Source organism: Panulirus ornatus, chromosome 11 (assembly GCF_036320965.1).
Source record: "Panulirus ornatus isolate Po-2019 chromosome 11, ASM3632096v1, whole genome shotgun sequence".
Classification (NCBI taxonomy): domain Eukaryota; kingdom Metazoa; phylum Arthropoda; class Malacostraca; order Decapoda; family Palinuridae; genus Panulirus; species Panulirus ornatus.
The window spans coordinates 7,286,594-7,343,932 of record NC_092234.1 but is presented as its reverse complement, the minus strand read 5'-3'; the positions used below and the strand labels follow the sequence as shown (position 1 = coordinate 7,343,932).

General features: G+C 41.7%; 1 protein-coding gene and 4 non-coding genes across 11 annotated transcripts; 4 read left to right on the top strand and 1 right to left on the bottom strand.

The window, feature by feature from the left end:
• The first annotated feature begins 523 nt into the window (after positions 1 to 523).
• On the top strand, positions 524 to 25,380 carry PICK1 (protein interacting with PRKCA 1). Of its 7 annotated transcripts, none has more exons than XM_071666563.1 (11): positions 564 to 701; positions 4,920 to 5,077; positions 5,986 to 6,045; positions 11,379 to 11,495; positions 13,165 to 13,276; positions 15,318 to 15,446; positions 16,746 to 17,019; positions 18,005 to 18,138; positions 19,490 to 19,683; positions 21,627 to 21,879; positions 23,685 to 25,380. In XM_071666563.1, exons 2-11 carry the CDS (start codon positions 4,959 to 4,961, stop codon positions 23,859 to 23,861), a joined length of 1,569 nt encoding a protein of 522 aa, XP_071522664.1. In that variant the 5' UTR covers positions 564 to 701; positions 4,920 to 4,958; the 3' UTR covers positions 23,862 to 25,380. The 7 variants fall into 7 exon arrangements, with proteins under 7 accessions (XP_071522668.1, XP_071522664.1, XP_071522663.1 ...); XM_071666562.1 differs by having other exon boundaries at positions 565 to 701; positions 4,952 to 5,077; XM_071666564.1 differs by lacking the exon at positions 4,920 to 5,077 and having other exon boundaries at positions 581 to 701.
• Positions 25,381 to 33,066: 7,686 nt separating this feature from the next.
• TRNAH-GUG (transfer RNA histidin (anticodon GUG)) lies at positions 33,067 to 33,138 on the bottom strand. Its single transcript has one exon. It is a non-coding gene; the product is annotated as a tRNA-His (tRNA).
• Positions 33,139 to 33,935: 797 nt separating this feature from the next.
• TRNAH-GUG (transfer RNA histidin (anticodon GUG)) lies at positions 33,936 to 34,007 on the top strand. Its single transcript has one exon. It is a non-coding gene; the product is annotated as a tRNA-His (tRNA).
• Positions 34,008 to 35,203: 1,196 nt separating this feature from the next.
• Positions 35,204 to 35,275, top strand: TRNAH-GUG (transfer RNA histidin (anticodon GUG)). The gene has a single exon. It is a non-coding gene; the product is annotated as a tRNA-His (tRNA).
• A 2,555-nt stretch (positions 35,276 to 37,830) lies between these two features.
• On the top strand, positions 37,831 to 37,902 carry TRNAH-GUG (transfer RNA histidin (anticodon GUG)). Its single transcript has one exon. It is a non-coding gene; the product is annotated as a tRNA-His (tRNA).
• Positions 37,903 to 57,339: the final 19,437 nt, after the last annotated feature.

The following is a 57,339-nucleotide window of genomic DNA, read 5'->3' as shown; positions in this document are numbered from 1 at the left end:
CTACGGAGATCTAATCTAACGCATCCCATCCTAACGTTTGATTTCTAATACAAACACTAAGCTAATCCAGCTATAGTGAGCTGTTGATCAACGTCATTGAAGCAACAACAAAAGCCTACCATAACTTTTAAAAGTGATCGCTACAAGTGGAATAGAGTTGGACAAATTTTGATATATCCATTGATATGGTTTTCGTTGATAATGATAGAACTTCTGCGTCCTTAACGTAAAATATGAGTTCGTTCCCGTAACATCCTAGTTAGGGTACGGTCCCGTTGTCGTGTGTGCATCCCAACCTAAGCTTTACTACTGTACATATTTCGATAAAAGCTTTGACAATCTATTTATTCTGATATCTTAATACTGTATGTATCTCTTATCAAAGCTTTCCCACAGTATGTATCTCCATACAATCTTTACCATAGTATGTATCCCTCTCTCATCTTCACCAATATATATATATATATATATATATATATATATATATATATATATATATATATATATATATATGAAAGTCCATATCTCAAGGGATAACGGGTTAGTTAAGACGTGAGGTACACGTAAAGCGTGGTGGACCTGCCAGCCTCTCCAGCAGAGCTGATCCCTTGATAATCCGTCACCATTATTCTAGCTCCAGTCACCTCCGCGTTCCTACGCATGGAATATGAAGATGAGCTCTATCTCGAGGAAGTTAAACTGTAAGTATACCCCAGCACAGTGACTATAACAACCAGGAATGGTACTCAGACGTGTTAGGTTTATTCGGTATTCATGGACCATTTTGTAGATATTCGCTGACGTCTTGTATGGGTTGTTTATTCAGTTTCCTATCGCCTCGTACACTGTAGATTTGGTATTATTTTTTTTTTTCACAGTCTACGCTCCACAGAAGTTAGTCAATTTCTCATACATGGTGTCGTTAGATCTATTTTACAGAAGCTCCCGGCCAGGCCAGAGGCACTCATCCCCTTGGTTAGGTAAGGTTCAGTACATACAACGTATACCATCGCTCACCGAAAAAAAAAAAAGAATGAATCTCAGTGGATCGTAGACTGTAAAATGACCGTAGATTTACAGACTTAACCTAATGAAAAAAAAAATTTGGTTATTTTACAGGAGATATGTTGGGTAAAAAAGTACCTAACCCAAGCGGTAGTGTCTTGCATATGGAGTGGTTTTGTTGAACAGTAGTAGTGTATAATTAAAGACTAGAATGAGAAAGGAAGAGTATGATTTAGAGGTTATTGATTTATCATACTGTATTTGGTAGGGCGATAGTGATTAGCGTAATTAATGTAAAAGTAGGTGCGACACATTAGAAAATAAATAGATCCTATGAAACCTCACTTAACCTCCTCAAACAGCTGATATTTTTCATAAATTAATTTGGAAAATAACTGATCCTTGTGGTTGCATTTATTGGGTATTATTTGCCACTTCCTATAGCAACCATATCATCACGACACATTTCTGTCTTTGTCAAAATTATGATGGCTTTTCGAATAACTTGAATAGTAAGATAACTTGGTTGCTGGGGAGATTAGATGAGGTTTTCATATGTTTTATTATTGGTTATATTTCAGGTTTACCTTCACATTGAACGTAGCTTTTGATACTGAGTGAATTTGTTCTGCATTTGTAGGGTAATATTAAGAGCATAGAGTAAAAGGTAGTCATCCAAAAGATACTTGACAGCACTCTCCACAAATATGTCATAAAGTGTTTATGCTGTTTTACAGCTAGCAGACATCCCAGAGTCATTCGTAAAACCCTCAAACTCTCCAGAAGGTTTCCCCAGGATCTGTTCTTACTTCAGCTGTGTGATTTAACAACACAGTTATGTATAAGAAGACTATTACCAAATCATGAAGTACTTCCTCAGTATGTACTCGTACAGTAATAGAAAGCCAATCTCTTGTTACATGACATCCCATCACCTCCTGCAGGCCACCCTTTGAATGTCTTTTCTCATATAGATGACCTCTCAGTCACATCACAGGACCTTGACACTACCTTGGTAACTACAAACATGCAGCATTGCATTGCATAATTGGAACGGAATGTTGTTTTACTGAAAACTGAGTGCCTGCATCCCCACAGCAATCCACTGTCACCATCTTCACCCCAGACAGACATGAATCCAACCTGCTTTGTCCCATAACTCAGAATGGTCAGCCATTTCTAGTTATTAAAACTCCATCTGTTCTAGGTATCACATATGGTATGCATATGACATTTATTCACCATACCATAAAAGTCAACACAAAGGTCATAAGCAAATGCCTTCACACCACTTCTCAGCATCAGCTTTGGACAAGTAAAAGTATCCCTTAGCATGCTCTATAGGCAACTCATCTGTTCCACCGTAAACTTTGCCCCACCTGCCTATAGACATGTGATTAGTTTTTCTGTTGATAAAAAGTAGATTGATTTCTGTGTATCAAGTGTTATTTTTACTTCTCAAAATATGGATGGTACATTCAGTGCTAATTTGTGTTATCATTTATAATAGTCGGATGTTGAGTCTGATCATTTTTTGATACCTGTTCACAATTTACCATTGTATATTTACATACTACGTGTACACCATCCTTCTACAGGAGTCCTTTTTGCTGTGCATAGGGCTAAAGCAACCCTCAGGAAGCCAACCACATCCTCCAGGCAGGACAATAGGACATAAAGTGCTGTGATCTTGTGTGGGTGTGTGTGTGTGTGTGTGTGTGTGTGTGTGTGTGTGTGTGTGTGTGTCTGTGTTGGGAGAGTGTATCACAGTTGAGCAGTAAGTTGACAATGTTTTCATTGTGGTAGTTGCATCATGGGCATTCCTTCACTGTATAGTGCTGTGCAAGCTTAAGTTAACCAATATGAGGAGGGAAAATACATGACCACTGATGCCGCTGCTTCATTTAATGCACATGCAAAATTTTAGCATAATGTGTCAAGAGGTCAGTCTGAAAATTTTACGTCAAAGCAGTTCTTAAATCACTTGCCTAACCATATCCGCATGAGCTACCAACAATGACTTCAAAAACCCCCGCCTTACTGCTAGATCTGCTCATGGGTAAGCTCTACTTATCTGTTGTAATGTGAGGTTATAGTGAGCTGAGCCCTGGTTATTCCTAAACTTTGCAATTACTACTTTTTCTACTCAGTATGTTAGCGTACATTTTTTGTAATATGTGATGATCTCAGATACAGTACATGAGTACAGAATTGTAACACTTTGAACATCTGTAACGTGCTGATTATTGCAAAACTAAGCCAGCACTTACCCAATGATTGATCAGGTGTAAATACCTGTCATGTTGGTTGTAGTTTGATTAATTGATTTTGTTTGTTTTTATAGCAGTCGGTTACAAATGGCCCATCTGGAGTCTTAGCGTACTAGTTGTTTCTTTTTCATAAGTGAATGCCATTAGTCCATTCAAATGGGGACTGAAATTTGATGAGGTACATTTATTCTTTATTCTTTCCTCCATAAAATCAGATTTCTCTGGTTTGAATGAATTTGTAAATTGGTTTGAATGAATTTTGATGAAAGATGGCTCTTAAATTTTAGATAGAACCTTGTTTTGAGAGCAGGTATGGTTTTTGGAGGTTATTTTGTTTGATATTGAGAGTTTTATTGCAATGTTTGTGGATGATTTTTTCACGAACCCTTCTCTTGGTAGTGCTGGCATCTTAGATGAGAGATACTATTTTTTTTAATTAAAGATGTTATGATTGCTCTGAAAAAATACATTTTTTTCTTGTTTACTTCTTATTACTTATGTAAGAGACAGCCTTCTTATTCCTATGTGTAGGTTTGAAAACTTTTTCTGACAACACATCATTAGCTTTGCTTGGTGTTTATGTTGTGCCAGTACTAAGCACTTACCAGCTCTAAAAAATGTTATGGTGGATACTTATGTTCCATATTCAAGGATGAGAATTTTTCAGCAAATTAGGAACACCATATGTTTCTCTGACAAGAGATTTACTGTAGAGTGCATAATTTGTTTCATTTCTCGGGCTTTTAAGATGGTTGGACAGCAGTTTATTAATCCAAAAGATTTTTCCTTGATGATTGATTGCATAAACAGTTTATTTCTTTACAAAGATATACAGCCCATAGGAGACACTCTCTTAATAGAGAAAGTGTATCCTAAATGGGCTTTTTCTTGAAAGAATTCACTTGGATTTTTTTTTTTTTTTTTTTTTGCCGGTAACTTCAGTGATTTCATGTTTCATACTGTCATCCATTGTCGACTAATTTGTAAAACATCATGGTGAGAACAAATCAGGCATAGTACTTAAAGGATCAGCTTTGTGTTCGTGAAAAGCATGCTTTTAATGTAGCCTCCTTATTAGCCCTTACCCTTTACCCTAACCATCATCCTCCATTAAGATTAGCTCACCTTCCTTCCACCTTTGTGGCATGAAACTTAAATGGTTTGGCATTTAAGTTGGGGGTTCATGATGTAACTGGTAGTGGTAGAGGATACAACGGAGTGCTTACAACTTTTTTTTTATAAAGAATTTGCATTATGCACTTTGGACACAGTAACATTTTATGTAAGCATGATTTTTTTCCATGACTTAAAACAAATTAAAGTTTGTGGAAAAATGAGGAGTCTGCTTAAAAATATGCTTTTCATAAGCTCAAAGGTGATTCCTTTCTTTATTTCTTTATGCATTTATTTTGTCACATTAACAGCTCATAGCTCATATTATCCATATAGTAGTTTTTTATAATACTGTATTACTTTATTACACTCCTCCACAGTATATTTTTATTTTGTATTTATTCATATGACTTATTTCTCTTGATGGAATTTTGATAGTGCAATTTGTTTTAAGGAATTTCTTTTTATTTTTCTTTAATATGCTGGTAGATTGATGCTGTTGACAGATATTGTTTTGCTATGCTTTACCAGAGTGCATGTAAACTGTGAAGATCCACCCACAGAGTATCAATGTGGTCAGACTTCTATGGTGGAATGCATAAGTATTCCATGTTACCCATCTACGATCTTGAAGAGCGCAGAATACAAGATGAAATGGATGCTTATTACTCCATATTTGAGGATCGCATGTATGTTGCATGACCTTTAATATTTCCCATCTTATTGTTTCCTAAAGAAAAAGTTATTTTTCTGGGTACTCACTTCAATAACTTCTTTTAATTCTTCATCTACCATACAGAATTTCATTTGGGCCACTATGATCCCTTTTTGCTGTTTCAGATGTTTATATGGTTCTTCCTCCTATTAATTGTTGAACTTTCAAGAAAGCTTAGCCAATACACTTTTTCAGCTCTGTTTTCATGCAGTGTTTATGTAGCATGCTGATGTTGCTGTTTTTCACTCCACTGTGCAAGTACCTTAATTTACAGCTTAGCAATGTTATTATGCATGGCCTATTTTCCGTTGGTGATTTTTACAAATTATTTGGCTTTTGGTGTGCAAGCAAACAGGTAATCATACCAATTTTCAGGCAAGAGTAAATGTTAACATAATCCTTTTTGTTTTGATTTTCTCAATTATGCTAAATACTTATTTTTGTGTTTAGAATTTTATCCTGCAGTTGGAAGGATGAACCCATAGCTGATATCTTTCCTAACTGTTTTCTGTTTACCAATTTTTTTTTATCATACTTTGATGCTGTCTCCTGTGTTAGCGAGGTAGCGCAAGGAAGCAGACGAAAGAATGGCCCTACCCACCCACATGCACATGTATATACATAAACGCCCACACACACTCATATACATACATGTTTTTATCCCTAATTATTGTAGTTATATGTATATATATAAATGCCCACACATGCACATATACATACATATTTTTATCCCTAATTATTGTAGTCATATAATTTTGAAAAGCCTCCATTATTTATGCTGGTTACATTGGACTGTGACCTCTAAATATTTTTTATTTCAAAGAATTTACTCATCAAATTCTTGCCTGTAGATAGTTTTACTAAGTTTTGCACTTTTTCTAGTCCTGAGATGCGCATAACATCAGGATCTCCCATCTGGGATAAAAGAGAAGAAAGTCAAGAGTGAGTAACGTTGGTAGATGAAATAAGTTTTCATGGCTTGGTAAAAGCTAGTGATAAGATGAATTAAGTTTTCATGGCTTTGTAAAAATTAGTGATACTTGTCTGATGTTTCCTACATTAGTGAAGTAGTGCTAGGAACAGAAGGAAGGCTGCATTTGGTCACATCTATTCTCTAACTGTCCTGTGTAGTGCACTGAAACCACAGCCCCATCTCCACAACCAGGCTCTACAGATCTTCCCATGGTTTACCCAGCCTGCTTCACATACCCTGGTTTGGTCCTCTGACAGAATATCTTACATTTTCCCCAAATACCAGATCATTCTAATTCACTCTTTCCCATTCATGCCTTCCATCCTCCTGTATGTTAATTCTGTGAGCACTCTAAATGTTTTTTACTCCATCCTTCCATCTCCAGTTTGGTCTCACCCTTATCCTATTCCTCCCTATTCCACCCTTATCCTATTCCTTGTAGTCATTGTAGTATAAGACACCTAGTTGTTCCCAAGAGCTTTGAAGACATAACTGATGGCCAAGGTGTATATGGTGGTGCAGGAAACCTATCTCTATCTTTAATCCCTTGCAGTTTAAGATAACTTTTGAATGTGTGGGATCTCCAAGAAGGTAAGTTGTAGAAAGTTTTTGCATCAAAATTTTGAGGATTCTATGTTATCCAAACGGTGGCAATGGTTAATGTAGTTTTAAATGCAGTGAAAATGTTATTTTAGTAGTCCATAGTTTTCTAATCTTTGACATTGGTGAGGTGGGCTAGGCCATGTTGTCATGGCTTTTAGCATATTTTTGCAGGTTAACTGGCCCTTATTTTCCTTCATTAGTTATTGCTCATTAGAAAGTTTTGTAATTTATAGAAAATGTTTACAGGTAAATGCATATTAAAAAAAATGTGTATGTACAAGTGACTGCTGTTGCTAGTAGACCCTGCTTGCAAGAGGTTACACAACAAGCGTAGAGTCATCATTGGCAGAGTTGTATCATTGAGAGCACAGTCTTTTTATAGACCTTCTCACTCCATCGAAGTCCACATTTCTGTGCCACTGGAAGTAACTTGGCCTTAGGCTGCAGGTGTCTTTAGGAAGAGGTCCTGGTGACACCAGGAATTTTTCATAGAAATTAGTCCTTAGGTAATTATGAATAGAATAAAAGAACTATAAGGTAAATATTGGCATATAAACAGACATCTTTCTCGAGCAAGGTCCACTTGGGTTGTGACAAGATATACATTATGGCAGCTTTCTGGTTATGCTTGAGATGTTTTTTTCATGATGTATTGCAACCAGGGAGAATGAAACCCATAGTGTTCAATCACTGAGGTGCAAATCATTACTCATGTAAAGATGTGAATAGTAAAAAGTAAATCACATGATAGCAAGCTGGTTTTCATGAAGTAGGTGCAACTGAGGGTCATGTGCATGTGAAACATCAGGTCTGAATTGTAGATCTTGTTATTTTTTATTCAGCATTTCCATAATGGTGGTAAGTTGCTGTTGTATGTAATGTTTTGCAGATAGTCTTGGTAGATATAAGATTAATCATAAGGCTGATTATACCGTAGTGCTTAGGAAGCCAACATGAATGGATAGATTTATGGTCGACTTTTCAACTACCCAGCCTAAGTACCGGTAACTTTGTTGTAATTCTTTGGGAGACACCCTGCCAGAACACAGGAAATGCAATATTGGGAAGATTTATACAGGTATGGATAACTTGATTATGACACTTGAACTGTAAACCTTATGGTAGATTCTTTTGGGCTTGTAGGTAAATCAATACTTCATTACACAATATGTTAAGAATATATCAAGAATCCTAAATTACCTTGTGTTAGCTTTAGTGTATGATAATTGTGTGTCTTCATTGGGTGGTAACACTCTGAGATGCTCAGGTTTATTTCTTTATTTTGTTTTTGTTATATAATGCTTGTTGTTCGCTGATGATACAGCGCTGGTGGCTGATTCATGTGAGAAACTGCAGAAGCTGGTGACTGAGTTTGGTAAAGTGTGTGGAAGAAGAAAGTTGAGAGTAAATGTGAATAAGAGCAAGGTTATTAGGTACAGTAGGGGTGAGGGTCAAGTCAATTGGGAGGTGAGTTTGAATGGAGAAAAACTGGAGGAAGTGAAGTGTTTTAGATATCTGGGAGTGGATCTGTCAGCGGATGGAACCATGGAAGCGGAAGTGGATCATAGGGTGGGGGAGGGGGCGAAAATTTTGGGAGCCTTGAAAAATGTGTGGAAGTCGAGAACATTATCTCGGAAAGCGAAAATGGGTATGTTTGAGGGAATAGTGGTTCCAACAATGTTGTATGGTTGCGAGGCGTGGGCTATGGATAGAGATGTGCGCAGGAGGATGGATGTGCTGGAAATGAGATGTTTGAGGACAATGTGTGGTGTGAGGTGGTTTGATCGAGTAAGTAACGTAAGGGTAAGAGAGATATGTGGAAATAAAAAGAGCGTGGTTGAGAGAGCAGAAGAGGGTGTTTTGAAATGGTTTGGGCACATGGAGAGAATGAGTGAGGAGAGATTGACCAAGAGGATATATGTGTCGGAGGTGGAGGGAACGAGGAGAAGAGGGAGACCAAATTGGAGGTGGAAAGATGGAGTGAAAAAGATTTTGTGTGATCGGGGCCTGAACATGCAGGAGGGTGAAAGGAGGGCAAGGAATAGAGTGAATTGGAGTCATGTGGTATACAGGGGTTGACGTGCTGTCAGTGGATTGAATCAAGGCATGTGAAGCGTCTGGGGTAAACCATGGAAAGCTGTGTAGGTATGTATATTTGCGTGTGTGGACGTGTGTATGTACATGTGTATGGGGGGGGGGGGTTGGGCCATTTCTTTCGTCTGTTTCCTTGCGCTACCTCGCAAACGCGGGAGACAGCGACAAAGTATAAAAAAAAAAAAAAAAAAAAAAAAATGCTGGAAAGTTTTCATTGTAAGTTTGGCAACTAAGCAAGTGTTATGAAGGATATCTTGTTGTCCTGTATCATATAATGTAATATTTTTTTATAGTGACCAACATGGTATGGGCAAAAGCATGCCCTAGTATTTTACTTAATGAAAGTGGAGTATATCTAAGTAGACAAGTAGTTTTTGTTAATTGAAATAGGGAAGTTTTTTCTTAGTACACTGAAGGATTGTCTGGTGTAATTTGATGAATTTTTTTTAGTGGCATGAAGCTTTGTGTACTGTAAAAAGAGGGATGTCATTTCAGTTTGACATGTTAATATTGTTCTTTCTCAGTGTTTGGTGCTCCTGTGTACATTTTTGTTATTTCTAAAATAATCCTTTAGCTTTTTTCTTTCTTCAGATCTTATTGTACCATTTTTAATTAGCAAGTTTAGTGTACTCAGATAAAGAATATGAATTGTAGTATGAAAAGTGTAGTACAGTAACAACTTCGACAAAGTGTTTCTTAGTATAAAGAGTAGTGATTTCATAATTTTCATTTTTGAAACTCAAGAAAAAAGTTTCAGTGTCCATTTGGACATGCCATGATTTTTTTTGTTCAATTCTTCCACTTCCATTGTATGTTTATAAGCTCTGAAGCATATCAGAAATTTAATTCAGTACAAAATTTAATGTTAAGGAGCTGCCTGATGAATTCATGATTTTTGCACTATAGTATCTAGTATAGTACAGTAATACTGTTCAATTACTTCTCTGCTTATTTTTGTCTGTGTGTAATATCTTCACAAAACTTTTTCATTAAGTTGGCATTGTGCATTCTTAACTATTTTGATTCACATGTGCCTCGGGAAAATTAGGAATCTGTATCAGATGCTGCTCATAGTTACCATTTGATATTCAGCCTCTCTGCACAGTATTATGATTTGTTAGATAAAGTTGTCATGCATCTTTCTCAAAAGTTAGAAAAAATTGCTCTTTGTTGATTGTATGTGATATGAATATGTAGACAGTTTTTTAAAGTTGATTTAAAAGTTAAGGGGAATATGATAATCTTCATATTTATGAAAGACTTAGCATTTTGCCTTGTCTTCATATGCACACATTGGAACTGAGGGAAGTGAGACTTTTTGTTGAACATGCATTTATTCATGAAGATGAATGGGTAGGACCTAGTTGTTAATTTGAGAGAGTTGAATGAGTCATTAGCAGAAACCTCTGTTTAATTTTTATGTTTGATCAGTTATGATTTTGATTTTACCTTTGTACTGAAGACCAAAAATCGGAAGTGATGCAGACACTGAAAGAGGTAATGGTAGATGGTATTGGGTAAATACACAGAAGAAACTTATGTGGGGTGAATTTCCCTCAGTATGTGTAATTATTGATTACCTGTTTGCACAGTAAAAAGAGAGTTGTACAATCATAGGGACCTATCTTTTGAAATTTCTTTACTATCAGACAACTTTTAAACCTTTTTACTGTCTGCATTCACAGTTTTATCAGTTGCTTTTCTCTCTGTGTTTGTGCGTGTGTGTTTGTGGGAACTCTGTATGTAACTTGTATCATACGGGGAGGGAGTATTGCTCTGGTGAGGCACTGTCTCTTGTTTGCATGTCCTTGTACATGTGGATGATGCTGGGAATGATTGGGGTAACATGAATTTTTATGGGCTCATGTCACAAGAAAAACTGGATTTATAGCCCATTGTTTAGTTAGGTAAGATCTGATGTGAAACAATAGTTTCATTTCACTTGCTGGCTAAAAAGTTTATGTAGAAATATGATATGCAAAAGTAATGTATGTTAAGCAGTGATACAGAAGAGGATTGTCTGTAATTGAGTTGGAGGAATGTTTGGAGAGTAAAGTGTTTTGTTGCAAGTAAGATCAGTGAGTGTGATGAGATTAGGGAAGTAATTTTGAATATCAAAGAGGTCAGGGTCCAGACATTCATTGTCACTGAGTAAACTTGAAGTAATTGGCATAGAAGAATCAATTATCATATATTGAGACAAGGATGTAGAGGAGTATTGCATTGTTTCCTTGTTTACCATACATTCAGCTGGTATAGCCGAGGTAATGGATGAGTATAGGTAAGGCCATTTTATCTATCTTGTCTGACAGCTACAGGAATACTCTTGGGTAAAATCGTCATAATCATTCAACATAATCGTTAGTTTCAGTGATAGGTGTTTTCACTGCACCTTTTATGAAGTAAAAAATTGTACCAAATATATACCAAGACCTGATTCAGAATCTCTTACTGAAGAAGAATCAGGTAGAGTTATACAGTATTGTACAGATTCCTAATGTTTGCCTTGTAAATAAAGGTCCATGTCTCGTATTCTGTGGTGATGATTGTGTAGGTGCTGTATCTCACTGTCTTTGCTTGGTTTCTTCCTTCATTGCTTCTCAAGACCCAAAGAAAAGGACAGTGACAGAGGAAAAGAGGATGAGGATGAGGGTAAAGAGGAAGAAGAGGAGATTAATGAGAGAGAAAGGTTTTTGTATGGATTTCGAGTGGAAAATAAAATGTAAGTAAATGACCAAATTAATTTAAGGAAGAATGGTTCAGTACTTGTGTAGAAGTATGTTGTCCTGTAGGCAATCAGGTATTGTTCCTACTTAAATCATCAGTCTTTTTACTTACAGTATAGGTAATATGGGACTGCCTTTTCAGTTAGTTCACTGAAGTATATGTGTCCCTGATCCTTCAAAATGTGATTATTTTAGAATCATTTTGTTTTGCCAGTTCTTCCTCACAGTCCAAAGGTGTTTCAAATTTATTGAATGATGATGTTTCAGATATTTAAGATATGAATATATTATTAATTTTTCTGATTTTTTGTACCTTATATCTGTTGTAATTTTCACCATTTTTGATGTCGATAGGGCTGGAAATAAATTTCTCTCTCAGACCTTATAATCTTAAACATGTGGTTGTATGAAACTTGTTTATTGAACTTTGAGACTGGAAAAGACAAGTTCCCTTAAACATTAACTTTTGTATGAAATTCATTCAAAGAATGAAAGATTAATACACATAGAATTGCTTTTAGAGGTTGATGCAGCTGTAAAATAGTTTGGAGGCTGTTAGTTCGCATATTCTTGCTGCTATACATATTAGTTTCAAGATTATATGTAGTAAGCTCATTCATTTTTTATTGCACAGTATTGCATACTGCGTGAAAGACGCTGTAGGTCTCGACTTTGGAAAGTATCTGAATACTCCTCCTTCAGTCTTGGATTAGCATTCTGATGGCTTAAGTAGACTTGGATTGTATCCCTATGTCTGCTGAACTAGCTGTATGGCTGCTGGGACTATTACTAGAATAGAGATATGTAAGATATCCTGAAGCTTGACAAAGTGTACTCACACACTGTGACAAAAATTGGATGAGGTAGCTTCCAGGTTTTCTCTTATCAAATATGATGAAATAGTATATATTTTATCGTGTAGAACACGGCTTTTTACATATGTACATTTACTTTGCTACTATCTGACAACTTCACTTGAAAATAGTTGTTTAAAGTATACTTTTACAGAAAAAAGTTCTTTTATACCGCTAAAGAGAACTTTTTATGTTAAAGCCTCTTTTTAATGCTTAAGAAATATATCTGCTTATACTTGTTTTGTTTGAATGTATGCTGTTGCGGGTTATTATTTATTTTATATGTTTTCTTTATTTTGTACTTTGCTTGTGTGCCGTCTCTTTTCTTGATATCTTTGAAAGCTTTCATGCAGCATGATGTGTGGATGCAAAGCTGCACTTTTCTTCTGGGAGAGCAGTGGTCAGTCTTTCTTAAACATCATCTGACTGTATAAAAAACTGTGAATTAATACAAACTTTTGTAGAATATTAGGTGCACATTCCCTATGATTTTCTGTAGTATAGTACATATTGATATTTTGAGTGTATACTGTTATCATTATCAGATTCTTTAGATGAGCTGGTAGCTTGATATACTATATGATTGAGTGGAGATGTCAAATTTGCATTATTCTGCCTTTTACCCTTTGATTTACTAATAGCATACTTATTAGAACAATACCCATATATGTGTAACTGCACTTGAACAAATATAAAGTTGTGACTTCAATTACTGTAGTAATCCACATATGGGTTTTATCATAATTGATCTTCATGGCTTTGCCACTTCTTTCTGACTTACAAAGCTCACTAACTGCATGTTGGTTACCAGGGGTATGACCATCACTTCTGGGAGTATCAATCTTGAGAAGAATGATAGCAACTTGATCGGCATTAGTATTGGAGGTGGAGCCAAATACTGTCCCTGTCTTTATGTTGTACAGGTATGGAACATAGTTATGCATGCTCTTGCTTATTGCATAAAATTAATGGCATTCTTGATAAAGATTTGTGTAAGAGTAATTGGTGTATTTTTAAAATTTTTGAAGGTGTATTTGTATAGCTATAGTGGTATGGTTGGCATTTTTTATGAACTATGTAAGGTTGATTCATGTACTTTTATCCATATTTAGCATGTCTTTCCCATCAGAAGCTACAGTTTGTATTTGTTTTAAAATTTATTTGTGTGGTATTTATTCTCTTGCCTGTCCCATAGGCAAGGCACTGAAGTGTTACCGATCCAGTCACTTTTTTTTTTATAAATTGCTGACTTTTGGTGAAGCACCCTAAAATTACTCATTTCATCAATCCTTTCCTCACATCTAAAGATGGTGATAGATGCTTAGGTTTGTAAGAATACTAATAAAAATGTGTATATTTGCCTTAAAGCATTGTAGTGATAGATGCTTAGGTTTGTAAGAATGCTTATAAAAATGTGTATATTTGCCTTAAAGCATTATTTTACACTTACATCCTGCTTTATTAATAGGGTATCACATACAAGATCTTTGTGTATAAGTCTTTAGATGACCAGCATTAGCTGTTATGACAGGGAAAATTGGTTTATAAAACAATTTGGTTTATGTGTAACTGATGTTACACTTAGCTGTTTTATTCTTTACTTTGTGCACTGTATTTTGATAATCTTTTGTATTCTTAGATATGTTAATACATATGTGTATTTGAAGTGGATCTCAGTTTTCCATCAGGACTGCTAAGAAGTTCTTGTAATCCCTGCCTTTCACACTGTGTTCCTTGTGGCATACTATCAAAGAATAACTTGTCTTGGAAACTATCAGGACATTGATTGATAAAGCACCTTTTTGTAGAACATAATACTTAATATTTCAGCCATGCATATTTGTTTACTTGTACATGGATTAAGTTTTTTTTGCTGTATTCTTATCTATGTTTAGAACTGAGATCAGAGAGTAGTGCCTTTGATTAATGCTGGCATTACTGTAGTTTATAATGGTTGACTTCGTCTCTGTCCTGTATATGTTTACTGTACAGAATGATTATGCATGATGAATTGTTTTGAGTGTTTTGGTCATTGGAGGTGATTAAATTTGAGTGAGTAGACTAAGTAAATCTGCATGTAGGGTGTTGAGAACACTGTTGACAAGCAGGAAAAATTAAAATTTTGAGAGAGCAATTGTCACAGTTTCAAGAAAATACCCAACAGTAACACCAAGAAAAATAAATTTAATGAATTTGGTCTAATTTTGAAGGTATTTATATGCAGATTAGAGGAATGATAAAAGGAGAAAGTAGAATACATTCCAAATAGTATGCTTAATGGTAATGATAACAACCAAACCAGAAAGTTTTCTTCAGTTCCATACTTTTCCACTGCACTACAATCTGCTTTCTACTCTGTGAGAGCAGCTTTATATAATAGCATGCACATCATTATCAACTGAACACTTTTGCACTGTATTCCTAAAAAATCATTTGCAAAAATAGGAAGGACAAGTGCAGGAAATGAACAAACACAAATGCCAGGTATAAAACTAGCCAGTGAGGCTTGGCTTGATGCCTATTGGCTAAGAGAGGCCCAAACAACCTGCTACTGCAAAACGCATTGGGCCTTGCCATTGGTGAACTCAGTATTTTTTGCTCTTCCAGTTTCTCCAGTTTCCATCCCAAGCTCATGGAAAATCACCCACTTGTAAAAACATTGAAACTCCAGCACCACAGTAACAGTCCAACCATTTGAGTGCATGCCATCTGATACAGGAAAGCCAGATGAGTCTAGCTAGTATCATAGAAAATGGAATTTTAGGTCTGTGGCTGGCTTGTTATTGATACTTTAAACACCTCTTATGATGTTACTTGAACTACCATGCTCTAAAGAAAAGTATTCCTAATTAGAAATAGATTTATATATCTGTACCATTCTTGTATGTAGATTTATTGTATCTGAATTTAGAAGTTATATACTCAGTACTGAAATCCTATAACTGTAAATTTTTCTTGTATCAGGTATTTGACAATACTGCAGCATCTCGTGATGGTACTCTTCAGAGTGGAGATGAAATCACTGGTGTTAATGGAGTCAATGTTAAAGGCAAATCAAAGCAGGAGGTGGCCCACCTCATCCAGAGATCAGAGGTTAGTTTGATTTATCATTTTTCTGCCAGAATTATTACTTATAGTAGTATTTTTGTTATTCTGTTCTCTTGACAGTTGTATTTTTATTATTCTGTTCTCTTGACAGGTGTCCTGACTGACAACCAGGTTACCACTTCTTAATTGGCGTAGATTTAATATTGATAAGAAATAACCGATCAGTTACCAGACAGCCACCAACATGGTTAGATATTCAAACAGCAATTTAATGGCCTCATACCACATATTTTGTGCTGCATCACATATTGACATTGTATTAACAGTTACCAGTAGCTTGATTATGACCAGGCTCAGCATAACATCATTATAGATTATAAAAGAATTTGTTAAATCTGTTGATGATTTTTGGATTTTATGAGATTTTTCATGATTATTCAAGCAGTGTATATTCTGTGCATCAACAGTATACAGTATAGAGATCTTATTGTCTAATTAGAAATGCAAAAACAGTAAACATGATGCATTCAAGTCATTTTGTCAAGTGGCTGAACTGGATTGTAATCAGTGGTGGAATAGGAGAGCAAATATGAGTTATTATTTTGTCACTACTGAAATGGGAATCTCTGCACTATAGAATAGCATTTCAAGTGGAATTACCATTGTGCTCTATGATAATGAACTGCTTGCTTCTCAGGACAAGACTATGAATTCATTTTCTCTGAGACAGAGAAGCTGAAAGCATTTATGCATGAGTTTTTGGCATTATTATGTCTTATCTAAGTATTGTACTGTTTATCAAGCATGTGTGTCTTGGGTTAGATTCGACTTTACACTTCCTATGTCAATATGATGCTAAAACTCAGTGGTCTCCCATTATTTTATTTAAATGGTGTGCTTAATTGAGCCTTTAAATTCCATGAGATGAAGCCATCTCTCAGGATTTTGTTTTGAGTCCCATTTGTCATGATCTTTAGATAACTTATTCATTATTCAGAATTTAAGCAGTTTCTCCCTTGTATGGTAGGTAATGGTGACAGCCATTTAGTAGGCTTTGAGAACATGTTAAGGTATTTTTTGTATCACACATTATTAACTGGCTTATGATTGTATGGTCAATAGCATTTGTGAAAACATCACAGTTGATTTAATGGACAATTTTACTCATAATATCTGACCAAATCCAAAGCATGAATGTTTAGCTTTATGTCCTCATTTCACCAAGTTATGTTCAAGAAAAGTTTTTGTGTGTTAGAACCTCTTTCTTAATAGCCCTGTATTTTCATCTCTGCATACTTCCATGTTTATTCTGCCGTACATATATTTGTTTTATTTCACCTTTAGGGTTCTGTCACTATCCAGTACAACAAACTGCATGCCGACCCAAAGCAAGGCAAGACATTGGATATTGCCTTGAAGAAGGTTAAGCATCGACTAGTAGAGAATCTCTCTTCCTCAACAGCAGATGCACTTGGCCTCTCACGTGCCATTTTATGCAATGACTCATTAGTTAAGAAGTTGGATGACTTACAGAGGACTGAAGATATGTACCAATCTCTTATGGACCATACAAAGAGACTACTGAAGGCTTTCTTTGACTTGGCTATGGTCTATAAAAGTAAGTTGAATACAGTAGAAATAGTATTTTTCTGTTTTATCTTTGCTGTTTTTATACAACCTTCGAAAACCTCTTAACAGTGCTCATGCAGAATTGAGGCTGCACCCCACATGGGAGTAGGGAAATGACTGACTACTTTTGAGTGATAAGGTCATCAACAAGGCTGCACATTCTATTAAGTGTTATGAAAATAGCTCTAACTTGTGGAGTCCAATAACACTGTTATTTCTTTATTGTGAGATATACTGAAATGCATATTCTAATGAATACAGGTGAAGGAGAGAAAACCTGGATGTTATAGATATGAGGAAAATAATTGAGAGGGTTAGTAACTGCTTTGTAGTGAGCCAGCACTTCACTGGTTATCAGTTGCACTACTCTAGTCCATGAAGCTATGTTTTCTTTCTGCCTCACTCATATGTGGACTGCTGGTATTCTGTCCACAAACATACAATCCCTCCTTGTCACATATAACATTTGACCTCACAATACTCACACACCTCCCTCTTCGTAACTCTAAATTTGTCTGCGGTGAGCACTATGCACTAACCCTGCAATAGATAGCAGTAGGAGGTTGGAAAGTTAAACAGGTGGGAACATTAGGTCGGAGCCTCTGAAAACACTGCACTATTGTTTCCATCTGCCGATAGGCTGTTAAGGATGAAGCATTAAAGGCTAAGAAGCAGTACAGTACTGGAGTACACCAGTTAGAAAACATTTTTGCCATGGCCACCCCATTGAGGGAGCACTTGAAGGGAACAGGCATCAGAGATATAGAAAAAGAAGGTTTATCTTTATGGGAAGGCTAGAGATAAAACAGAAAGACAGGGAGGTGGTGCATGACTTAGAATGGTGTACTCATGAAGGAATCATTGTAAATGCACTGTTTTGTTGTAACATTTGCTCACCTGGGGACATAAATGAATCTCTCAAGAAACTCAGTTCCCATTTTCATTTTTGATTTGTGAACGCATTTTCTTTCCAGGGTTTGGGGATGTCTTTTGTGAAATTGGTGTTCGTGAGCTTCAGCAAAGTGCAAATGAAGCATTCAACCAATTTGGGGAATCTCATCGCCAGATGGAAAAGTATGGTATCCAGATGCTGAAACGATTAAAGCCTGTAAGTTAATGAGAGTGGAGGAATTTTATTTTATGTAGAAGTTATGACAAAATTCTATTTTGATTTCTTTACCCAAGATTTGTTTTGACCTGAACAGACTTGAGATAGTAGGGAAGAAGCTGGAGGAAGTGGAGATGGGAGCTGAAGGGAGTCATAGTATGAACAAGGTGGCAAAGGTTCTTGCTGCATGGAGGAGTATATGGAAGGAGAAGTCATTGTCTCATAATTCTAAGATGTGTATGTTGGAAGGTATAGTAATCCTGATAGTGATGAATGGATGCAGGTTTTTGATGCTGAATACAGTAGAACAAAAGAGGATGGACCTATTGGAAATGAAGTGTGTGAGGTCAATATGTGGTGTGAGGAGAGTTGGTGTTGTAAGGAATGACATAGTAAGAACATGTTGTGGTTGTAAATGCAGTCTGATTGAGAGGGGCAGACATACTTAGTTGGAAGTGTTATAGAAGCCAACTGAGAGGTTTAGAAGTAGATTGTGAAAAGAAGGAAAGAAAGAGCATGATAATGGTTTTCATGAGAGGATCAGTTTCTGAATCTCCCTTGCTAAAGCAGAAAAGGCAAGCTGGTATTTAACGAAAAAAAACAGAATTATTGTTATCTTCCTCTCTTGCCCACAGTTGGAGAATTAGTAATAAGTATCCTTTTTTTTCATACATATTCTCCGGTTCTCATATTAGTGAGGTAGCGTTAAGAACAGAGGACTGAGCCTTGGGGGGGGGGGGATATCCTCACTTGGCCCCCTTCTCTGTTCCTTCTTTTGGAAAATTGAAAAAACGCTAGAGGAGGATTTCCAGCCCCAGCTTCCAACCCTTTTAGTCGCCTTTTACGACATGCAGGGAATATGTGGGAAGTATTCTTTTTCCTCTGTCCCCAGGGATGAATATCGTTCTTATGTTAGAAATACTGATTCTTGCATTTATCTGAAGAGAAGATATGTGGCACATACTTACAAGGCAAGAATATAAGTAATCTTTGTGGATTCCTACTCCATACACTTGGAATAATTATTTGTAGTTTGTATCGCAAAATTGTTTAAGCATTCGTCTTAAGTTTTTGTTGTTATTAAGGTATTTATTCTGAGTATATCTTCTGAAACAAAGCAATTTTCTTTTCCTTCCCATGTTGAGAAGATTATTTGTAATTCTTTGTGGCTTATATGCGTGTACCTCTTCATTTTTTAAATGACTTATCTTGCAGTAGTACAAAATAATTTTCTAAAGGTTTCTACAAGGAGAAGGTATGTGTTTGGTTTAATGGAAACTAGATTACTCTATCTCCTAAACCATATTACTGTTTCCTGAACTATATTACTGTACCTCCAAAACTTTTTCAGATCCTGAGTGATTTGGGAACATACCTTCATAAAGCCATACCTGACACAAGACTTACAATTAGAAGATATGCTGATGCTAAATTTGAATACCTCAGTTACTGCTTGAAGGTGAAGGAAATGGATGATGAGGAGCTGCAGTTTGCCCAGTTGCAGGAGCCGCTGTATAGAGTAGAGACTGGTAACTATGAGTATAGGTAAGTGATGATAAACCCAATAGTAGTTGAATTGTAAGCATACACCCGCACACATGCAAATCAATTGGTATGCATTATTTTTCTATCTAGATGTTAGATGGAAGAATAGATGCATACAATATATTGTTTTATAGATGTCTCCCTGTCATATTTTCAGTATGCTGAAGTGAGCATTGGCCTCCTCATAGAAAAAGCATTTTTTTCAGTTTTGCTTTGCATATTAAGTTGATTCTGTGGGTGATGCTAACAGCATCATTTAGATTGTATTGTCATACACACAATTTCTCCATTGCTATATGATCACAATTGATTCCTTGATCATCCTCTTTATAAACAATTCTAACCATGAGTAACCTACCATTGCATCTCTTCTGCAGTTGAAAACCTTCTGGTACCTTCAACCATACTATTGTACATCTTCTTTACTACCATGTTATGCATCTTGTATGACCATTCCCATTTTAAAAGTCCTTTGAATGTACATTTTTCTAACAGTCACTTCATACCACTTACCTCTCATTCTTTTCTTTGTTTTCTCTCCAAATTTCAACACTTCTATGTATATTGCACATCTCTGCTTCCTTAATTATTCTTTCTTATTTTCCTGCATGGACCCAAGAAAACTAAGTTCTGTTTTCACTCATGATCCCCATGTGTCCAGACCATTTTGGCACACCCCAGTAGGCCATCTGAATCAGATTACACTCACTACACATCTCTCTCTTACAGTGTTATTGTTTTTACTGTTACCCCAACTCACGTCACATACTATGACAGCTGCCTGCAATTAGCTTTGCTGGCATTTGTTGGCTGTTGATGAGCACTTGTTTGATATTGTTGTTGCAACTCAGCTAAATGCCAGTTACCCCATGATTTTCTTGATGTGTTAGCAGACACAGGAGCCTAAGTGATACATAGAGTGAAATAATGAAAATGACATTTAACCAGAATAAAGATTTCTTTCCATTATTTTTGTTAAAAGTTGTTGTGAAGTGATGTTTCATTGTGAAAGCAATTCTAATGATCATGAATATCATTAGATTTCTGTTGTCATTCTTAGTCATAACTTAAGGAAGTAGTCATAATTGATTATTAGGTCGTATAATATTGGCCATCTTTACTTATAGTTACCCTGTAGAATCAGAACTTTTCAGTGTTTCTAAAAATCTTTTGTGTTAGCTTTATCATATGTTTTATATCACTGTATAGATGTTAACATTTTTTATACTTTGAGAACAGTATGCATTACTAGCCTGAATGTTAAAATCTAGTCTATACACTCTCTTCCCTCCTGAATCAACAGTGCACTTCCCTTACACGATTTTCTTTAATCCTTGTAGTATTCAACATTAGCAGTCACCCAGTAATGCTCACCCGTTATGCTAAAAAGACATATTGCTCTGTGATTCTTACTATATTTTTTGCTTTTTCCTTTGTACAGTACACCTGACAAATGAAGGTATCTCTTCCAGTAGCTGTTTTCATGTTTTCCCATGTTCATCAGTTATTCCATTCATATGTTATGTATGCTAGCAGGACTGCATATATTTTAGGAACTGGTTAAAATCATGCTGCTGAAGGCCACACTCACTTATTGTCTGGATTGATATGCCTCTATTTTTCACCTTCATGCACTTTAGCACTTTACCAGGCTTATCCTTCTTTATATTCTTTTCATCATTGTCATATGTACTTTTCCCAAATATCTATAGTCCACTTTAGTATCTTCAGTTGTCATTATAATCATCATTCTTATGTTTATTGTCAAATGGTAGGATTTAGCATTAATACTGTCTGCTGTAATTTGTCACCACAGTTTAAGCTAAGATATTCATTGTTTGATTACTTGCTTATGTCTCAGCTGACTACTTGGAAATGTAATTGTTATTTTGTATTTTATAGCCATTCGGAGGATTATTATCATAAACCTGCTTTATTTACAGATTAGTCTTACGTTGCCGTCAGGAGGCTCGAGCCAAGTTTGCCAAACTGCGTTCAGATGTTTTGGTTAAATTAGAATTGCTTGATTCCAAACATGTCCAGCACCTGACAGAACAGCTAACACGACTAATTGGAGGACTTGCAAAGTATCATAGCCAGTGTCAGGAACTGATGCATGACAAACATTGGTTCCCCATTGAACTAGACATGGTGGGAACAACACTTCACGCAGATCATAGGAATGATGGCATACAGGTAATATTATTGGTTGAAGTATTGCATTATTGCTGAATCTAAGGGGATATTTTTCTGTGTTTTTTACAGCAAATATTTGAATTTTAAGAGAAGAAAAGAAATGAACTCTGTATGTTTCCATCTATGATTGTATATCCTCTCTTGCAAACAAGATGTCACACTAATTCTAGGAGGCAACACACTTATAGCACATCTCTAAATATTCGTATTCATTACACATTTTGTTGTGGACTTACTATCTCAGTTTGCTATCCTCTTCAACTATTGTCTGATTATATTCCTAGAATGTCTCACCTTGCTGTAGTATAGAGGAAGGGGAAACATAGCTTTTGCAAATTTAGATAAGTAGTAGACGTGTTGGAAATGAAATCCTTGAGGACAATGTTTGGTGTGAGAAGGGTGATTTAGGAAATAATGTTAGGGTGAGAGAGAGTTGTGGTTTTGAAAAAAGCATGACTGACAGAGCTGAAGAGGATGTGCTGAAACGGTTTGGTCATATGGAGAGGATAACTAAGAAGATAGACATGTAAGAAGTAGAGGGAACAAATAGAAGGGAGAAATAAATATGAAGATGGAAGGATAGAGTAAAAAATGTTTTGAGGGCCTGAACATGCAGGAGGGTTTGAAGCAGCATGAAATAGAATGAATGCAAGTGGTGTCATTCAAGAGGTGATCTGCTGTCAATGGATTGAACCAGGGCATATGAAGCAGTCATGGGAAACCACAGAAAGGTCTCTGGGTCTTGGCTTTGGTTTTAGTGCATCATGTATGACAGGTAGAGTGGATGAGCAGATGATCCCAGTCTTCATATGTTCCTGGCACTATCTTGCTGTTTGTGAAACTGCAAACAAGTATAAAAAGATAGTACAGATATCTATTTGTAATCACCTTTTTATGCTTTGACCACCTCAGCTTGCATGTAATTACTGAGTGCACCACATCATATTTTTCTGTGTTCCTTGTCCTCAGTCAGTCTGCTGTGAAGCCATTCCTTCTCTTTTAGTAATATAAATCTAAATTTATTGATTGTTGTTGGAAATGAAAGGTTTGAGGATGACATTTGAGGTGGTTTGATCAAATAGTAATGAAAGAGTAAGAGAGATGTGTGATAATTAAAAGAGTGTGGTTAAGAGAGCAGAAAAGGGTGTGCCGATATGGTATAGACATATGGAGAAAATGAGGAGGAAAAAGGTTGACAAAGACATATGGGTCAGAAGTGGAGGGAACAAGGTTAATGAGGAGACCAAATTGGAGATGGAAGGATGGAGAGAAAGAGATTTTGAGCGATTGGGGCCTGAACATGCAGGAGGGCTGAAAGGTGTGCATGGGATGTAGTTAATTGGAATGACGGTGTACACTGGGGTCGACATGGTTTTAGTGGACTGAACCAGGATTGTGAAACATCTGGGATAAACCAAGGAAAGGTCTGTGGGGCCTCTGTGTGGATTGGGAGCTGTAGTTTTGGTGCATTACACAACATGACAGGTAAAGAATGGGTGCGAGCATATGTGGCTTTTGTTTTTGTGTTCGTTGCACTACCTCGTTAATGCAAAAAATGACAATCAAGTAAGGAAAAATAAAATTACATTTCACATGGTCACTGCTCCGCTTGAAAACATTACCTTAGTATGGGTAATAAAATTCCCAGATACACAAAGTTATTCAGCCATTGTTCCAGTTTACCTGTCCCAGATACCCCTGAATATTTAATTCTTTGTTAATTTGATATTACTAAATGTGCATCATGGTATTTATACTGAAAGGAAATTTAGCCCATGTACTCATGTAGATATGTATCCCCCTAGACTGGAGAATATGAGGATGATGAAGAATTGCTTGACACTGAGGGTGCCACAGAAGTAACAGAAACAGAGGATCTTGTCCAGCCCATGGAGGATCTGACTCTCAACAACAGCAATAACAAACCACAAGAAGTGAGAGAAGGGAATTTTGAAGAGGTCAATCTTCTTGGGGACTTTTAGAACAGATAGTTTTTTTCTGTCAAGATTAGAACAGATTATTTTTTCTATATCAAGGTTTGGAAATCTTTTTTCTAATTGATTTATTGAATGAGACCTTGAGTTTTATAATTCTTTTTTCTCAGTTTGAGAAAAAAAGTGAAACTTATTTAGTAGCAGTTCCAGAATTTTATTCCAAGAAGCACATATTGTGCTTGAACTGATGAAATTTCCATTTCCCTCTGAAGAAACAGGATTTTGCATCAGGGTATGATTCGTAAAATAATATTTGTTAAAAGATATTGCATGTAATGATGTAGTAGCTCTTAAGTCTTCCTGTAGTAGACATCACATGTAGATTAGTGATAAGTCTTTTTTGTAAATGACTTTTTCACACTCAGCACCTTAGATCTTCGTTGAAAATAGAAAAATTTGCATTGTTTTACTTTCTTTTAAACAATATTTTTAGTATTTTGACAAGAATCCAAAGTTATGGGTAGTGCTATAATACATGAGATGTTATCTGCTATTGTTTTCTCATGCAGTGGTATCATTTCTAAATTAAAGAAAGTAAGACATTGTTGGGGAAAAAATTCATGAGGGCCCTTACAATTTAACAGTTGAAGCTTTTGTTAGTTGCTGTATGAAATCATCTAGGGCCTTCCCAGTGACACTGCATTTTAAACCCATGAGGCTTCAGCTTAATGCTGTTTGGTAGATGGTCTTTCCTGTGCCAATAATTGCCATCCCACCTTTCTTTAGAGAATGTGAAACCAAAATTAGTCATAAAAGGTTAAGGATGTAAGCTTCATATCATCCTGGGTGATATTGGATCGATTTTACTATACTATTATCAGCAGTAGTATTCCCAACAGAATGCCTTCCCCTGTAATGTAGTTGTAGTATTTGGGAAAACAGTATTGTACAGATGATTTTTTTTTCATACATGTTCTCCATTTCCCATGTTAGCGAGGTAGCGTTAAGAACAGAGGACTGAGCCTTTTGAGGGAGTATCCTCACTTGGCCCCCTTCTCTGTTCTTTCTTTTGGAAAAAGTAAAATGGGAGGGAAGGATTTCCAGCCCCTCACTCCCTCCCCTTTTAGTCACCTTCTACAACAAGCAGAGAATACGTGGGAAGTATTCTTTCTCCCCTATCCCCAGGGGTCCACAGATGAATTTAACTGAGTAAAATATTTGTGTTATTTCAGTTGTTGCATGAAATAACCAAGAGGCATCATAGTAGCACTGTACTTTCAGTCATTGAGACTTGAGTTTATATCCTTAGTTGAGGAAAGTTAGCCAGATAATATTTCTCATAAATGCTGTCCTTTATTCTATGTACTACCATTTACCACACATATATGTTGCACAGTTCCTGTAGACCTTGATGAAATTGATTTATAATAATATGACAGTCATTTTTGAATTGATTAAAGAACTTATGATGTTAATCTTTTGGTGTATATGTGTTTTTTTTTTTTCAATGTAATAATTTGTATGAATCTAACTGTATATTTCTTTAGATTAACATGATTTTGTCTTGCATTGTATTTTAGTATATATCCTGCATTAAACATTGAGTCACTGATTACATACTAACCCATAGAACAGGTATCTTGAATGTTTTGTTGGCATTGATACTGACAAAGATAGTTAACTCTTCACTCAGAAAGTGAGCTATGAGAGTTAGCTAAAGACTTGTGTGAGATAAGGCAAGGTGAAATGATTGCATTATATTGCTGAACCATAGGGGAACAGTAATGTTTGTAGTTTATTGTCAAAACATTAAGGCATCAGAGTAGTAGTTATTACACATACTCCATGCAAATGGTGTTATTTTTTAGCTGAATTAATTAAGGAGCTTCATAACATGCCTTTTAGTTGTGACATTTGTCTTCATTTCAAGGAGCTGGCTTTGTTAACGTCATCATTACCCCTGATTGATTTCAACTTTAAAATGGTGGGCTTATTCAAGAAATTCCATCATACAATGCACCAAAAAAAAAGAATTCAAATGATTGATTAACACTCAGAAGTAATTAGAATACATAGTTATAACCTTTGGAGTAGTAGTAGATAGGAACAGTAGGCAAGATCATTAGGTAGAAGTAGTCAGTAGAAACACTAGGAAGGAGCCTCTGCAAATGCTGCACTAGAGTATCCCCTCTGCCAGTGGCCTGTTAAGGGTGAGGCACTAAAGGCTAAGAAGTGGCACCGGAGTTATCTAGCTATGCAGGCTCTATTGCCATGGCCGCGTCCTTGTGGGAGTTTAGCACCATTTGGGAACAGGTGTCAGAGAGATAACTTTTTTTGTTGACCTGGTTCCTGTGCTAATTGAGTGTTAAGAGAGGGTTTGAATGATGTTTGACAGATCCCAATAAGACAGGAAGACATGGAGATGATGTTTTTTTTCTCTTGAGCTTGTCTTCAGAGTCTACTCTTGTTTCATACATAAGCACAGAAATATTACACATTTCACACAAATATTCATGATAAGGGAGATTGGTTGGCATGTGTGGTGACACTGAATTATTTTTTAAATTTCTACTTACATACTCTCTTATTTCATGCCCTGGGACAATGTTGGTAGTACAATACATGAATATCATAAGAAATAAAACATCTTTTGCATTATAAAGAAGCGTGAGAACATCGAGTTGCTGGCACATAAGGGGGGGATATAGGAAGTGTTTTTCTAAGGAAATGTTTTAGGTCTTTACCAATCAAGAGTCCTCAGTTACTCAGGATTAAATAGAGAAAAGATCAAATTGGTACATTAGTTTGTAGCATATTTCAACTAGAAAAAGAACTATAGTATCCTACAAACAGGTCATCTACTCCACCCTAAACTATGCTGTACCTGCCTGGTCCTCCACCCACTCAAAAACAAAGCAGCAGACAACACAAAACAGCACAGAACAATCACTAGCTGCTTAGTAACTCCTAAAACACGACACCTAACCATTGAAACAAAGTCTTTCTCCAACCCCACTTCATGTAAGGCATTGAATCCTTATTATCAATACTCAATCCCTCCCCTCCAACTCCCGTACAGAAAGGAAAAGTATCCCCTTGCCTTGCATTTCAGCAGGCTGTATTCACAAATACCCAACAAAACTGCACTGTGAAAACATTTACCCACAAGTGCTAAACAATCTCCCACCCATAACTCTAAACGTCATCCCACAAGAAGTGTACCTACCTGAAACTACACTCCCCAGTCATTCATGAGTTATACTTTCTCGCCTACATTCTGTACATCACACCCATCCCTGCAACTCTGCAAAAACCGATTCAACTTATCGTAAGACCCTTCTTGGTCATGGTGTAACAACCAGAATGAAGATATCAAACACTGCTCCATTGCCCTCCTACACTCTCCACACATAGACACACTAAATGTTGACCAGCTATCAGTAAAATTAGAATAAGCAGACTTAAATGATTTGATATTACAAATGGTCTGGCAAAGGATTCATATCACTCCAATGACGCTTTTGCTGCTTATGGTTATTTTTCATGTCCTTTGGACGTTCTGCCGTAAGGGTAAAAATAGGTTTCATTTTCTTCAAAATATCGGAATCGCAGTTGTATCTGCAGAAGAAATAAAGCCAATATCGGCCGCTGCTAACATCCCTCCCAAAATAACGACAGCTTGTTAAATATTTCATTCCCGGGTACGATCTTTGTGCCGTGACGTCAAGGGCTGCTCTTAGATTGTTAACGCGTCGTTGATCACCGCAGGATAAGACATACTCGGGCTTTTTGTAAAGTACTCCCTAACGTCTGTTGTGACTTACTGCCATGTTGGCCTTCTTTTCTCCTTGAATATATATATATATATATATATATATATATATATATATATATATATATATATATATATATTGCTTTGTCGCTGTCTCCTGCATTAGCCAGGTAGCACAAGGAAACAGACGAAAGAATGGCCCAACTCACCCACATACACATGTATATACATGTCCACACACGTAAATATACATACCTATACATCTCAACGTATACATATGTATATATATATACACACAGACATACATATATATACATGTACATAATTCATACTGGCTGCCTTTATTCATTCCTATCGCCACCCAGCCACACATGAATTAAAAAAACCCTTCCCCCTCATGTGTGCAAGGTAGCGCTAGGAAAAGACAACAAAAGCCTTATTCGTTCACACTCAGTCTCTAGCTGTCATGTAATAATATATATATATATATATATATATATATATATATAGAGAGAGAGAGAGAGAGAGAGAGAGAGAGAGAGGGGGGGGGGGGGGAATGTTGCGCTCCTACCTGGATACAGCGTCACTGGCGACTGAGAGGGCCCCCAGTAACCTGTGGTGTGAGGTTAGCCTAAACCCTTGACGACCGTTTCACTTTTTATTGTAGCCACACAAGACTATAGTATGTTGTCCCAGGCCCACAATAATGAAAGCGTTAGGTGTGTTTTATTGTAGTAAGTGTCTAGCACACTCGGAAAAATCATTTGTGTTTTAAGATTAGTTCACAAGGATTTCATTGTATAAATGGCTGATCATATGTACCCGTGAGTAATATTGCTTTTGTCTAAGGTTAAGCTCACACTCAGGGGGATTACGTAGAAGATTAAAGTCATACTAGGATTACGTTACGTTCACATTCTGAGGGGATTACTTGAAAGGTCAGCCCATCAGCGTCTCGCTTAACAGTTCGCTAAGATAGAAGGGATACTTGCAAGTTCTTGATCATTTAAGTTTCACTTTATAAGTTTATAAGTGTAAAGGCAATGTAAAAGGATAACACTTTTGTCATGTAAATTGAATGCTCGAAGCACCGAGGCTTTGTGTCCGGCTTACGTAAGAGGGAGGTGGTTGTGTCGTAAGCTCACAACAATTTAGGAAGGTAATATATTAGGGACGCTCACGGGCCATGTTTGTGTAGAATCAGTGATGGGAGAAATTTGGTTAAGTCGATCCATATAGTTTTCGCCTTTTTCCTCCGGTCGTATGGGAAGTTATAACTTGAATATACGTGTTATTCCTTTTTGGAAAGTTGTCTGTCAGTTAAAGATGCTCTATCCTACTACAGATGGCTTTAGAAGTAAGACAGATGGTGTCAGAAGAACTCAGATGGTGGAGTGATGTGGCATACATGTGCAAAGACGGCGGAGGGAGGGGGACGCTCGTGGTAGCCATCTTGAGACACAGTTGAGAGACTTCACTAACGACTCGTGGAAGCCTTTCCAACGGCGGGCCGTGACGTCACCGGATATGACGTTAGAGGTAAGTTGTTTTCACTTCCCGACGCCTCCAGCTGATCTTATTTGGAGGTGAGCATTATGGTTTGGAAGCGACTTGAGAAAAAGGGGCCGCCGGCATAACATATTTTTATTTTACCTGTGATGTGAAAGACTGCTGACGGCCCCTTATGCTTCGGTTATGTAGTCGGTGAGGCTATTTGTGTGTGTGTGTGTGTGTGTGTGTGTGTGTGTTGCACTAAGTGGTAGGAGCCTAGTAATGTAAAAAAAAAAAAAAAAAAAAAGAGGATTCTTAGTAACACAGAGGGACGTGGTATGTGTGTGTAGGCGGGTGTTGAACGTAATGATTAATGTGAGGTTGTGAACATTGAACCTATGGAAGGACATATTTGGTGAGTACACGTTATAAGTCAGGTTTCTATAAGATGAACACTATGCAGTAGAAGTGACTGATACAAGGAGAAAATGACGAACGGATAAGATTTAAGACTTGGATTTTTTAAAACGCTTGAGGACAATATTTGGTTGAAACTTATGTAAGACGAGGGAATGAGTTTGGTCATAAGTATTATAAGGTGTTGTGTTGATTTCTTACATGCGGGATGTAAGTCCGAGTTCCCAAGTAACTCGTGAAAATAATTATAGGTTAGTTTCAGCACATTCCTGCTATTCTTGAAAATAGAGCTTTCGCATTGCAAGTTAATGAAGCTAATTAGACGAAATTGCTATAATTATGGAGTGGTTTCCTGGACAATCAAGTGCTTCTTATCTCGCCAAAGTTGGCAAAACCGGAAGACTGTTGTCATGGGTAGTCGAACCCTCATCTCGTCCCCTTCCTACACCCCAAGCCAACTTTACATTTTACAAGGCAGAAAACACGCATTAAACAGTATTTCAGTCGTTTTATGAATTCCCGAAGAATAAGTCGAATCGGTAAGGTAAAAAAAAAAAAAATTGCAGTTGGTGAACAATTCTTGGCTACCCTCTCTTTGTTAAAAATGGCCGGCCATGTTTACAGGAAATGGCCACCATGTTCAAAAAGTCGACGATGAGCGTATATCTCTCACACGTCGGTCGGGGGCATGTGATACGTGGGTGGGGGGCGCCCCTCAGTACACTCACAGCCCCTGGGGTCACGTGGCATACGTAGGCGACCTCTTACAAATACTATTGCGTACTCTGACACACACACACAGCTGGTGATTCGGCATACTTTTACGCAAGGCACCTTAAAAAAAGAGGGTGTAAAAAACTACATGATTTAAAAAGTTCTGAGAAGTATCGCGACACAAGGGTAGATGACATAGTACACTAACCCGGGAACGTGTAATCTGAGAGGGAGGGAAGTAACGTAAGACACCACCTCTAACCTGATGCAGTGTGTGTGTGTTCCGTTAGGTCACACAACCCACTGGGGTAGTCAGATGTATCGCAATGACGTCGACTAATGACAACACAGCACTGCTTCAATGGGGCAACTCACCCACCGTTAGATAGCCAGGGTTTGCTCTAAATTTACCAAAGCTTTCGCTAAGGAATCCTGTATGGAATATTTAAGCTCTGGTTATTTCTGTGATTTTCATTTGTTTTTTTTTACAAGATTTACAAAAAAAAAAGTCATCAACATAAACCACTTGTTTATTAAAAGGCTGGCGCTTCAGTGGGCCACATGTTAAATAAATGATCCGTCTTAAGTACCGTCACCAATTATCTGCGTCCAGGAAGCCATCTCCTGTAATTACAGTAAGTTGGCGCATACAGTCGTTTTGTTCAGTGATACTTCACTTAGGTGCACCAAAGCACCTTCACCCTGCTGCCGGCCAGTAACGTACAAGCGCGTCCTGTGGTGGCTTCCCCCGGGAAATGATCATTCAAATACAGGTTTGACCGTTTCGCTCTGGCTCGTTGCTTGAGGAAACTACAATAAGATTCGCCGAAATGATGTTGTTAGATGTTATATATTAGATAACGATGGCGTTGATGATAACATTAGTTGTATGAAGAATGGTATGATTATGATTATCTTTAATCGTCATACTATTCTTAAACGAGTTAACTGTTACAAAAAGAAACATTATCAAAACTACTCTGATTTTAGAATATATATATATATATATATATATATATATATATATATATATATATATATATATATATATATATATTCCTAAGAGTCCACGGGGAAAATGAAACACGATAAGTTCCCAAGTGCACTTTCGTGTTATAATCACATCATCATGGGAGACACAAGAGAAAAATATAACAGTCAGTTGACATAACGAAAAGACGAAGCTAGGACGCCACTTGTTAAACAATTCTGGTAATCCTACGTTATATTTTCTGCATTAATGCCTTTATCCCCACGTTGGTTTGTATTTTTTTTTTTTTTATGTAACATTAACCCTATAGGTTTCGGGATGGCTGAAATCCTTTTAAAGTCAGGTCACGCCCCTGGTGCGTAGATATTAATGCTCTGTCTGTTGCCCCTGGGGATATATGCTAAGCCTTAGGACTTGCGAGTGTATTGGCCAGTTCTGGGAAGTTGCTAACACAATGTCGCATGTTCAGAATTATGTCGAAATATTGGATGTTTATTATGAACAAAGGTGTCCATAGGAAAACAGGGTTCACGGTGACTTAATGTCGAAGAGGACTGGATTTTTTGAGTGTTGATTGCGTGAAAAGGTTTTACTATAATTTGGATTTTGGTGAGTGACTCCAGCCTCTTGCTACAAGGCTTGGGTAATGTGGGCTTTAACAGTGGATGTGTTGCAAGTATTACGTCTTTATTATTTCGGTCACCCATGCATATTGTATTACAAAATTGCGCAGTTGTTATGTACTAAAATTACGAGGAAGAAAACGTATGCAAGTTAGTATTTATGTTTTTGTTCTTGAATTATTCTTATGAATGATACATCCTATGAAAACGCTGTTGTATAATTATGGATCAGTACGATTCAGCGAACTATGCGATGCTGGATATAGCTTTGAACGTCCACGGGCTTAAAATTTTAATAAGATATTAGCTAACTTTTTATGATGACGTATACTGCCATGTTTATAGATATAAGTGTTGTAAGGGATGGCTACGTATAATCATCTCTAGAAAATTCCGAGGCTGACGTGCAGAATCTATAGATTTTAATGTGGTGCTTTTAGATTCCACACAGGTGAACAGATTTGCCTACAAAGGCGTGGGTTATCCCAGAATCAAAGTCTTGCTGCCGTCTCAGGGGAGTGAGGGTCGTTGTTCCCCCCACCCACCCAACCTCCCAAGGGCAACAGTGTGCAACGGTTAGCGCGCCGTCTAGCAGTCGTCAGATAAGTTAATCAATACCAGAGTTGACCGTCGGATGATTGTTCGCTAGGACGAAAATAGATGCGACCTGTCCAAATGTAGTTTTTTTTTTTTTTTTTTTTTTCCCCTAGAGCGAATACACACAGAACCGACCCACGGATTACCCGTTTGCCTGGACGAACTGCAGTTTTTTTCTTTTTTTGAACTTCCGTCTAGTCGACCAGGAATGTTGTAGCAGTGATCGACGGATCATTTTGATTCCTGAAGGATAAATCCGATTATCAGGGTATTGATTGCCGAGACGAATGCAGGCCGACTCCATCACTGGAGCCACGATAGGCAAGACGGGAGTTCCCGTGTAGAGACATCATTTGTGGACTGTGATGACACAGCTTTCTGTGAGAATGAAATGGTAACAGCATCATGATCTTTCATCTTTATCCCAATTAACCTGAAGCTTAACATGGTCTGTTCTCTTCATAGCCATTTCACAGACGAGGTAATATTAATTTGCCTTCAGACCCTTGAGGGAAAAACAGGATGATGGTAAGCTTTGTAAGGCTGGCTATTGTGTACAGGTCAAGTCAAAATCCAAGATGATGATGTCCTCCGGTCATGACGGCGTGCTGGAGATCCTAGCTGGAAAAAAAGAGGGTGGGGTTCCATTGCCGTGACCAGGATTCGAACCTGGGTTATTGCGGCCACAACGCAATGTACTAACCACTATACGATCACGGCCGTCGCGAACCCTACGAGGTATCGGCTTCTACATACACCTTGAGACTCGCGCTCACACTCCCAACATCTTCCTGCTAGTCGATGCTTACGTCAGATTTAATAAATAATAGCCCTGGGCACAAGAGTGTAAGGTAAATAACTTTGCACGAGGTTGTTAGGGTCAATACTGCCGCTCGTATGGTCGATATATGTTATCTCAAGACTTGACCAAACACCCGACATAGACAAATTGTCTGCTACTGATATGTTTACGTTTGTAATGCAATATATACGTATTGTTGTTGCTATTATTATTATTATTATTATTATTATTATTATTATCATCATCATCAAACAACCCAGGTCCCCCCCCCCCCCACAGGGGATTCAGCCAGTTCCGAGTGTACTCTCCATTAAGGAGCAGGAAAATGATGGATGCCTTTGGAGCGAGAACACACAAGCCTATTCTCCTTTCCATCCATACAAGCCTTGGCCGAAGCTGACTCTCGCTCGTGGTGTCACCGCAGGCAGGCTAAGCCAGGTAACACCTGTGTGTGTGTGTGTGGGAAATTGGTGCTAATTACCAGCTTAATGGTTCTCAGTTTGTTTGAACTTGTAGAATATAGCTTGAGCTGATTAGTTCAGTCTTTCACACACCTGTGCACTACGGCTCGACCCGGTGGACGCCTGGACGACAACTGTGCACTACGGTCTTGCCTCTGGACTCGGTGAACGCTTGGACGACTAGGGTGATTTAGGAAGTGAGCGCGCGTCTAGCTGGTCCACCTCGAGGACTATAAAGTTGTAGTTCCGCAGTGGCCGTGATCGTATAGTGGTTAGTACATTGCGTTGTGGCCGCAATAACCCAGGTTCGAATCCTGGTCACGGCAGTGGAGGGCTTTCTTTTATTTTTACCTCTGCAACCATGCTCTCTGCATCTCTTGATCACGATGGTGAGAAATACCCAGGTGTGATGGCCTAAGTCCTGGGTGTGATGGCCCAAGATTAGGAGGGTTAGGAACTAGACCTGGACCTTATAGACCCTAAGGTCGTCCCGTCGTGCTCAGGGTTCAGCACTGTCTTACGCAAGGGGATGAAATCGACGAAGGAGGTTCACTGGCCTCTTCCCCCTGGGCCAAGCCGTCGCCCTCCTCTCGTCGTAGCAATCGTCTGTCACTGGCCAAGGAGGTGGTGGCTATCGCCGAGCAGTGTGCAACATTCCCCCCCTCTCTCTCTCTCGGCAGGAGGGGGCGCTGACGAAGACCAGAAGACCCACTATGGAACCTGACGCGTTCATGCAGCCCTCACCGTGTGTGGGGGGTGGTGGTCAGTAAAGTGGTTAAGACTCATGAAACTCACGCCTTCGACAGAATGGTTCGCCGCCGTGTGCTCTGCTACCGTTGGACAGTGTGTTGAATCATTTGATACACCAGCCCACACGTCCTCTGGTCTAGGAATGGCGGTACACGCACTCAACACTCGTGGGGCGGACACAGTTATACAACTATAGATGCATGTGAGGCAAGTTGAGGAGCGTGGACCGAGGGGGGCCTTGTGTATTCATTGGCCAGAGCACCCAAGAAAAGCTCCTCATATATGGTGACAGTATCATTCCGCTGAGCTGTGTATGTTTAATTGCATACTGTACTGTACGGGGAAGGTCTTGTACACTCGTGAGGTTAGGGGGGGGAGGCATCTCTTGAACTCTGTCCTCTGACATTTTGGTTTTTAAACTTAAAAGTGACGTCCACATTCAGTATCATCGTCGTTCAGTTTATTCCATTTATCCAGTATTCGCATACATGAGCCAGGCACCCTTTGATTGACCTAACCTTTGGGGGGGGGGGGGGGGTAGGACGAACTCCAGGGTTGGTTGTGGGCTAACTGTCGTCCTTAGGATTCGAACCGCAGGCTCATGCGTGAATCATGGTCATCTACGTCATCTACTACTCGTGTGTGTGTGTGTGTGTTTGGATGGGTGGAGAGCGAGGCGCCGGCAGACTTGTAAGAGTCCTATGGCGTCTTGTGTCTGGGTCGTGGAGAGATTTTACCGGACCTTGTCGCTTCTATTTTCAGATCCGCAGTGGCCGTGATCGTATAGTGGTTAGTACATTGCGTTGTGGCCGCAATAACCCAGGTTCGAATCCTGGTCACGGCAGTGGACAGCAGCTTTTATTATTTTTTTTTTCTTTTACCTGTGCAGCGAATGCTATCTTTCGTCGCTGGCGCGAGTGATCGATTACTCGGGTAATGGTGATAATCTTATCGTCACAGACGTTTGCCCGAGTGTCGAGTCTTGTGGCCACACACACCCCCAGCTGTTCATTGCTGTCTGAACCCAGACTTTGGTGTGCTGGCGAGCCCTTCTGCAGCCCTTCACACACACACACACACACACACACACACACACACACACACACCGTCGCCTTCCTCCCTGATGCCTTCTACCGCACTTCACAGCTGACGTCATCTCATAAACACAGGAGGGCCACGCCTTCATACCCAGGGATGGTACCGTCATGCTCCAGGATTACGGTACCGTCATGCTCAAAAACTGGTACCGCCATACTCAAAGAATGGTACCGCCATGCTCAAGGATGGTACCATCATGGCATTCAAGGGTTTAACATAGGCTCAGGTACTCCCGGCACTCTTATCTCTGTCAAGGTAAAGGTTAGCCTCCACTTCACTGTCAGCCTGCGGTATTGTCGGCGGTGTCAGCGCGTTTTTGCGGACATCACCGGCGTCCTGGCTGGTATGTGTGTGTGTGTGCGTGTGTGTGTGAGGTGAGAGTAAAGGTTACAGGAGTAGTGGGTTAGTAGTCTTCCGCTTGTTGTGCTGGCACTCAGCTCGTCTACGACCTCCAGGTATGAAGGTCAGGTGTGTGAACACCTTTCTTGAGTCACTCCGGGTGTCAGGTCGGTATCGCTAAGCGACTCTCTTGGTGTGTGATGTTTGAAGAATGAACGCTCGGTACTTGCCTGATTATTGAATGGTTCTTGCACTGTTCTTGCAGTGAACAGTGTCCCTGACGCCCCCAAAGTTGCGTGTAGGAGAGAGCGTTCCACATTACAGTGATTGACTCTGCGTTGGACAGCCTCTCCATCTTGTAGCGTTGAGCTGGAGGGCAGCTGCAGGCTGGATGGAGGTCAGCATCAGCCCAAGAATGCTATTTAGTATTGAGTAGGAAGAGAAACGTACTTGATCTCCTCCAGTAAATAGAAATGATTTCCAGATACTAGCATGAGTTTAGTGAGAGAGCCCCCTCACTCCGATCTTGAGTCTGTCAGTCGGGGTTTGGACGTATTCCATCTGTGTCCTCAACACCCGTCCACACCTGGTGATCCTTTTTATACACTGTGTTATGGAAGATCTTCTGTACACCACAGGTGACGTGCATGTATACTGATGCAAAACACACAGTCAGCGACCGTGCGTGAGGTGCAGGTTAAATCCCACAAGGTAACGGAAGATACGAATCGTCTAAAGCGCTTTTGTATGTTGGGTCTCAAGACCAAGATTGTAATATACGAAAGCGCTTGACACTCCGTTCTTCCGTTTCCTTGTAGTTTTACCTCTATATATGTTACTCCACCTTTCCCAAAGTGTTTCTCGTTTCATGTCTGTGTCGTGGATGCTCATGTCTTGTCACTCTGTCCTCCTTCCCCCTTCATACTTTGTGTCTTTCTCTTCCTGTTTGTCTCACTCATCCTGGTCCATCACTTATTCTGTCATTCCTGTCATGTTCTTGGACATCCAGGCTACCAAGGTCTTCATGATGTGAAGGTTTCGCGGCTTCTGCCACAACACGCTTCCCCCGTCTCTGGGTGTCGTCCACCCTCTCGGGGAAACAAGTCAGTATAGGTCGTGCATTACTGTCCCAAGGAAAAGCTTCAAGTTCATTTCCTTACGAGACTGTAACGATCCAGTTTTCTGTTGTTGCCTCCAGTTGGTCTCGTGTTCTGTGATCTTATTTCCGTTGCCAGTCCTTCTGTGGTTATTTTCCCTACGCCGCCACAGATACCTGTCTTTCTTCCCCTTCTAGAATCTATCCACAAGTGATTGACAGAATCTCTCTCTCTCTCTCTCTCTCTCTCTCTCTCTCTCTCTCTCTCTCTCTCTCTCTCTCTCTCTCTCCATCTATCTATCTATCTCAGCCTCTGCGTGTGATTAATTATATATACTATGAATATGGAGAGGGAGTTTCACAGACTCATGGGGCTCCATCTCTTTAAAAGTTCTCTACTATCAAAGACTTTTGTAGATTAATGTATGATGTCTTCATGAATCATATCCTCATTCAACCTGTTCCAGTTATCCAACTCTCTCATGCTACAAAACTGCTTCTTTACACATTTTTATAACGAGTTTCTTGCTTAATTTCATGTTATTCTGTCTTCTTGATCGTTTTCTCTCCCTACATCTCTCAGAAGAAGTGTTCACCGTCCACGTAATCAATCTGGTTCAAAAGCTTAAAGGGTGTGATCAGGTCACCCCTCACTCTTCTCTCTTTCCAAGGTGGGCAGATTTAAAGCCTTTAGCCTTACCGTGTAACTCGTGTGTGTGTGTGTGTGTGCGTGTGTGTGTGTGTGATGATGGTATCAGGGGCGACACAGGCTGGGAGACTGTGGTAGACCCTGGTAGCGAACTTCCTCTTTAGTTCGTGAAGGTATTTTCCTTCACCTTGACTCCACCTTCTTCAGATCCGCGGCGGCCGTGATCGTATAGTGGTTAGTACATTGCGTTGTGGCCGCAATAACCCAGGTTCGAATCCTGGTCACGGCAGTGGATGACAATTTTTGATTTCATGGAGTAAGTGAGGGGGGGAAGGAGACGACTTGACCCCATTTGAATATCATGGGATCGACTCGTGGTGGATATGATAGTCCCGGCCTCTGAACTGGTCGTGCCGCGGAGCCAGGAGGGACGTTCGTTCGTTCCCTGTTGCTCGTAACCATCGTACCCTCGTGTGTGCGTGTGTGTGTGTGTGTGTTCGCAGGGGGTACCACACAGTCCAGTCATCCTGGACTTCCTGGTGCCGGACCTGATGGACGGTTCCGTAAGGCTAGGTGGTGGAAGGGATGGGGGGAGGAGGGTTGTTGGATGAACAGGACCCGGACTGTCCCTGGAACTCTCTCTCTCTCTCTCTCTCTCTCTCTCTCTCTCTCTCGCCGGGCTGGCTTGCTGCGTGCTGCTTGCCTCTCCGCGTTCGTTTATACCTCCACACACCCCCCACCCTTGCTCGTCAGCTTAGCTTGGTTCAGTATGCGTTCGTGTTGACCTGTTCGTTAACCCTTCTCGTACCTTCTGCATGTCTGTGCACCTGTCTGTCTGTGTATCATTCACCCTCCGCCTGTCTGTGTACCATCCACCCTGCTCGCCTCTCTCTCTCTCTCTCTCTCTCTCTCTCCGGGCTGGCTTGCTGTGTGCTGCTTGCCTCCGCGTTCGTTTATACCTCCACAACCCCCCCCCCCCTTGCTCGTCAGCTTAGCTTGGTTCAGTATGTGTTCGTGTTGACCTGTTCGTTAACCCTTCTCGTACCTTCTGCATGTCTGTGCACCTGTCTGTCTGTGTATCATTCACCCTCCGCCTGTCTGTGTACCATCCACCCTGCTCGCCTCTCTCTCTCTCTCTCTCTCTCTCTCTCTCTCTCTCTCTCTCTCTCTCTCTCTCTCTCTCTCTTCCTACCTCTCGCGCAGGCTTGCTTTCCTGCCTGCCAGGGTCAACCCTGCTTGTCTATTTTCCTGTCCCTCCTCCCTCTTACTGCCTCATCTCTCTCCTCGCTTCCTGCCAGCTTCTCTGTGTATAAATATACACTTCCTACCGATCCGTCTGTCCCCCAGAATGTCTCGGGCCTCCCTGTCTGTCTGCGTGTTCGCTCCTCCGTTTCTTAAAGTAGCTATCTCAATGATTTCCTCTTCTCTGTCTCTCCCGTTTACCTACTTGTCTTATTTCCTCTCTCTCTCTCTCTCTCTCTCTCTCTCTCTCTCTCTCTCTCTCTCTCTCTCTCTCTCTCTCTCAGTAGAGCGAGCGTGAGGTACGTCTTCCCCACCGTCAGCGTCTAAGGTCATCAATGAAGTCACGCCATGAAATTTATCCCACTGAATCATCATCATCATCATCATTCATCTCTTCGTCGTAATATTCCCTTGTCGTTTTTCTTCTTTTCACTCAAGGGAGAGGAAAAAATGAAAAAAAAAAGATTTAGGGAACGATTCATCCAGTCTTGGCAATGGCATTGTAACCTGATGCGGATATAGCCAGCCATTCCATTTGACTACTTCCCGTTCCTCCTCCTCCTCCTCCTCCTCTTCCTCCTCCTCCTCCCTTTCCCGCGCGCGCCAAAACCTGAACTCGCTCGGCGGGAGTTGCGAGTTACCAACGCTTGTTGAAGACACCCTTTTCGTATTGTTATTAAACCCTCGTTTTCTGTGGTTATGGTGGTACCCGAGTCGAAGACCTTGATCTGAAAGGCTCCTCAGACTTAAGGTTTAATTAATCACGGGCAGATGTAACGATAGTTTAAACGATATTAATGCTGTTAAGATGCAACGAGTTTACCGCCCGTAAGGTCATTGTCAAACAATCATGTGACCTTCAGCAAGACTTGTTTTCTCCCTATGTCTCGGTTCGTATTGTTTTGTTGTGTGTGTTGAGAAGGAAAGAGTCTGGCCATAAGGTACGCAGTCTGGCGTGTAGATGATATCTTAATGATCATTCGTGTAGGAAATGATTTACAAGGACGCGATTTAATATATACATTTTTTTTTTTTTTTACAAATAACTTGTAAATATATTCCTTAAGTGATTTGAGTACACGCCTTTGTCGGAGTGTTCTCGTCTGGTCTTCATCTTCTGTTGCAGGTCAGGAGGAGGATGAAAGAATTCTTGTAAGATTATAGTGAGTGGGAGGTACTTTGCATACGTTGTGACTCAGGGAAGTCGTTGAACTGCAGCGAAATCGATTCTTTCGTTAAACGAATTTGCGGCCACACAGATCCTTAGGTACTAACGTGTTTATATTGGAAATAACGTGTAGTTTTCAACAGGACACACACGGTTGTGGCGTTCGACTGTTTGAAAATATATATAGAGAGTTAACGTAGAACGAGTGGGGTGAGGTTGTGAGATGGGTAAGGCGGAGAGACAAGACAGCTACGTGGGCCAGAGAGAGAGAGAGAGAGAGAGAGAGAGAGAGAGAGAGAGAGAGAGAGAGAGGAAGGGGGGAGGAGCGAAGGAAACATATTCGCCTTTTTCCCTGCCATCGTAACGTACCATCAGGAACACATGAGTGAGTCACACCAGTTCGTCCGTCGGCCTCTGTTCCGTTTTTTCTTGAAGGTGATGACGCAGAAGGGGATGAGTTCCAGCCTCCAACCACACAGCTCACGCCTCTCTTTTACTACTACATCCCTCTCCCAAGCTGATACAAGGTTGGTATTCTTTCCCCACCTGATTCCAGGTGTGTGTGTGTGTGTGTGTGCGCGCGTCCGGTAGCATGTGGTGAGGAGGTAGCCGAGTAGTTGGCAACTCCGTGGGCAGTTGCTAGATTGGCTGGCGCGGCAGATTATTCAAGACGTTCAGAAGACAGCTACCGAACTCTGACGTCAGTGCACCTTTTGAGAGAGAGAGAGAAAAAAAAAGACTTGTACGATTTCCTTCTGCTCTCCAGCTGACACCAATGCAGACCTTGTACTTCCTACACGTTGTGTTTGAAGCTCACAGCACAGCACTGGGAAGAGATGGGTGAGACTGTGCTGCGTTTGTTCTAAGCTCACAGCACCAGACATTGTGATGACGCTGTGTCTTAGGGACACAGCATGGAGATACACTGAGTGTATACCACGTGCTATGCCGTGAGACCCCGAGGGATGTTGGAATGTTGCTATATACCTTAATCTCACAACCCGGGACGTGATGACACCGGAAGACGTAGGTAAAAACCATACGGTGGTGTGAGGTGATGACAGCTGCTGCAGGAGACGTGGTGAATGTCTGCTGTGTTGTGAAGTCCACAGGAGTGAGAGGCGCAGATACTAGGCTGGCTTGGACACTTGCGAGACACTAAGGCCACACTGATCGTAGGGTATAGCTTCGTCGCTGCATGACGTTACGACCCTTGAGCACGACGGAACGGCGCTTGAGCACGGACGGTACGACGCTTGAGCACGACGGTACGACCCTTGAGCACGTCGGTACGACGCTTGAGCACGACGGTACGACCCTTGAGCACGTCGGTACGACGCTTGAGCACGACGGAACGACTCGAGCACGACGGTACGACCCTTGAGCACGACGGTGCGACCCTTGAGCACGACGGCACGACCCTTGAGCACGACAGTTTTAGAATGTGACGGTTGTGGGCAGTTTTAGAATGTGACGGTTGTGGGCAGTTTTAGAATGTGACGGTTGTGGGCAGTTTTAGAATGTGACGGTTGTGGGCAGTTTTAGAATGTGACGGTTGTGGGCAGTTTTAGAATGTGACGGTAATGGACAGTTTAAGAATGTGACGGTCATGGATAGTTTAAGAATGTGACGGTCATGGATAGTTTAAGAATGTGACGGTAATGGACAGGTTAAGAATGTGACGGTCATGGATAGTTTAAGAATGTGACGGTCATGGATAGTTTAAGAATGTGACGGTCATGGATAGTTTAAGAATGTGACGGTCATGGATAGTTTAAGAATGTGACGGTCATGGATAGTTTAAGAATGTGACGGTAATGGACAGGTTAAGAATGTGACGGTCATGGATAGTTTAAGAATGTGACGGTCATGGATAGTTTAAGAATGTGACGGTAATGGACAGGTTAAGAATGTGACGGTCATGGATAGTTTAAGAATGTGACGGTCATGGATAGTTTAAGAATGTGACGGTAATGGACAGTTTTAGAATGTGACGGTTGTGGGCAGTTTTAGAATGTGACGGTAATGGACAGGTTAAGAATGTGACGGTCATGGATAGTTTAAGAATGTGACGGTAATGGACAGTTTTAGAATGTGACGGTTGTGGGCAGTTTTAGAATGTGACGGTTGTGGGCAGTTTTAGAATGTGACGGTAATGGACAGTTTAAGAATGTGACGGTCATGGATAGTTTAAGAATGTGACGGTCATGGATAGTTTAAGAATGTGACGGTCATGGATAGTTTAAGAATGTGACGGTCATGGATAGTTTAAGAATGTGACGGTCATGGATAGTTTAAGAATGTGACGGTCATGGATAGTTTAAGAATGTGACGGTCATGGATAGTTTAAGAATGTGACGGTCATGGATAGTTTAAGAATGTGACGGTCATGGATAGTTTAAGAATGTGACGGTCATGGATAGTTTAAGAATGTGACGGTCATGGATAGTTTAAGAATGTGACGGTCATGGATAGTTTAAGAATGTGACGGTAATGGACAGGTTAAGAATGTGACGGTAATGGACAGGTTAAGAATGTGACGGTCATGGATAGTTTAAGAATGTGACGGTCATGGATAGTTTAAGAATGTGACGGTCATGGATAGTTTAAGAATGTGACGGTCATGGATAGTTTAAGAATGTGACGGTAATGGACAGGTTAAGAATGTGACGGTCATGGATAGTTTAAGAATGTGACGGTCATGGATAGTTTAAGAATGTGACGGTCATGGATAGTTTAAGAATGTGACGGTCATGGATAGTTTAAGAATGTGACGGTCATGGATAGTTTAAGAATGTGACGGTCATGGATAGTTTAAGAATGTGACGGTCATGGATAGTTTAAGAATGTGACGGTCATGGATAGTTTAAGAATGTGACGGTCATGGATAGTTTAAGAATGTGACGGTAATGGACAGTTTTAGAATGTGACGGTTGTGGGCAGTTTTAGAATGTGACGGTTGTGGGCAGTTTTAGAATGTGACGGTTGTGGGCAGTTTTAGAATGTGACGGTTGTGGGCAGTTTTAGAATGTGACGGTTGTGGGCAGTTTTAGAATGTGACGGTAATGGACAGTTTAAGAATGTGACGGTCATGGATAGTTTAAGAATGTGACGGTCATGGATAGTTTAAGAATGTGACGGTCATGGATAGTTTAAGAATGTGACGGTCATGGATAGTTTAAGAATGTGACGGTCATGGATAGTTTAAGAATGTGACGGTCATGGATAGTTTAAGAATGTGACGGTCATGGATAGTTTAAGAATGTGACGGTCATGGATAGTTTAAGAATGTGACGGTCATGGATAGTTTAAGAATGTGACGGTCATGGATAGTTTAAGAATGTGACGGTCATGGATAGTTTAAGAATGTGACGGTCATGGATAGTTTAAGAATGTGACGGTAATGGACAGGTTAAGAATGTGACGGTAATGGACAGGTTAAGAATGTGACGGTCATGGATAGTTTAAGAATGTGACGGTCATGGATAGTTTAAGAATGTGACGGTCATGGATAGTTTAAGAATGTGACGGTCATGGATAGTTTAAGAATGTGACGGTCATGGATAGTTTAAGAATGTGACGGTCATGGATAGTTTAAGAATGTGACGGTCATGGATAGTTTAAGAATGTGACGGTCATGGATAGTTTAAGAATGTGACGGTCATGGATAGTTTAAGAATGTGACGGTCATGGATAGTTTAAGAATGTGACGGTCATGGATAGTTTAAGAATGTGACGGTCATGGATAGTTTAAGAATGTGACGGTCATGGATAGTTTAAGAATGTGACGGTCATGGATAGTTTAAGAATGTGACGGTCATGGATAGTTTAAGAATGTGACGGTCATGGATAGTTTAAGAATGTGACGGTCATGGATAGTTTAAGAATGTGACGGTCATGGATAGTTTAAGAATGTGACGGTAATGGACAGTTTTAGAATGTGACGGTTGTGGGCAGTTTTAGAATGTGACGGTTGTGGGCAGTTTTAGAATGTGACGGTTGTGGGCAGTTTTAGAATGTGACGGTTGTGGGCAGTTTTAGAATGTGACGGTAATGGACAGGTTAAGAATGTGACGGTCATGGATAGTTTAAGAATGTGACGGTAATGGACAGGTTAAGAATGTGACGGTAATGGACAGGTTAAGAATGTGACGGTCATGGATAGTTTAAGAATGTGACGGTCATGGATAGTTTAAGAATGTGACGGTAATGGACAGTTTAAGAATGTGACGGTAATGGACAGTTTTAGAATGTGACGGTTGTGGGCAGTTTTAGAATGTGACGGTTGTGGGCAGTTTTAGAATGTGACGGTTGTGGGCAGTTTTAGAATGTGACGGTTGTGGGCAGTTTTAGAATGTGACGGTTGTGGGCAGTTTTAGAATGTGACGGTTGTGGGCAGTTTTAGAATGTGACGGTTGTGGGCAGTTTTAGAATGTGACGGTTGTGGGCAGTTTTAGAATGTGACGGTTGTGGGCAGTTTTAGAATGTGACGGTTGTGGGCAGTTTTAGAATGTGACGGTTGTGGGCAGTTTTAGAATGTGACGGTTGTGGGCAGTTTTAGAATGTGACGGTTGTGGGCAGTTTTAGAATGTGACGGTAATGGACAGGTTAAGAATGTGACGGTCATGGATAGTTTAAGAATGTGACGGTCATGGATAGTTTAAGAATGTGACGGTCATGGATAGTTTAAGAATGTGACGGTCATGGATAGTTTAAGAATGTGACGGTAATGGACAGGTTAAGAATGTGACGGTAATGGACAGGTTAAGAATGTGACGGTCATGGATAGTTTAAGAATGTGACGGTCATGGATAGTTTAAGAATGTGACGGTCATGGATAGTTTAAGAATGTGACGGTCATGGATAGTTTAAGAATGTGACGGTCATGGATAGTTTAAGAATGTGACGGTCATGGATAGTTTAAGAATGTGACGGTCATGGATAGTTTAAGAATGTGACGGTCATGGATAGTTTAAGAATGTGACGGTCATGGATAGTTTAAGAATGTGACGGTCATGGATAGTTTAAGAATGTGACGGTCATGGATAGTTTAAGAATGTGACGGTCATGGATAGTTTAAGAATGTGACGGTAATGGACAGGTTAAGAATGTGACGGTCATGGATAGTTTAAGAATGTGACGGTCATGGATAGTTTAAGAATGTGACGGTCATGGATAGTTTAAGAATGTGACGGTAATGGACAGGTTAAGAATGTGACGGTCATGGATAGTTTAAGAATGTGACGGTCATGGATAGTTTAAGAATGTGACGGTCATGGATAGTTTAAGAATGTGACGGTAATGGACAGGTTAAGAATGTGACGGTAATGGACAGGTTAAGAATGTGACGGTCATGGATAGTTTAAGAATGTGACGGTCATGGATAGTTTAAGAATGTGACGGTCATGGATAGTTTAAGAATGTGACGGTCATGGATAGTTTAAGAATGTGACGGTCATGGATAGTTTAAGAATGTGACGGTCATGGATAGTTTAAGAATGTGACGGTCATGGATAGTTTAAGAATGTGACGGTCATGGATAGTTTAAGAATGTGACGGTAATGGACAGTTTAAGAATGTGACGGTCATGGATAGTTTAAGAATGTGACGGTCATGGATAGTTTAAGAATGTGACGGTCATGGATAGTTTAAGAATGTGACGGTCATGGATAGTTTAAGAATGTGACGGTCATGGATAGTTTAAGAATGTGACGGTCATGGATAGTTTAAGAATGTGACGGTCATGGATAGTTTAAGAATGTGACGGTCATGGATAGTTTAAGAATGTGACGGTAATGGACAGGTTAAGAATGTGACGGTCATGGATAGTTTAAGAATGTGACGGTAATGGACAGTTTTAGAATGTGACGGTTGTGGGCAGTTTTAGAATGTGACGGTTGTGGGCAGTTTTAGAATGTGACGGTAATGGACAGGTTAAGAATGTGACGGTCATGGATAGTTTAAGAATGTGACGGTCATGGATAGTTTAAGAATGTGACGGTCATGGATAGTTTAAGAATGTGACGGTCATGGATAGTTTAAGAATGTGACGGTCATGGATAGTTTAAGAATGTGACGGTCATGGATAGTTTAAGAATGTGACGGTCATGGATAGTTTAAGAATGTGACGGTCATGGATAGTTTAAGAATGTGACGGTCATGGATAGTTTAAGAATGTGACGGTAATGGACAGTTTAAGAATGTGACGGTCATGGATAGTTTAAGAATGTGACGGTAATGGACAGGTTAAGAATGTGACGGTAATGGACAGGTTAAGAATGTGACGGTAATGGACAGGTTAAGAATGTGACGGTAATGGATAGTTTAAGAATGTGACGGTAATGGACAGGTTAAGAATGTGACGGTCATGGATAGTTTAAGAATGTGACGGTCATGGATAGTTTAAGAATGTGACGGTAATGGACAGTTTTAGAATGTGACGGTTGTGGGCAGTTTTAGAATGTGACGGTTGTGGGCAGTTTTAGAATGTGACGGTTGTGGGCAGTTTTAGAATGTGACGGTTGTGGGCAGTTTTAGAATGTGACGGTAATGGACAGTTTAAGAATGTGACGGTCATGGATAGTTTAAGAATGTGACGGTCATGGATAGTTTAAGAATGTGACGGTCATGGATAGTTTAAGAATGTGACGGTCATGGATAGTTTAAGAATGTGACGGTCATGGATAGTTTAAGAATGTGACGGTCATGGATAGTTTAAGAATGTGACGGTCATGGATAGTTTAAGAATGTGACGGTCATGGATAGTTTAAGAATGTGACGGTCATGGATAGTTTAAGAATGTGACGGTCATGGATAGTTTAAGAATGTGACGGTCATGGATAGTTTAAGAATGTGACGGTCATGGATAGTTTAAGAATGTGACGGTCATGGATAGTTTAAGAATGTGACGGTCATGGATAGTTTAAGAATGTGACGGTCATGGATAGTTTAAGAATGTGACGGTCATGGATAGTTTAAGAATGTGACGGTCATGGATAGTTTAAGAATGTGACGGTCATGGATAGTTTAAGAATGTGACGGTCATGGATAGTTTAAGAATGTGACGGTCATGGATAGTTTAAGAATGTGACGGTCATGGATAGTTTAAGAATGTGACGGTCATGGATAGTTTAAGAATGTGACGGTCATGGATAGTTTAAGAATGTGACGGTCATGGATAGTTTAAGAATGTGACGGTAATGGACAGGTTAAGAATGTGACGGTAATGGACAGTTTAAGAATGTGACGGTCATGGACAGTTTAAGAATGTGACGGTCATGGATAGTTTAAGAATGTGACGGTTATGGACAGTTTAAGAATGTGACGGTAATGGACAGGTTAAGAATGTGACGGTTATGGACAGTTTAAGAATGTGACGGTAATGGACAGTTTAAGAATGTGACGGTAATGGATAGTTTAAGAATGTGACGGTTGTGGGCAGTTTTAGAATGTGACGCGCGAGATGTTTGGTGTGTATCACATACAGCCGGTGTGAGGGGTGTTGGTTTTCTGGTATTCAGTAATGAGTGGAAGCAGTACAAGTCCACAGCAAAAGTATTCTCTCTCTCTCTCTCTCTCTCTCTCTCTCTCTCTCTCTCTCTCTCTCTCTCTCTCTCTCTCTCTCTCTCTCTCTCTCTCTCTCTCAAACCATAATAGCCTGCCAGCTGGTGGTGATTGGGGGGGAGGGTGTCCCATCTGGTGTGGATTAGTTCCCAGATGGTGTTCATGGACCACCCCATTGGCCCCCATCGGGTGGTGATGGACACCACACCCGCAACCCCTAGATGGTGTTCACGGCACCCCAGCTGGGTGGGTAGCGGGTTCCTTTCTTCACTTCCTGGTTCCACCTCCCCAGCCCAACCCCTTGTGAGACCAGGGTAGGAGTAGGTGAGGAGGGAGGGTAGGTGGGATGGCGGTGGGGTCGAGGAGATTATCCCGTGTACAGGTTAAACTAGTGGTTGGCTCAGGTCCTCCACTCCACACCCTTTGTTCTTCGGTGTTCCGAGAGTGGTGGTGTGTTCCTGGGGGGTAGAGGTGTGTTCCAGGGGTGGTGGAAGTGTGTTTCAGGATCGAGGTGTTCCAGGGGTAGAGGTATGTTCCTGGGGTGGAGGTGTGTTCCAGAGGTGAAGGTATGTTCCAGGTATGGAGGTGTGTTCCAGGGATGGAGGTGTGTTCCAGGGGTGGAGGTGTGCTCCAGGAGTGGAGGTATGTTCCAGGGATGGAGGTTTGCTCCAGGAGTGGAGGTGTGTTGCAGGGATGGAGGTGTGTTCCAGGAGTGGAGGTGTGTTCCAGGGATGGAGGTTTGCTCCAGGAGTGTAGGTGTTCCAGGAGTGTAGGTGTTCCAGGAACGGAGCTGTGTTCCAGGAGCATAGGTGTTCCAGGAGTGTAGGTGTTTTCCAGGGATGGAGGTATGTTCCAGGAGTGGATGAGTCTTCCAGGGGTGGAGGTGTTTTCCAGGGATGGAGGTGTGTTCCAGGAGTGGATGTGTCTTCCAGGGGTGGAAGAAGCCTTCCAAAGGAGAAAGACCGTCTTGCTTCGCCTTACTGAGAGGAAGTCCTAAAAATGCGAGCGAATAACACGAAGAGAAAGACAAGACCATTCGCGTGGAACGTAGTATACGTTGGTGTTGGGAAGTTAGGAGGGTTCGCTAAGACTACGTTACGTTACGACCCATGGGTGTGAGGGCAGGAGGGTCGTACCATCGTGCTCAAGGGTCGTCCCGTTGCGTCACTGAAAGTTTTTTTTTTTTTTTTTTTAATTTAGCCTCTTAGACGGCCCGGGCAGCTCAGACCCTAATGAAGGCCTTCTCATTAATTCTCTCTCTCTCTCTCTCTCTCTCTCTCTCTCTCTCTCTCTCTATCTATCTATCTATCTATCTATCTATCTATCTATCTATATATATATATATATATATATATATATATATATATATATATATATATATATATATATATCTTTTGAGGGAATAGTGGTTCCAACAATGTTGTATGGTTGCGAGGCGTGGGCTATGGATAGAGATGTGCGCAGGAGGATGGATGTGCTGGAAATGAGATGTTTGAGGACAATGTGTGGTGTGAGGTGGTTTGATCGAGTAAGTAACGTAAGGGTAAGAGAGATGTGTGGAAATAAAAAGAGCGTGGTTGAGAGAGCAGAAGAGGGTGTTTTGAAATGGTTTGGGCACATGGAGAGAATGAGTGAGGAGAGATTGACCAAGAGGATATATGTGTCGGAGGTGGAGGGAACGAGGAGAAGAGGGAGACCAAATTGGAGGTGGAAAGATGGAGTGAAAAAGATTTTGTGTGATCGGGGCCTGAACATGCAGGAGGGTGAAAGGAGGGCAAGAAATAGAGTGAATTGGAGTCATGTGGTATACAGGGGTTGACGTGCTGTCAGTGGATTGAAGCAAGGCATGTGAAGCGTCTGGGGTAAACCATGGAAAGCTGTGTAGGTATGTATATTTGCGTGTGTGGACGTGTGTATGTACATGTGTATGGGGGGGGGGGCCATTTCTTTCGTCTGTTTCCTTGCGCTACCTCGCAAACGCGGGAGACAGCGACAAAGTATAAAAAAAAAAAAAAAAAAAAAATATCTATCTATCTATCTATTTATCTATCTGTCTGTCTGTCTATCTATCTATCTGTCAATCAATCTATCTATCTATCTCTACATAAGGTATAGTGAATGAAACGTCCCCTTCAGTGACATGAGGTGACCTCCAGAGGGATGGGTTCGAACCCTTGCCTGCGAAGGACAGCGTGTGTATTTTGTGAGTGGACGCATCAGGCACCATATCAAACGGACGCGCCACACCATGTTCAACAGGTTTTGAACGGTCGGTCGTTTGAACTAGTCGTCGTCTTACCTATCGGGGAACGGCAGCGAGATCCCGTTGCCTCTGTTTATAGGACGAAGGACACTCCTTAATTACCTGTGATCGAGCAGCTCTTAATCACAGATAATTAGCCGGGAGAATCATCTGGAACATGGGGAAAAAAAATCGATAGACGCGACACTCTGTGTAATCACGTAGTTCTCATTCCATGTCGGAGGTTTGAAACTTATTTGGTATCACGTCAATGACATCCGTCGATGGGTCTCGATCCTCTGTATCTGGGTGATGCTCTTCTCACCGCGCCAGGAGTGTGGTCAGGCCGGAGCCCGGGGAGTGATGCACGTCTTCCTGTGGGTTTGGGTCAGAGCAGCGTCCCTGAAGGGAGCCAGCTTTCGCCCCAGCTTGTGCCGTCTTTGTCTCGCCCTTTGGCGACAAATGTGGGCGATGTTATCGTCCGCTTTCTCCTCCTTATCGTCCGTGACTCGTTCGTGATGTGTCTTTGTTATCCGTGACGCATTCGTGACGTCTCTTTGTTATCCGTGACGCGTTCGTGATGTGTCTCTGTTATCCGAGACTCATTCGTCATGGCCGTGCCATCTGTGACTCGTTCGTGTCTATATTATCCGTGACTCGTTCGTTATGTCCTTACTGTCTGTGACTCGTTCATTGCGTGTTTATTATCCGGGACTCGTTCGTTGTCTAAACTATCCGTAACTCGTTCGTTACTGCAACAGTGCTCGGATGAAACTCGTAATCACTAAAGGTGGGAAAGTTCGATTGAGCGCCGTCGGTAACACGCAGGAGAGAGAGAGAGAGAGAGAGAGAGAGAGAGAGAGAGAGAGAGAGAGAGAGAGAGAGAGAGAGAGTGTTAGATTGAAGACATATAACTCGGCCCTGGTTAAGGTGCGAGGCCTGAGTCAGGTGTGGCTGTATCTGGTAACTTACCTGCACCAGAAGAGCCGCCACAAGCAAAATGTCAGGGAAGCCTTGACGTGCATATATATATATATATATATATATATATATATATATATATATATATAAACCCCCCTCCCCCGCCCATTCCCCCGCCCCCCGCCCCCCTCCGCTCTGCCCCTCTCCTCCTTCCCCTCCCCTCCCCATCTCCTTCCTCCCCACTCCTCCACGACGCAAGACTAGGTCTAGCCTTGCCTCGTCGCCCTTGCGTCGTGTTCGTCGTCGTGTGTTGGAGCGTCGCGTCGCGTCGCTTTCCCGGGGAGTTGAAAGAGAGAGAGAGAGAGAGAGAGAGAGAGAGAGAGAGAGAGAGAGAGAGAGAGAGAGAGAGAGAGAGAGAGAGGAGGGGGGGGAGGGGCGTGTGTGTGTTTATAGGAGCGAGGGCGGAAGATATGTGTGGCCCTAGGCGCTACTTGGGAGACGAAGGTAACGCCACCTGAATTGTACTTGTCGAGTTAAGATGGACCTAAATTCATCTTTTTTTTTTTTTGACCCCGTCTTGTTGTTTATTCTGTCTTTTTTTTTGTGTGTGTGGTGGTTTCTATCATCCTGTCGTCTGTTTCTGTCTTACCTCCAGGTCACGATTAGAGTTAAAGGGTTGTTACTGAGCGTCGTGGATGCCTGATGTATAATGAACTGTGATTGGAGGCGCCCCCCCCCTCCCCCCAGTACCTGGAGGACACACACACACACACACACACACACACACACACACACACACACCTTCAACGCTATTCTTTTTTCTTGGGGTGATTTTTAATGTCCGGTCGATATGCCAGACTCTGATTCTACCCATCCCGGAGGATGTGAGGAGTCGTGGTGTTACCCAAGACATCTCTCTGAAGGTTCCTACAAACCCAGGGGCTGTTCTACGTACAGTAACAGGGAAGAGTGGACTCCTTTGGAGTGAGGACTTCTGTAACGAGACGATACTCCCAGGAGTACAGCCTCGCCAGAGGCGACTCTTTTTCACTCGTTTTGGCGTAACGGAACGAACCCAGTAACACCTATACATATGTATATATAGATACATGTGTGTGTGTGTGTCGTAGCATATAGTTGATGAACGCCCCATGGATGATGGCTTCGTCTCTTGTATGCTTGCTTTCCACTGGAGTGGAGTGCCGTTCTGAGAACGTGTGTACATCATTCATTGTGTGTGCCGGCACGCATGGGATTACGTATTTGTGAATGTGTGGAGGGTAGTACCTCCACCCGTGGGGCGCGCCCCCCATCCCCCCTCTCCACTTCTCGTCAACACCCGTCTGACATGCACACCACTGGATTTCCTCAGTCATGCGTGCGCTCGTCTTCCCCTCATCTTCTCCCACAAGCCCACCGCTCTCGTGTTTGAGACATGTTCCCTCCGTGGCGTTGTTCCTTTTCCCCCCTGGTGCGCGTGTTGCTGTAGGTAGACCCAGCCAACTTCAGGGAAGCACTATGGGGTCGTAGCAGTGTCGCTGGGCGCCTCTCGGCCTTCTGCTCCTGCAGGATTTCATCGTGTTTTTTCTCAAGTGAAGAGACTCGTAGATGTCTGGACCTGCTTAAGATCTTGGCCCTGGATGTACATGTGCACGCTGGTGTCAACAACCCTCTACTATCTATGATGGCCTTGACCTTTAAGGTCCCTTTCACAAGGGTGAGGTCAAGGAATAACGCCCTCATACCCGAGGAACTACTGTGTGTGTCCGTTCCGCTTGAAGACACCTTGGCCGACCGACCTTCTACTTGAAGACACCTCGGCCGACCGACCTTCTACTTGAAGACACCTTGGCCGACCGACCTTCCGCTTGAAGACACCTCAGTTGACTGACCTTCCGCTTGAAGACACCTTGGCCGACCGACCTTCCGCTTGAAGACCGTCGTTAACATTGACCAGAATAAGTTCGTATTTCTCATGACCTTCTCCCTCCGGTGACTTGCTCATGTGTCTCATGTCGGCTCCAAGGTTCACGTCGCACACTTTTATGAGGTGTTTCCTCCGTCACTGTACTCATAGCCTCCTCCCCCTCCTCTACCCCGTGTGTACACACTTTCTCCTTCCTCCTCCTCCCTCCTCCTCCTCCTCCTCCTCCTCCTCCTCCTCCTCCTCCTCCTCCTCCTCCTCTTCCTCCTCCTCCTCCTCATTACCCCTCACGTTTTCCCTCCTGGATTGGATTTCACTTGTCATTCGCCTGGCCACTGCAACCGTGTTGTGAAGGCTTCATTGCCACATGATCCAGTGGTAACTCCGCCCTCTTGATCCAGTGGCGACTCTGCTCTCATGATCCATTGGTTACTCAGCCTGCATGATCCAGTGGTAACTCCGCCCGCATGATCCAGTGGTGACTCTTCCCTGCATGATCCAGTGGTGACTCTTCCCTGCATGATCCAGTGGTTACTCTTCCCTGCATGATCCAGTGGTTACTCCGCCTGCATGATCCAGTGGTTACTCTTCCCTGCATGACCCAGTGGTTACTCAGCCTGCATGATCCAGTGGTTACTCCGCCTGCATGATCCAGTGGTTACTCAGCCTGCATGATCCAGTGGTTACTCCGCCTGCATGATCCAGTGGTTACTCCGCCTGCATGATCCAGTGGTTACTCAGCCTGCATGATCCAGTGGTTATCGTCAGCCTGCATGATCCAGTGGTTACTCAGCCTGCATGATCCAGTGGTTATCGTCAGCGTATAAATGGATGGAAGCATGATTCGCTTCCTGGTAGGGGGTTCGTGTATGGTCATGTGTGGTATGTACCGAACCTGTTCTTCACCGTCGTCCACACCGACATGGCTTGTCTGGCATGGCCTCGTCAGCCCGTCTCGTCCATCCATCTACATATCTCTCTCTCTCCGCTGACGCAGGCCCGCCTACACCAGCATGGAAATCCAATACCATTCCTCATTCTACTGAAAGTGACTGTGTGGAAGGATTCCCTGTCCCTCATGTATCTGTAAGTGTGTGTGGGTGTGTGTGTATGTACTTCTCTCTCTCTCTCTCTCTCTCTCTCTCTCTCTCTCTCTCTCTCTCTCTCTCTCTCTCTCTCTCTCTCTCGTCCGGACTGATGCTTATTCCCCGGGTGAGTTCTCACTGTAGGAAAACTGGGTGTTGGTGGAGGCGGTGGAGTTGTAGTTCCCCCGCCTTCCCTCCGCCCGTCTAGCCTGATGACGTGGGTGTGTGTTGGGGGTGATGGAGAATCCCCACCCCAAACCCCCCAACCCCTGATGACATGCATGAGGCCGGCCTGGCTCTCCTTGGACGTACGTATGTATGTATGTATGTGCATACGTGTCGCATCGCCTCACTGAACCTTGTGATCACTATCTGCGGTGGAACTTGCCTCTCTCTCTCTCTCTCTCTCTCTCTCTCTCTCTCTCTCTCTCTCTGACTCTGCGGTGAGCCTCCCTCTCGATAACCTTTGCCTCTCTTCTCGTTGTAGGAATACTCGTTGAACACATAAGTCTGTCGTTGATCCTTCGCGACGTTCATATCTTCGAATCGTAAGAGGACGAACAGATGAAGGGAAAACAAGGGGATTTACGTACACACACACACACACACACACACACACACACACACACACACACACACACACACACACGGACGAATACAGAGTGACTTACAGGGAAAGGCTAGAGGCCTCAATTGTGGCCACCTTGGAAGAGAGAAGAGTGAGGGGTGAACGGATCACACAGCCTTGTAAGTTTTGACAACACTAGTTCGATGACGACGAAAAGTAGACATACCTTTTGGAGGATGCAGGAATGGATGTGTGGACATACCTTGTGGAGGATGCAGGACTGGATGTGTGGACATACCTTTTGGAGGATGCAGGAATGGATGTGTGGACATACCTTTTGGAGGATGCAGGACTGGATGTGTGGACATACCTTTCGGAGGATGCAGGACTGGATGTGTGGACATACCTTTTGGAGGATGCAGGACTGGATGTGTGGACATACCTTTTGGAGGATGCAGGACTGGATATGTGGACATACCTTGTGGAGGATGCAGGACTGGAATAACCAGAGACCATAAGATGAAATAGAAGAAGACACTTGTTAGAAGGGGATGTGAAGAAGTAGTACTTTGGTGGTATGAAGCTGGCGGATGAATGGAATTGAGTTACGAGGCGGTGAAAGTGGAACGAATTTAGAGGTTTAGAAAGTTTTGATAGTTGAGAAGGTTCATATGAGAAGGTTCAGGAGATGTGGGGAACAGGGGAGTGGGGGGGGGGGCTCACGAGCGAAGAACTCTCTCTCTACACCGATCTTTACCGTACAAATAAGTAATTGAACTCGCCCACACACACACACACACACACACACACACACCGGTTGAAAGCGCTGACGACTCAGTGTACAGTGGTCGCCCCAACAATACTACAGTTATATCGTTACATGGTGATTAGACTGGATTGGGCCATCACCGTCATGTGAGGATTGCCTGGAAGTAAATATCATGTTTTTTTTTTGTTTTTTTTTGAGTTCATTCGTCTTTAGTAGTGACCCCTGTTGGAAGGGGTCGCTTATTTAAGGTCACCTTTGAGGAGATCCCTTCTTCTCGAACCTCTCTTTTTTAGGAGGTCACCTCTTTCAGGTGCTCTTCTCCTGTAGGAGGTCACCTCTTTCAGGTCCTCTTCTCCTGTAGGAGGTCACCTCTTTCAGGTCCTCTTCTCCTGTAGGAGGTCACCTCTTTCAGGTCCTCTTCTCCTGTAGGAGGTCACCTCTTTCAAGTCCTCTTCTCCTGTAGGAGGTCACCTTTTTCAGGTCCTCTTCTCCTGTAGGAGGTCACCCTTTTCAGTTCCTCTTCTCCTGTAGGAGGTCACCTCTTTCAGGTCCTCTTCTCCTGTAGGAGGTCACTTCTTTCAGGTCCTCTTCTCCTGTAGGAGGTCACCTCTTTCAGGTCCTCTTCTCCTGTAGGAGGTCACCTCTTTCAGGTCCTCTTCTCCTGTAGGAGGTCACCTCTTTCAGGAGATCCCTTCCCTCAGGAGGTCACATCGACGTCTCGGGAGATTCCCCTGTTTAAGGAGATTTCCTCTTTAAAGTGTTCAGATCCTGTAGGAGAAGGAGGAGGTGGTCGCCACCTGCACTAGGGTGCCACCTCCAGAAGGCGGTCGCCTCGCCCTACTGTCGCTCTCCCTTTCAATCCTCACGCTGGGGATTGCCTATTCATAACGCCCGTCCCCCCTTCATACACGTCAGCTAGGGGCTGGGTAGTGGTCACCTGCCGCTGCAGAGGTCACATACGGTTGCACTGACGGTTAGGGGCGTGTATGTGTGTGCGGGTGTGTGTGTGTGGTGGTCACCTGCCGCTGCAGAGGTCGCATGCAGAAGTCATTATGGTTGGTTTCAGGGACGAGAGGACCGGACATTCATGAGATTTTGCCTCCCCGCGATTTGCATGACGGCTATAAGCGTGGGCAGGGTTGAAGGCCGTGGTGATAGCGGTGGTGGTGGCTACTGCTTGCTGCCACATGAGCCGTTGCAACTTCGGGAATAACCTTGTAGGAAGTGCCCTCATGTCTAGGTGAGGTTCGGTCTGGTATGGAGGCATTACGGAGGTGTGGCACTGCACGGCCATCCAGGCCAGGTTGTGTCTCAGTTTGGTGAAGGTCGTCTCCAGGCGAGGCTGCCGGCTGAACCACGACCCCCTTCCCTCCCTCCCTTCCACCACGCCCCTCGCCCATACCTGGCATCCTGGTACACGGGGGCCCAACGTGGCCGGCCCCAGGGAGGAGGAGCCACCCTTCTGGTGATCGCCTTTTGAGGCACGTGGTCCGGGCACGGGTGGGGTGCACCTCCTCCCATACGGTAGACGAGTCATCGTTCATCCCGCACCACGCCAGCCGTAAGGCTCCATGTGTGGTGTGTGACCACGGTTCTCCCTTGGTATAACTCCTCTCCCTTCTGCCTTCACCTTCGCGTGGCTCATCCTCCTCCCTCCAGCAGCGACTTGGTGTCGAGGTCCTCCAACAGGGACCCTCGAAGAAGACATGGGGTGTCACCCATCGGTAAGCGGCTTCGCCGGTTTTTCCGGTCGAGTCTGGGGACACCTGTGAACCCATCTGGGATTTCCTCGTTGTCACCAACTGCACAGAGACGAGAGAGCAGTTATCTGTGAACCCCTTTCATACCCCCGTACAAAGATCAAATTGGACTTGGATCGATATGCCTGTAGTCCTGAAACTTCCAGCCTCTCTGTTCACCAGGACCTCCTCAAAAGATCATCAGCAGAAATCAAGCAAGTGACGAATTATACTTAGTGACCCCCAGACGTAGGTCTAGCAGGCGACACGGTACACAGGGCCCCTATACGTATACCATTGAAGGTACACAGGGCCCTATACATAAACCAAGGAAGGTACACAGGGCCCTATACATATACCAAGGAAGGTACACAAGGCCCTATACATAAACCAAGGAAGGTACAGAGGGCCGGCCCTATACATATACCAAGGAAGGGACACAGGGCCCTATACATACACCACGGAAGGTTGGTGCGTGACCTCAGCTCCGCCCTTCCCTCAGGGT

Excerpts from the sequence above, each read along its gene's own strand:
- PICK1 (XM_071666562.1), top strand. The coding sequence starts at position 661 with ATGGAATATGAAGATGAGCTCTATCTCGAGGAAGTTAAACT. Across the intron at positions 13,277-15,317 it reads CCTGTCTTTATGTTGTACAG|GTATTTGACAATACTGCAGC; the intron begins GTATGGAACATA and ends TTCTTGTATCAG. Across the intron at positions 17,020-18,004 it reads CTTGGCTATGGTCTATAAAA|GGTTTGGGGATGTCTTTTGT; the intron begins GTAAGTTGAATA and ends TTTTCTTTCCAG.